Here is a 71,887-nt window from a genome sequence, read left to right as displayed (position 1 = left end):
TATTATTAGAATGCTGGACGCCACTTATATCTTGATCTTAACTTTAAATTTAAACCTTGAGTTTTATATTCGGTAAATGCATTGGGAATTTTATCGCTGCTTTTAAATGTTTATTTATTTATATTGTGTTTTAATTGTTGTACACCGCCCAGAGCCCTTCAGGGATGGGGCGGTATAAAAATCAAATCAAATAAAAAATAAAAATAAAAATAGTGCAGACCTGGGCATTATACAGCCCGCAGGCCACATCCAGCCCGCCGGATGACCCTGACTGGCTCCCCTGGGGCATGGGGGGGAGCGAGATGCCCCTTTGAAAGTCTCCAAGAGAAGCCGGTTGCGCTTGGCTGCTTGGCTTCTGCAAGGCTTTAAGCGCCTGCCACCTGCCTTTTGGCCCGGCCCTCCACAATATTTTCTGTTTCTTGTGCGGCCCCATGGAAAAAATAATTGCTCACCCCTGCTCTAGTGAGTAGGCAGGAGTTGGATGTGAAAGAAGGGTTAGAGCCTGTTGATTGGTAAATAAATACATGGTCAGGGCTCTTGATCTTTGTACAAAAAAAACCCATTTCCTGCTTCCTGTCTGAAATTTGATTCTCGGGGTGGTGAAGGGTTGAAGAGCAAGCCCTGTCAATTTTATATGGCTTTAATTTTTTTTTTCTTTTAAGATATAAAGTAGCATTTGACCCAGCAGGCTGGGTGGCTGTTGAAGAACAATCTGGGATTTTAACAACGGTGGAAATATTGGACCGAGAATCGCCCTATGTGAACAACAGTGTATATACCATCCTCCTCTATGCCATAGATGATGGTAAGACTCAGTTTCAACCAGGTGAATAGGATAGTTTACTAATCAATTATCAAATGAAGATGAAACTATCAGCAGAGTATAAAGCGGAGTCACTTTGGTAAGATGAGAATGTTTAGTCTTCTTGAATTTACTGCAACCTTTTAGCACTCAAGATGTTCTTTCCATAGGAAGGTTTTTACTTTAGCAGTTGCAAGGTTACACAAGTCTATCTATACAAGACTATTAAGCTATACAGAACTCTTCAGCAATAACAAAGTTCAAGATACACAGAACTTAACTCAGACTCAATTCTATCTCAACTCAGCATAGAACACACATCAGGGATACTTTCCCCCGCCCACGCAACAGCCTCTCATTGGTCTAGAATCTCAGTTGAATTCACCAATCATGTTAAAGGTTAATGTTTGCTACCTTTTGCCCCTAGACTGACTGTCTCCGTCCTTAGGTTCACAAACTCCTGCTAACTCAGAAGATGACCTCTTTGTGAACTTTTCCTCTTTTTTTATATATCATGACAGAAACTCAGGCTGATTCCGCATGTGCCAAAAACAGCGGTGTGAAAACGGTGTGAAAACAGTATAAACCCTTTTACACTGTTTTAAACCCTTTTCACACTGTTTTCACACTGCTGTTTTTGGCCCATGCGGAATCAGCCTCGGTTACATTATCAAACATGCTTTATTGACTTGTACAACCTGTAGCACCTGAGCCAAATGCTCTTTACCAACCGTGTGTGACAAACCAACTGGGAACTGATATATGATATATCTCTGGGGTTGTTGCTACCTGAATGGGATGGCAAAAACATGATATGTGATGGGTGGACCACAGTCAGCATGGTAGGCAATGGGGCTGTTCTGGTCTGCTGCAGATCATACCCAGTACCTTCACGAAGCAATATCTTCCCTACGGTTGTTTAGTATGAAGCCCCATGATAGCTATTTAATAATTCACAGCGCATTATGCTATAAAAAGCAAGACATTCTCTAATACAGTGGTGGCGAACCTATGGCACGGGTGCCAGAGGTGGCACTCAGAGCCCTTTCTGTGGGCACGCGTGCAGGGTTCATCATGGGGGGGCGAAAAATCACCCCCCCCACACACACACACACACGACTAGGCTGGCCTGGGCACGATCCTTTACCTGGGAGTAAGCTTGGTTGCTGGCAATGGGGCTTGCTTCTGAGTAAACCCTCCTAGGGTCGTGATTCACCCATTCGAAGTGTTGCACGGTTGCCTCACCAAGCTTACTCCCGAGTAACGCGCACCTCGGAGCCAACTGTTTTTTCTAAACTAAAACCTCAGTATTCAGGTTAAATTGCCGTGTTGGCACTGCGATAAATAAGTGGGTTTTGGGTTGCAATTTGGGCACTCGGTCTCGAAAAGGTTCACCATCACTGCTCTAATATGTTGAAAAATGTATTGTTTTAAAAAATATATCAGTTAAAAAAAAACCCTTCTCTATCCCAGGCAAATTCTTGCTTAAGATCTTTGTCAGTGATGCTCCTAAAGCCTGCTGATGAGTGAAATTTCCCCCTTAGGTGTTCCACCACAGACCGGCACAGGCACCATCCAGCTTTTCCTGTTTGACGTTAATGACAACGCTCCGAAGCTCGTTGCACCGTTTCTGGAGGTCTGTGAGGGAACGGACAAGAACTCGTTCCAGATACAAGCCCAAGACAAAGATGACTTCCCTTATGCAGGGCCTTTTACATTCCACCTGGTTGAAGGCTCAGAAAACACGAAGGGTGTTTGGAAATTGGGACGGAATGTTGGTATGTTCTTCTATGAGGTGACATGACCTTCTATTGCTTTGTAGTTCTTTCTCCTCCACAGGAGGAAAGGCACACAGAGGTTTGTCATTCAATAGTGCAAAATGGATTGGCCTTTTTGACTTTGTTTAGAAAAAGATGTGATGCCAACTCTGCCCAAGGCAGCTTACAAGGTAAAATACAATAAAAACATAAACTAGCTAATGCGGTATAGAAAAAAATAAAAAAAATCTTTCGAAAACAGAGGGCAAGACGGAAGAGAAAATTCCTGAAGGAGAGAGGTTTTCTTCTGTGTCACAGATGAAATCCCACTTCAGGAATAATAAGTTATCAGCAGTAGCATGTGGTACAAATGCAGCTGAGGAGACATGGGGGGCAGGAGAATAGAGGTGTGCAGAATTACTTCACGTAAAAAATGTTTCTAAGGGTGTTTTCCCACTTACCAGTAGCTGCGCGCTACTGTAGGCAAGTAGCGCGGGGTGCCCCGGCACTGCCCACTACAGGGGCGGCGACAATGCAGCCGCCCCGACGCTGCCGCTGTCGCGCCCCCTCAGCGCGTGTCATTCCTGGCGCTCTTCCAAACGGTGTCTTCTTGGGGAAGCCCGGGCACGCACCAGAAATGACGCGCGCTGAGAGCAGCGTGTGGCATAGGGGGGTCGTGGCAAGTGGGGAAATGCCCTGAGGCACAAGTTGGACTGCTGGGAAAATCTGTGCTAAGCTGTGCATGTGGAAAAGGTCCATGTTAGATTAGTGGCATGGATGTCATTGTGTGATTAGAGTGGTCTTATTCTTTCCCAATTTTTAAAAATCTTTTCTCTTCCTCTCCTTTCTGAGGTGATTCAGCTGAGCTGCAGATGTTAAGAAGCCTCCCTGTTGGCAACTATTCAGTGCCTCTCCATATTTTGGACAAGCAAGCATTCTCCAGGGTTCAAAGTCTCTATGTCAGGGTATGCCCCTGTCTGGATGGAAGCACTTGTGATCCGGAGATCGCATATGCCTCAGCAAGAGTTGGTGGTGGAGCAATTGCTGCCATCTTGGCTGCCATTCTCTTTCTCGTGGGTGAGCGATGTCATTTCTATGTACTGGCTAACATTGTTACATACTTGAGGCTCCTACACATAAATACATCAACACTTCTGTTGACTTCTGCGAGCCCAATGGAGTAATTCTGCTTATGATTGCCCCATTGAGCCCTTGGCAACTAACTTAATAGGAACTGGAGTTTGACTTGTTGGACTAGAACTTTGGATCCACCCAGAGGTGGGATCCAGCAGGTTCTCACCAGTTCCCGAGAGTGGGTTACTAATTATTTGTGTGTGCCGAGAGGGGGTTACTAATTGGGTCCGCTTTTCCGTTAGAAATTCCATTAGGTCCAAAAATCATAAAGTCCTGTTGTTTCCGCGTGTGGTCATTTTTTCAAGGAAGGTAGAAAATGGTGATAATTCTCCCATAATGTTTCAAAAAATCATGTTTTAGAAATATGGTAAAGTCCCCTTTTTATGGAAAGTATCCTTCTTTGGATTTCTAGAAACAAACCTACATTTGTTATTTTTTTTAAGTATTTGACAGGCAAGCCAATTAGAGGGAGAAGTGAAGTTGTTTCTGCTGGTATAATGGGACTTGCTATAATTAGTTTTAAATTATACTGTAGGTGATACCAGCTGAAATTAAGAACTTTTTTTGCTGGTAAGAGTTTCTTTACAGTAAATTAGAGAAATTATTAATGCCTCCTGCCCCTCGAATGCTCTCGGCTTATGCCCCCGTCGCGGCCCCCCCCCCCCCCACCCTTGCATTGGCTTATGCCACTGTTTGAATCCCACCATGGAAGTCTGTTAAAAATTCTTGGTATATGAAGCAGAAGTGGATCCCACCACTGGATCCACCCAGTAGAAGCCATAACGAAGTCTACATGCTTATTAAATTTGTCTCCATTAGCTAACCAAAACGAGTAGATCCTTTCCATTATTATTTATGTGAGCTATCAGTTCTAACGATCCCTTTCCCTTGTGTATTTACACACAAACACACCCTGGAGACACAGAGGCTGTATGGTGGAGATAAGACAACTGTAAAGTTGAGGCCAACCAAACGGGTCGTTGCCTCTTGACTGCCCCCTCCCAAGCTGAGGAAAGCAGCTGGGTGAGAAACATTCCCTTCACCAACACCACACCCCCTCCTCAAATAGGGTGAGGGGAAGTTCAGGTAAAATTTTTGCAGTCAGAAATGCGCAGGGTTGCTTACTCCATGTTGGGAACTTCCAGGAGATATGGAGCGGGGCCTGGGGAGAATAAAGTTTGGGCAGAGAAGCACCTCATCAGGGTATAATTCCATAGAGTCCATCTTCCAGAGTAGCCATTTTCTCCAGGAGAATTTATCTCCATAGTCTAGAGACCAGTTATAATTTCAGGAGATCTCCAGGTCCCACCAGTAGGTTGGCAGCAATTCATTTTGGGGGGAAACATGTAGACCTTGTGAGAAAACTAGGATCACCTTTTCCTGTTCTGCAGCGGGCTTAAGCCTCCTCCTCTGGTGCTCTTGCTGTTCGAATACAGTATCCAAGAATGACTTTCCTTTCATTCCATCTGAAATGGGAAACCAGTCTCTAAGCCACTACAATGAGGAAAGCCAACCTGTACTGTCTCAGGTAAGCCACAATACTGCTTCAGAAGAGAAAAGTTCTAAGATTACCAGGTTTCCATTCTTTTGAGTGCTCTCATAATAAGGGTTTTATTGGGGAATACAGAAGCAGACCGTGGTTAATCAGTACATAAAACTAGCGGGTGGCCAGTTTTAAATTTCTGGGCGTTATGATTAAAGAGGACTTGGCCTGGGGCGTACAGACTGCCGCGGTGGTTAAGAAGGCCCAGCAAAGACTGTACTATCTGAGACTTTTAAGGAAACAACAACTGAATGGAAAACTCCTGGTGTCCTTTTACTGCCGTGCTATTGAGAGTGTCTTAACCTACTGCATCTGTGTATGGTTCTCCAGTTGCACAGTGGCAGATAGGAAGGCGCTCCAAAGGGTGATCGCTACTGCACAGAGGATTATCGGCTGCCCTCTCCCCTCCTTGGAAGAACTCTATAATTCCTGAAGCTCCAAAGCAGAGCCCTAAAAGACCTGAGAGACCCGTCTCATCCAGCACACACTCTTTTTGAACTGTTACCATCCGGCAGACGATACAGGTCTATCAAAACTAGGACAAAGAGGCTTAGAGACAGCTTCTACTCTAGAGCTGTGGCTATGCTAAACTCCGCGGCTTCGTGTTGATGTGTTTGGGGCTGTGTAGGGATGGGTGGAGGAAGGGGAAAGTGAGGATGGGGTATGAGTCTGAAATTGTGTGCATCGAGGAATGCTGCTGTAAATTTGTTGTGCATGCACAATGACAATAAAATGCTTATGCTTATATGCATGTAACCAGAAGGTCACATTATGCTTCTTGTTTGAGGTCCTATTTTGAAATAAATAAGAAGCATAAAAGTCCCTCAAGAACTAGTTCATCTCAGCAACAGCTGGAGTGATTCAACAAATGCCACTTACCCCTTGGCAGCACTGAGTCTCTGCTTACGTTACTTTTAGTACATTTATTCACCACTCCTGAAAGGACCCAAAGCAGCTTACAGGGTTAATAAATACAACAGGAGAAAGATGCACCATTTAAATGAAATAGAAAGTAACTTGGACGGGCAGGTCTTGAATCCAGTGGTGCAACCCATTAATGAGCATCAGCTGCGAGGAAGAGTAAAGGTCTGTGCCCTTTGACTCATAGAATAGAATAGAATAGAATAGAATAGAATAGAATAGAATAGAATAGAATAGAATCTTTATTGGCCAAGTGTGATTGGACACACAAGGAATTTGTCTCCGGTGCATATGCTCTCAGTGTACATAAAAGAAAAATACATTTGTCAAGAATCATAAGGTACAACACTTAATGATTGTCATATAGGTCTAGTAAGCAATCAGGAAACAATCAATAGTAGCCGAAAACATAAAATGTAAAATCATAAAATAAAATGAAATGTCAGCACAGGCTATAGTCATACAGTCATAAGTGGGAGGAGATAGATAATAGGAATGATGAAAAAGTAGTGCAGTAATTATATAATAAATATATAATAAATAGCTCGATTAATATCGAGGGAATTATTTTGTTTAGTGAGTGATGGTATTCTGGAAAAAACTGTTCTTATGTCTAGTTGTCCTGGTGTGCAGTGCTCCGTAGCGACGCTTAGAGGGTAAGAGTTGAAACAGTTTATGTCCAGTACGCCAGCGGCCAGTAAATATTTTCACACCCCTTTTTTTGACCCGTGCAATATACAGGTCCTCAATGGAAGGCAGGTTAGCAGCAATTGTTTTTTCTGCAGTTCTGATTATTCTCTGAAGTCTGTGTCGATCTTGTTGAGTTGCAGAACCAAACCACACAGTTATGCCTTTGGCCGTGCCCAAGTTTGGACCTGGAGACAAGGGCCCCTTCCGCACATGCAGAGTAATACACTTTCAATCCACTTTAACAATTGTTTGCTAGTAGATTTTGCTATTCCACACAGTAAAATCTAGCTGCAGAGTGGATTGAAAGTGGATTGAAAGTGCATTATTCTGCATGTGCGGAAGGAGCCAAGAACAGGAGAACAGAGGGCCTTTCCCCACTTATCTTAAGCCCCGCGCTACTCTCCTCAAGTACTCCTGCACTCCCCACGACAGGGGCGGTGACAGCGCAGCCGCCACGACGCTGCCGCTGTCGCGCCCCCTCAGTGCGCGGCATCCCTGGTGCTGGAGAAAACGGCGCCTTTTGATGACCCCGCACAGAGCGCGGGGTCGTGGGGATGCCCGGAGAGCAGCGCGCAGCATAGGGGGGATCGTAGAGAGTGGGCAAAGGCAAGAACAGGAGCTGGCAGCACTGAGGTTCCTCCTGCTTTACCTTCCCACCTTGAATCTATTTCTATATATACAAGGTTTGATCTACATGATGTCCTTGGCACATTCCAAGGAGTGACATTAATCCTGACAAGTATACTTTCCTAGTGTTGATAGTGTTGATAATTGCAAATATTAATCTTTTGGCATGGTGTGAATGATCTTTTTTTAAAAAAAAAATTCCCTAGACCTCTGGAAGTTCTATATCCTATAAATTATTGCTAGATTTATATAGGAAGTTGCAGAGGCATTGTCAGTCTAAATTGGAGGTCTTTGGCCTTTTCAGGCCTGGAAGCCACTGAGCCGCAAACACATGGCAGGAAGTTACGTGGCATCATAGTCATGTGACAAGATGAGATGACGCCATAGTCTCTGAATCAGCCAGTGATAAAAGGGAATCCTCTCCACCATCATTCTGCTCCTGTTATCTTGCTTGCAAAGAATGAACTTTTACTCTTTACAAACAAAAATGGCAGCTTCAAGGGGGCTCCTGAACCTGTGGTTGAAGACCACAACTTTAAAAATTATTATTTCACTAACCAGTGCAGCTTTCACTAAAACTTTTCACCTGGATTTTCCCATCTAGGACATGCCTGATGCTAGGGATCATATTTTACCATCCACTGTGTATGCAGACTCTCGCAAGGACAAGTCCCAACTTCTTAAGGTAACCACAGAACTCCTAAGCAGAACAGTACTGCCCTCTCCATTATAAATGTTCTATGTCAGTGGTGGCGAACCTATGGCACGGGTGCCAGAGGTGGCACTCAGAGCCCCCCCCCCCACATATCCAGGGTTGGCCTCGCTCAATTGGGCTCGACATTAAAGTATTAAAACCTTAAGACCTAGGCCCTTTCCTCACGGGCCTTTAACAGCGCCCTGGGGATGGCAAAAACGCCGTCCCCAGGGAGCTGTTCGCATGGGCGGCGCAGCTGCATCACAGCCGTGCCATCCTCACGCAAAGCCACTGTTTCCAGACCTCGCTTCCCTAGCGAGATTTTTGGGAAACAGCGGCTTCCAGCCGCTGCCATGTGAATGGCAGCGGCTGGAAGGCGCCATTTCCCCTCCCCTTTCCCAAACGCCTCACCGTGTCATCTGGCCTCCGGAGCGTCGGACAGGCCAGGGGACACGCCCCCCACACTGCGACTTCTGAGCTGGCGCGCAGGGCAGGGGGTCATGTCCCCTGGCCAGTGTGACGCGCCGGAGGCCGGAGGACACGGTGAGGCGTTTGGGGGATGGCGCAGCCTGTGCGGATGTTGCGCCATCCTCCCCGTTGCAACCGGGACCATTCGTGCAAACGGTCCTGGGGGGGTTGGGTCGGCATTATGTACGCCGACCCAACTCCCATCATGGCCGTGCGGAAACGGCCCTAGTTTTGAGGAGGCAGTGTAGGTAACCCTGTTAAGTTCTGTTAAGCCCCACTGATTTTCATGCAAAGAGCTTGTAGTCGACCCACGCGGTCAGCGTAAGAACGAGACGAGACGCGGAGATAACATCTGGTGGAGATCGCCAGCAGCGGGAGACCGGAGGTCCGTGTTCCTAGCGAGTCTCCCGTCTGCCGGTTCCTGGCACCTTTTATTGTTATCCTATTGGGGGCGTGTAGGAGGGAGGACCGGGGGGAGTTCCGGGAGAGCGGGAGGTCGGGAGATCATCATGTGATGCATGATCTCATCTGGCTACGTGCGGAGAGGAGCGTAAGCGTCTGAGCCTAATCCTCACCTGGGGGCAAGACCATTGTCCCTGCGCCCGGTGATTGAGCCAGGCAGTTCATGACCCGTGACTCATGGGGGGGATGAGGAGTGGGGGTGAGAAGCGACCAGCAAGGCCTGTAGGTCCGCTACGCCCCAACGTTTCTACCACGGTAAGCCGGGCGTTGGATCAGCAGTGCATTACTACATCTCCTCCTTTTTTACATTTTAGAAAAAAAGGGGGGTCGAAACGCTATACATTTAAAGGGACGCTTTGTCTCCTCATTGCCGTCTGGTCAAGCTGACCAAGCTGCTTGTGTAACATTAGAACTTGGCTGCGTGGGTAAGGGAAATTCGAGGGGCTTCTTTACACGCTACAGGTGCAATATTAGACACGCATTGAACGTAAAACAAGATCCGATAATGAGGCAATACAACCAAACCAATGCAGAGCTGTACAATAGCACTCAACCATCCTCCTCCGCAGCCAGCTCCAGAGGGCTGGACCACCAATGGGGCAAAACATCATAATTTCAAATTGGATACAACTTCTTGCAGCTCAATGTACTTTCATGTGAATCAACTGGGAATTATCAGAAAGATTAAAACAACACATATTATGTACATTCTCACAACCTTGGTGATGTAACAACAACAAGTAATCAATAGCTGCACCATTGTCTAGGGTCGCTTGACGAAAGTTCCTGCTGCTCGGGAGGCCAGGGCATCCAGAGCGGTGGAGGTAGAGCTGATGGACTGCGAACGGGCACAGGCCAGCCGGCCAATAGTCTTAGCATTGTAAGAGGCGAAGTCCGGGGACTCCCACTAGGGAAGCTAAGTGAGACGAACTCCGCCTCGGAGAGGGCTTTAACGTCAAGCTCCGGCTGGTGGGAGGGGTCGAAAGGCAGAGCGGAGCGGGCGGGCGGCGGCGTCCGGGCTCCCGGGTGGGAGCCTGGGGTAGGGATCGACATGGTGAGGCGACTGAGGCAACAAAGAGTCTCCGGCAGAGAGTCTGGGCGGGAATATAACTCAACGTTCTCTCCCCGCAGGTCCAGAACCAGCCCCTTCTAGGGAGCAGGATGTTTCCCAACATGGGGGAAATAAGGTTCCGCGGGTGTGTGCAGTTCCACCAATGGCCGTGCCGCATGAATGGGCCCGGGTCGGTTCCTCGCTTGGCTGCTGCCGGTGATGCTGGGCGCAGGTGTTAGATTCGGTGGTTAGCCGCATGGGTCTTGGTGACAAGGGAGAGAGCGCCGGCCGGGAGGGTTTGGACGACAGGTCCCCAGTCGGCGCTCATAGAGTACCCGGATGAATGAGGCATCTATGAAGGGGCTTAGCCCAGACTCCGCTAGGAAGTCTCCCGGGCGCTTTGCAGACGGGGAGCAGGCAGGAGCTTAGCAGGCTCCCCACTCCCAGGTACCCGGGCCCAGGCAGAAGGATGAGATGCTGGCAGCGGCAGCAAACCGCTCCCAGATGTTGGTCTGGTGAAACCTCGTCAGGGGGTGGCCCATCGCCATCGGCAGGCGGCAGTAGAGCAGGCAAAGGATGGTGGTCGCCGAAGTTGGGCGGGGCCGATCGCAAGGGAGAGCGGTACAGGAGGTTCTCGGGTGTCTCGGGGTGGTTCTGCTACGCAGCAGCTCTAGGGTTTGGTTGGTGGTCAGCCTTGACGCCTCCCCCCAGGTCATTCCAGGTCTTTGGGCGTTGGCTACATCATGCTCCTGTTGAGACATCGCTGGGCGGACTCCTCTAGAGAGATGTGTTCCATCTCCTGATGGGGTTGGTTTCCTCCTGGCGCCATTCCCATGGGTTGGCCTGTCATGGCGAAGTCGGAGTCCACAGGGAACCTGTAGGAAGAGGGACTCGAACACCCCCCCCTTTTCCCAGGTTACGGAAGCGGAACCTCACGCCAGGCTCAAAGCGGATGAAGGGAGATCGGGATCGAAGCTTAGTGTTAGAATCTTAGTATAAGAAGGAAGAAGGCTTGTTTTGCAGCCCAGAAGGTTGCTTTTAATGCAATTCTTCCAAATGGGGGCCTTCTACTCCTCTTTCTTTAGTTGTTTGACAGGGAGTGGCAGGAGTGTATGCGACCCTGGTGGGAATTGGCTCTGTGAGCCGCCATCAAGGTGCGTCTGGCTACAGGGTCCGAGCCTCGAGGGGGGAGGGAGCAGGCGGGTCCTGGGGGGATTGTGGGTATGCATGCTTAATCAGCAACACAAAGGTAGCTTCGGAGGCTTCTTTTGGGGGGATACAACCGGGGAATGAAGCAATAAGGCGATTAGAGGCAGATTTCTCGCACACACAAAGGAAGAGAAAAGGGGGGGGTTCTTTGCAAGGGATTTGCACTTACCGTGACCTTGGTGGCTAACGCAGGAAGCTGGATGAAAGTAAAATTTTGTGATCGAATTATCTTGGGGAATTGCCGTCAGCCGAGACCGGGCCTTCCTCTTGTTGGCGGAAACCGCTGAGCGCCTGGCCTTTAACATGGTACTGATAAAGTTGCTAGGCGCTAAGAAGCCATAACCCAAAGCGGGTTTGGGTATTAGGGGCATACCGGCGGCAGCCCCTTTTTAAACTGGGGCCTGTCCCGACAGTGCTGGGCGGTAATGGGACGGGCCCAGATTTTAATCCAGGGAGGGCTAGTCAGCCAATTGGCCCTCCCGCCTCTACTGGTTGAAAAACAGAAAGAGAAAAGGAGGGGAGAGGGAAACAGTTTCCTTACGGAGATAGAGAGTGAACTTCTGAAGTCACAGTTGGGATCATCGATCCGTGATGGTCTTCTACTCCATCCCAGACCAAAGTCGCTTGACCTGACTCCATGAGGTCCCCTTCCCCAGAGATCGACGCGGGATGTCTAAGACGATGGGGCGGACTGTGAGCTGCCGCTCGAGTCTCCGGTTGTTGACCGCGAGCTGGCTGGATCCGTCTGGTCTTCGCCGGTTTGTCTCCCCCCCACCCCCCAGATGTGCTGGTAGTTCTCGGTCGGCCACTGGTCGGGCCACTCGGTTGCTCTGATGACGGTAACATCAGCGCCGGTGTCCACCCAGGCCCCTTTGAACTTACATCCTTCTAAGGCGGCGAAGCTCCAGGTATGGGCTGGAGCTCCCCGATAGGCGTTTCCACTGCCGCGACGGTGGTGTAGGCTGCGCCATGTTACTGCTGGGGCTCAGAAGGCCCCTTATTGGGTCGGCAGCTGGCAGCGCATAGCAAGAGAATCCGCTGATGCAGCTGGTTCCGGCAGGCAACTCCTGTGGGATGTTTGTCCAGACCTGGAGATGGATGGGTCCCGTGCGCGGAGTCGATCACTCCGGGGACGGCGAACAGTCCCTGTTCAGCGGCAGAGGCTCTTTGGCAGCACTAGCCCAATTGTCCCGGTAGGGATGGGCTCGCCATACTGGGTTAGCTACCAGAACCTCGTGGGGGAACTTAAAGGAGATGGGCTGGGTAATGCGAGCCAGATGCCACGCAGAAGTTGGGTGGTTTTGGCAGGGGCCTTGGCGCTTTGGGTCTGCTCTCTAGTACCTCCTCCTCCTTGGTCCTGGGTTGGGAGAGACGCCCTGGCGGGAGTTTCCCGATCGGCAGTCAAGCTCCAGTGGTAAGCCTTTCATAACGTGGGCACCGGGTCTTAGGTGGCCTTCTCCTCCTGGGGGAGGAACTCCATCAGTTGTAGGCCCCCTAATCGGGCTGCTCTGCTACATTCTCTTCGGAAGCAACCGGGTCTGCCGCAGTTAAAGCAGTTATCCCGAGGCTGCCTCCCGCCGGGTGGAGAGTGTTGCTATGAGGAGGCTAGCTTATGGGCTGGAGGACCCGATGTCCCGGCAAGCCTTTGGCATGTCGGCCAGTTCAGATTTTTTGCCCAGGCCCGTGATCGCCCTGCGGCACCGCAAGTGGAGGCGCTTCTCCTTTGCGGTAGCGCATGAGGAGCTCGCTTTGGGCCTCCTCGCTATCTACCCGCCCCTTGAGCGCTTCCTGGTTCCTGTTCACAAACTCCTGCATAGGGCTCTTGGGGCTTTGGCCGGATGGAGGAGAAACTCTGGGTTGGCTGGCCGGGCGCTAGGACCCAACAAATGCCTTATAGGCGCACCCCCAGGAGGCTTAATCGTAAGGGTGGGCCCCAGGCAGGACAATCTGATCGCTAGTTGGCAAAAGCATCGTCGGTAAAGCCGCGCCGGCGGCGGTAGGCGCCGCCGGAGGTGGCTGCTCTGTTGAAGCACTGTTGGCGGAACTCACTTTCCCAGACCACACAAATGTGCAGGGCCCAGGAGCATGCTAAAGGTGGTCTTCCAGTCGCCTGGAACCATTAGGTGGTTCCTGGCGATGGTCTTCCAGCATGCCTCTCATCGTAGGGGCTAGTGACTCCTACGCCCCGCATTGCTTCTGGCGGAGCTCAGTGAGGATGTTATAGCTTAAAGTACGGTAATTCTCGGCTAACCCACCGAACGACGCCACCCTCCCCCTCAGTATCTGTGAAGTGGACGGGGCAATAAATGTTAATCTCGGCATCGCCTTCCTCGCCAGGGTTTCTTTCTTCTGCAGGATCGTGGCTAATAATGCCTACGAGAGTTTTGAAACCCAACAGCCATTACGCGGGCGTTTCGACGGAGGTGCAGTGGCTTCGGAAAATGAAGGCGGAGCAAGGGGAGGGGGCGGCTGAGCCGCGGGAGAGTTTGAAATGGGTGAAGGAGCAAGGGGGGCAGAAGGAGGACAGGTGTCCAATTTAGTGGATAGAGAAAATTCCGGGGTTGAAATTCGAAGGTGAAAGATCGAAAGGAGGGCGGCCTACAGCAAGGGAGCCATAGGTCTGCAGGCTGATGGCATGGCTAAAACATTGCCTGACGCCAGTAGCAGCTATTATCGGCGCACGAGGCTCTGTGGCGGAAGAGTGCGCCCGATGTTTTCCCAGTCCCAGATTCAATGTCCCCCCCTCAGGGCACCACATGGACACTGAGCTTCAATCTCCTCAACCACCTATGAAGCTCCCTTCTCTTCACGGGGACTCCCGTCGCATTTGGCTAACGCTTTCAGTTCACAACGTGCTTGTCATAAGCTCCGCTTTTGCAAGCTCCCATACTCACCGGTGTTCCGTCGGACAAGAGAGTGTCCTAGGACGCGTGTCTCTGGATGCGCCGATCCAGAGGACAGGCGATACCGAAACGGTGGTCCCTGGATGCGCCGATCCAGCGGACTTCGGTATCGCGGCCCTTCCCCAGGCGACGGTGAGCAGGGTGGAGGTTCGAGGATTCCCGGGTTTCGGCACCAGCTTGTAGTCGACCCACGTTATGGTTAGTTAAGCATTAAACGTGCAGCATTTTTTTGTCATTGTGCCCGCTGCTTGAAATTTACAGCAGCATTCCTCGTGCACTGTTCAGACTCATACATCATACTCATACAATTTCATGCAATACATCATACTCCATACACTCAGGCTGTCATCATCCTCTTCCCCTTCCTCCACCCATCCCTACACAGCCACAAACACTGTTTGAGGCTCCTATTGACTGATCGTCTTCTCAATATTCATTCTATGAGCAATTGCATATTTTTTATAAATGTGAATGGGTTTTTATATGGGTTTTTATATATATATCACCAAAAAAGCCCTGTTGTTTACACTTAGGGAAGTGCTGAAATGTCTCACTGTGCAGAGTTTTATACAAAAATAAACTTTCTAAAACTTGAAATTTTGGTAATCTTAGTGGTAATTTAATGGCATGTGGGATTTTGCAAAAATGATGAATGATATAATTGTGGGAACCCTCCTGACCTCCTTAGCGTAGAAGCCACCCCAGAGAATGCTTGTAAAGTGGGCAATTGCTGATCTTCCTCATATGCATGGAGGCATCTTCAGAAAGCTTTCTTCGAATGAGCGAAGTTGTTGTCGTTGAGATGTGGTATATGTAGCAAGGTTTTCAGTCATAGAAGTGTGACTGTAAATAAACTCCAAAGAAGAATAGTACAGACAGGTAAAACTTAATATTTATTGAGGTAGATGTGAATTAAATCTATGTTGCAGTCAAAAGGAGACAGAAAAGTCTAGCCCAGTTGTGGTGAACCTGGCGCGTAGAGGTGGCACTCAAACCCCTCTCTGTGGGCGCGTGGCGCTGGAGAGTTAGATCATGTGGGGGGGCGGAAAATCACCTACACACGCACGCACACACATCTAGGCTGGCGCGGTTCTGAGTAAACCCTCCTGGAGTCGTGATTCACCTGTTAGAAGTGTTGCCACGGTTTGGCTCATCAAGCTTACTCTCCCAAGCTTAGCAGCGTGCCACTTACCTCCAAGAGCAAACCGTTTTCTAAACTAGAACTGGGTGAAGCTGCTTTGCGGTGGAGTGGCGAAGATCGGCGATAGTCGGCCGCCGATGGCCGAACGCCGCTGGGACTGTTAAGCGGGCGGGGTCCAAACTGGAAAAACTGGCGCCCGCTGCGAGCGTAATACCTATAGGCCTCGGCGTCTCGCTTCAGGACTCGCCTCCCAGCCTGCTTCCGGCGGGGCGGGAGCAAACAGCGGCTTACCGAACAGTAAAGCGAAGGAGAGTGGAAGCGGCTTGGAGCCGCTGCCGTTCGCACGGCAGCGGCTCAAAGCAGCCCTGCTTCCCAACTGTGCGAATAAACCCTGGGGGCGGCATTTTGCCCGTCTCCAGAGCTCCGCCTAGCGCCCGTCGCGGAAAGGTGCCAAATGTTCAGATTCGTACCATGTTGGCACTTTGCAATAAATAAGTGGGTTTTGGGTTGCAATTTGGGCACTCGGTCTCGAAAAGGTTCGCCATCACTGGTCTAGCCTAAAGAGGATTATTCCCTATCACAAGTAGCCAGCTAATCCGGCATCATGTGTGTGCAGGTAAAAGGACATGGCCTCTACATGAGAGACCTGTAAATTGGTCCCACTCTTTGCAGGTCCATGAGGATAGATCAAGGGACATGAGAAGAGGAGGGAACTGTTTCAGCGCTTGAAAAGCTGTGTGTCGAGGGCAAGATCACCTGCCCCGCTCTCATGGCTTTTTAAAATGAGTTCACTTCTAAAATGGCAGTTCCATCCATGGGTTGGACCTGTGGCTACCTTAACTTCTAGTTTAGCCATCAATTGAAGTGGTCCTCCCTCTGTTCACATCTTCTACCCCAAGCACAATTTTATAAACTTCAATTAAGTCTCCCCTTAGCTGTCTTTTTTTTAGACTGAAAACTCCCAGGCTCTCCAGCCTTTCATCATGAGAAAGTTGCTTCAGCCCTCTAATCATTTGGGTTGCCCTCTCCGGTTCTTTTTCCCCCAGCTCTGCAGTATCCAGTATCCTTTTACAGATCCTGTGGCTAGAACTGCACTCAACACTCCAAATGAGGCCACGATATAACTTTATATATGGGCATTACAACTTGGGCCGTTTTGTTTTCAATTCCCACTCCCATTCTGAAATTTTCCATCCGGAAATTAAAAATACAAAAAAGCACAAACTGGGGGTGGAGCTTCTGACATGTAATGGGGAGGCTGAAACCGAGAACTCTTCCCTACATCCTTGATCCACCCCCAAACAGGATCACTTTCAATGGTGTTTAAATTAGGGAGCCCAGATTCTCTTTTTAAATCCATCTTAAAGGGAGAATCTGGGATCCCCAGTTTAAACAACATTGAAAGTGATGCTGTTTTGGGGTGGATTATCCCCACCCTGAAACAGCATCACTTTCAATGTTTACACTGGGGACCTCAGATTCTCCCTTTAAATCCATGCTGAAGGGGGTGGATTTAAAAAGAGAATCTGGGGAAATTTGGGGGGGGGGGGTGCCTGCTGTCATAGGTACAATTGTTAAGCTGACAGCACCAAACTCTGCCCCATCTCTGCCCATCATTGAGGGCTGTGGCAGCTGCCACCTGGCAGATTTGCCAGATTTGCCCCACTGTTGGGATAAGTGCCCCAGGGGGGCAAATCCACCAGTACAGTCCTGTTCTGCCTCCACAGGTGGATTCAGCCTGCCCCCTCTGGATTGGATTGTTTCATAGCTACCCGTTTGAAATTTTATATGCCACTCAAATTCCAGTCTCTCGTCCCCCATGCTCCCTGTTAATATCCCAGATCTTCTTTGCAGCCATCTCCATGAGCACTTTCAAGCTTCAGAGGGCGTTTCCCCACTCAGCATGATCCCCCCTATGCCACGCGCTGCTCTCAGCGCGCGGCATCCCTGGCGCACGCCCGGGCATCCCCACGACCCCACGCTCTGCGCGGGGTCATCAAAAGGCGCCCTTTGCCAGAGCGCCAGGGATGCCATGCGCTGAGGAGGCGCGGCAGCGGCAGTGTCGGGGCGGCTGCGCTGTCGCTGCCCCTCTCGTGGGGAGTGCCGGGGGCCCCCCGCTACTCTCTTCAAGTAGCGCGAGGCTTAAGGTAAGTGGGGAAAGGCCCAAAGTTGGTAACTTGGAACTAGAAGCCAGCACTTGTCTGGTTTCCAGTCAAGTTGTTTTTGCAAACGATGATGTGAAGTGGGGGAAGAATCACCAGGGGGAAATTCTCCCACCTCCCAATATATGAAGGCTACGAACGTTGTCTCCCTTCACATTCTCTCCTTTGCCTCAGATAAAGACTTGTACTATCTTTGAATTGTTGTATTCATAGACCTATTGCATTGTTCATTGGATGCCTTATGTTATAACATTTTCTGTCCTCTTTCTTTACTCTGTAAACTACCTTGAATCTTAGGCAGTTTCCGCACGGCCACGCTCAGGGGGTGCGTCGGCGTATATGATGCCAATGCACCCTCCGGGACCGTTCGCACGAACGGTCCCGGTAGGGGCAGGGAAGATGGTGCAGAATTGCGCCGTTGCCCAAATGCCTTTCCTTCTGACCTTCCGGCGCATCGCCCAGGCCTGGGGACACGCCCCCTGCCCTGCGCGACAGCTCTGGAGTCGCAGGGCGGGGTGTGTGTCCCCAGGCCTGGACAACACGCCGGAAGGTCAGAGGGAAGGTAACGCGTTCAGGAAAGGGGGGGATGGCGCCTTCCAACTGCTGCCATTCGCACAGCAGCATTTGGAAGCTGCTGTTTCCTAAATACCTCGCCCAGGGAGCGAGGTTTGGAAACAGCGGCTTCGCACAGCTCGGGGGTTGCGAGGCCGTTGCTGCTGTGATGCAGCAGCGGCAGCCATGCGAACCCCTCCCCAGGGACGCTGTTTTTAGCATCCCTGGGTTGCTGTATTCCACCCATGCGGAAACAGCCTTAGGGAGAGTTGTGCCCTATTAAAAAAGCTAAATAAATGAATGTGGCACATGCGAACATGCACAATCTCTTAATGGAAAACACAGACACTATAGTCTGGTTTTGTTTACCTACTGAAATGTTGGAAGCAAAGTCTACATAACACACGTTGCATTCCTATTATGGCTAGCATGGGCTTGTGTCTGTACAACTGAAACTTGGAGGTGCCACTGCACGGCTGTTGCAAAGGTGACTTGGAAGAAGACTGGGCGGGTGATACAGACCCTGAGCTGATCACAGAGAAGAAGAAGAGTTTGGATTTATATCCCACCTTTCTCTCCTGTAAGGAGACTCAGGGTGGCCTACAAGCTCCTTTCCCTCCCTCTCCCCACAACAGACACCTTGTGAGGTAAGTGGGGCTGAGAGAGTTCAGAGAGAACTGTGACTAGCCCAAGGTCTCCCAGCAGGAATTTAGGAGTGCAGAAGCACATCCGGTTCACCAGATAAGCCTCAGGTGGAGGAATGGGGAATCAAACCCAGTTCTCCAGATTAGAATCCACCTGCTCTTAACCACTACACCTCACTGTTTCTCAGGTGGTATTAAAACAGCACCAACTGTGGCTTCAGAAAAACTATTGAAAGACAACATCTGTCTAGGACAGAGTGTCTAGGTATCTTTGCATGAATGCTGCACAGTCTTGAGACTGGCTGTATTATTTTGACTATGAAGGTGGATGAGATTTGAGCACTAAAAACACAAGTCCGAGTAGCGAAAATACAGTGCGCGCACTGAAAAACTGAAAATCCATATGCTCACGTTCAGTGTGACTGATGTAATCAATCTCAGTTAACCAAAGAGCTGTGCGATGCTGGGTACCCACAGCCTTCTCCCACCTTTTTTAGAAGCAAGTAACCTATCACTGCATCTCTTTAAAGTCTCTACAAAGTTTTCTGTCATCATGGGAATCTGCTCAGCAGCACAGGAGTCGTATTGTCGAAGGCTTTCAGGGCCGGAATCACTGGGGTGCTGTGTGGTTTCTGGGCTGTATGGCCGTGTTCTAGCAGCATTTTCTCCTGACGTTTCACCTGCATCTGTGGCTGGCATCTTCAGAGGATCTGTGGCTGGCATCTTCAGAGGATCCTCTGAAGATGCCAGCCACAGATGCAGGTGAAACATCAGGAGAGAATGCTGCTTAGAACACTGCCATACAGCCTGGAAACCACACAGCACCCAAGCTCAGTAGTCATCAAGGAAACAATGGATCCCCTGGTGCTCAGTTCTGCTAGAAAAGCTGCAGATTAGGAACAGATGTTTGATTTACACCCAATTTGAGATTACGGTAACTCATTTTTGCCCCCCCCCCCTTGAGGGCAGTTGCTGATATAGTCAAGATGCACAGGTTGATTGGCAGGAATTGGACCTAATCCAGAGACCAAGATTTTTGCATTGCTAAATTTTCCATATGGTTATGGAACTGGTGCACATGTAACCCCCATGCTCAGAATGGGTTGACCCAGAAAGGGGTGGAGACCCAAAGCAGGAGGAGGCAAGGCTACCAGACTCGGACCTTGATTTCTATAAGCCCTTAATACCTTGTTAAGGGTTTTTTGTGGTTGTAATGGGTGAGAGTTCTCCTGGAAACCTTCATCATGTTGAATCCTGTTCACCAAGCCCTTGGAGTCTTCAGGAGCCAACCCACTTGCAGGAAGAATTGGACTTGGCATTACAAGACTGTAACTAGAAGGACTGGAAATAAAACCTGAACAAGACCTTGAAGTGTGATGTTAAATGTTGATGTTATATGTTAAGAAAGTAAACCATTTTGTTTTTTTAAATTTGTTGTTGCAAACTCATTCCAAGTTCTGCCCCACAGAACCCACAGATAGAGGTTACACACACAAAGCTTTAGGGACGAGCCTGAGTCATTTAGACAAAGACCTTCCATTATGGGCCACTTGAAGACTGAAACCATAAATACACTTATTCCATTGTGTTCCCTCCTTGTATCTATTCATCTTCAAACTTATCCATCCCAAAGGAGTTCTAGGAGGCCAGGGGAGGGCAGAGCTTGGGCAGCAGCTCAGATGGGCGCCATGGCTCCTGAGCTGGCCTGTGCTGCAGCTGCCCACAGCTGGCGACCCTCCCGGCCTCCTTGAACTCCTTTGGAATGGAAGCCAGAAGCCGGCCTGCAGGAATGCAGGGGGTGGGGCATTGCAGTGGGTGGAATGGAGGTAAAACTATAGAGTCTCCAGTCATTCCTAGAGAGGACTGACACCACTTCCAGGTTTCTCCTGGAAGTGATGTCAGGCCACTGGCCAAGCACATTTTAAAAAAAAAAACACCCTATCTCCTGCTGCTACTTTGAGCAGTGGCAAGAAATGGGGGCTGAGGGTGAGGAATCCCCCGCCCGCCGCAGGGGCCCAGAAACACTGTCCTGAGGGGGAGAGAAAAGTTTGAAAAGCAGCCCTCTAATTAAGAACTTCTTCAAGCTGTAAATGTGTAGTATCCTAAGTAGCCATATAGAGACAGCATAACATACCACTGAGTTATAGTAGATACTAAACAGCCAAAGGTTCATGTTTTCTAGACAGCTTATTTTTATTCCCAAAACCTACTGAATGAGATAGATCAGCACTTCCCTCAGACATTTTTTATGATAGATTTAATTTATTTAAACATTCACTCACATTTATTTTAACAATCCAAATGTTCATAGACTTCCCAGCTATCAGGAGCTTAACAAGCAACAAGCCCACATTGACCTTTCCATGAAACTAATCCCACTTTCTTTTTTATATAATTTTTTATTTTTTCAATATAAAAAATATACCATGATACATTTTCACATCCACCATTACATTAATCTATAAATGTGAAATACCACTCACTGACTGACTCATCAACAGAACTCAAAAACCACCGAAGCCACACTCATGAAATTCAGCACACCTGTTCCTTAAGTACTCCAGGTGCTCACTAAGAAAGGATTTCCCAAAATATTCACTTTCACTCTATTTATTACCTATTTACTGTTTTCACTGCTCATCTCTGGCCATCTGCGCGAACATTCTAAGGGCAAACCAACCGCTCAGTCCACAGACATGCTGCACAAACATTCTAAGGGTGACAGTTCAACACCACCAGCTTCATGTCCTTCACCAACTGCACTCTACCACCACTCTCCACAACGCACGTGAACCTATTTGGAAACAAACCCATCAGTCCACAGACACGCTGTGAGGAAATATGATGCATGTCACCCCAGAGTTCACAAACAGGCTGCAAAAAAGTATGCTGAATGTCACCCCGAAGTTAACAGACAGGCTGTGAAAAAGTACTCCTCCACCCACCCTCACGTTAACAACACCACTACAGCCAAATACTATCAAAATAGATTACAAACCACACTATCACCTTGGACTACTAAACATTTGTCGGGTTTTGCATATGGACATCAGATTGCTTACTGTGGAGACAAGTTTATTGCTCTCGGCCTCCGATCACGCTGTGCTTGGTGTCGTGCTCTGAAGTGGCAGGATGAGTCAAATTCCTCTAAAATCAGAATTCTGGTATTTTCAGCAACCCCCATTCCCTTATCCATATCAATGCAACAATTTCAAAATATAGTTTTAAATGTGGCAATGAGAAACCTCCTCTTTCCTTTGCCTCTTGCATATTTTTGTATTTAATTCTTGGTTTCTTTCCCTGCCAAATGAAATTACTTATATCCTTTTGCCATTGCCTAAAGCATGTGACAGAGTTAATTATTGGTATAGTTTGGAACAAAAATAACATTTTTTGGTAATATATTCATTTTTATCACCAAAATTATTCCACACTTTGACATAATTATTTTGGAATAACACACAGTTCTTTGTTAACCACACTCCCAAATATTTAATTTTTTTTCCACCATACATCCAGATAGTTGAGAAAGTCTAAGTTGTGTTGTTTGATCCATATTTTTAATCAATATTTTAGTTTTAGTTTTATTCAGCTTAAATCAGATCCCTAAATTCTTTGATTTTACTTAACAGTCTTTCTGCATGTTGTACTGGTTCTTCCAATGTCATCATTATATCATCCGCAACGGCTTTCAATTTATAATGCTGCTTTCCCACCTCTTATTAAATCAACATATCTTATATTTCTGTTCAGAATCTCTACAGTTAATATAAAAAGTAATGGTGACAGTGGATATTCTTGTCTAGTTTCGTTTGTTGTCTTGCATTTTTCTGACATTTCCCCATTTACAATTATTTTAGCATACTGTTTGGTATAGATTGCCTCTATACTGTTCGCAAAATTATTTCCAAAACCCATTTTTCTTAAAACGCTAAGCATAAACCACCAAGAGACATTATCAAATGCCCTCTCTGCATCCAGAAAAAGCAGGGCAACTTGTTTATCGCTGTGCTTCTCATAATACTCCATCACATTCAATATTGTTCTGACATGGTCTCTCAGTTGTCTTTCTGGCAAGAAACCACTTTGATCTTCATGTATGAAAGTTCTTAAAAAAACCTTTTAGCCTTCTTGTCAAAATTGCTGCAAACAATTTGTATTCATTATTTAAAAGTGAGATTGGTCCATAGTTTTTAACATCAGTTCAATCTAAAATCCTCTTTAGGGATCAGGGTTGTTCTAGCTTCTCTCCAAGAATCTGGAATTTGCCCTTTTTGTAAAATCCCATTCACGGTTGCCAGAAGAGGTTCCATTAGTACATCTGCAGAGGGTTTATAGTATGACGCTGGTAACCCATCAGGCTCCGGTGATTTATTCATCTTCACCTGGTCTCTCCTAGTTCCATAGTTGAGATAGGGCCATTCATTGGCCCCTTCTGCACACGCAAAATAATGCAGTTTCAAACCACTTTCACAACTATTTGCAAGTGGATTTTGCTATTCCGCACAGCTTCAAAGAGCACTGAAAGCAGTTTGAAATTGCATTATTCTGCATGTGCGGAATGAGCCATTATCTCTCTTTGTTCTTGGGAACATTTTGGTATATTTTGCTCAGCTAAGTACTCTTCAACATCCATTTCCTCTGACACATTACTTTCAAATAGTTTAAAATTTTTAAAGCATTCTTAATTATTTCATCATCAGAGACTAAGGCCGTTTCCGCATGAAGGCGGAAGCAACCAGGTCGGCGTTTATGACGCCGACCCGACGATGCTGGGACCGTCCGCACGGACGGTCCTGGAAACAGCCGGGCAGCCGGCACCGTGGAGCGCCGGCGCCCGGCCGACCCGGCATGTCCCCGGGCCTCCGGCGCGTCGCCGAGGCCTGGGGACACACACCCCTGGCCCTGCGCGCCTGCTCCAGCGGCGAAGGGCAGGGGGGCGTGTCCCCAGGCCTCGGCGATGCACCGGAGGCCCGGGAACAAGGTAAGTGCCGGGTGGGGGAGGCGTCGCGAAGCCGCTGCCGTTCGCTCAGCAGCGGCTTCGAGGCAACGTTTCCCCAAAAAGAGGGCTTCCAAGCGCTCTGGGGAAACGCCGGCTCCACAACGGGCGGGCGGCGCGAGGGCGGCGCGGCTGCGATGCAGCTGCGCCCCCTGTGCGAATGGCGGCCTGGAGACAGCGTTTTTACCGTCTCCAGGCCGCCATTCATTGCCCGTGCGGAAACGGCCTAAGTGATTTCCATTGTATCTTTGTTTTTTTTAAAAAAAATTTATTGTATCATTTGAATTTTACAGTTTATAGTAATTTCCTTCTTCATACATTTTCAAACAATACTTCCCCCTCCTTTTCTCCCTCCCCCCATTACTTCTTCTTCATAGTTTTGTCACACAAACAGCAGTAAGTTCATTCTCTGTAGCCTCTTCTCCCCTATTTCTTCATTGACTCGAGCTTCTTTCCATTGCATCTTTGTAATAAATCTATTCTCTGCTATTTTTCTTAGTTTTGTTGCTAACCATCTCCCTGGTTTATTGGCCCATGCAAATGTCTTTCGCTTAGCAAACTTCAGGTTTAATCCCACTTGGAAGCACAGCTGAATTCTCATTCCCAAAACCAGAGCATGGAGTGCCTGAACTAAGACCAAGTGATAATCAAATCCCACAATCCAGATCCCACCAAAATGCCAGGTGAGACGCACTCCTAAAGCACAGTTTAGCTTCTCTTGCTTTTTATGGCATATAGGCTCATCCTATGAGATAACAAGAAGTTCTTTTTGCTTATCAAAGCATGTCACAGTGATAATCCTATATATTCAGAAATCCTGGCATAGCTGGACATGTGACAGGAAACTGGATTCCCATGAATTTACTTTTCAAAAATGCCAAGCTAAAGAATGCAGTTGCAAAGGGGCTTCAAGATGGATTTGTAATTCCACGGATCTGTAATTATAATTCCTCCCAAAAGGAAACAGCCCAAGCAACCACCTCGACACACAACAAAGTGCCCTCGGTGTGTGTATGCATAAATAGCAGAAGTCCAAATGACTATGGGAGGAACTTTGCCACCCTCAGGCAAATAACCCAGGTTGTTTGAATCATTTGCTGACGATCTTGCTCAGGGTGGTAAACTCAGCCCCCAACGTATCCATGAAACCAGGAGGCAGGTCCTCTGCGAAAGGGAGGGACCATACAGATGCATTGTCCCCCATGCTTCCTTCTTCAGCATAAACATGAGGCGGGTAAGAATCCATCATGTCGTCCTCTAGATAGGCGATGTGGTGGAGTCTCTGAGAAGAGAGAGGAAGAACATTCAGGGAACCAAACAAGCTTACCTCATCCCTCTTTTGGTTTATCTTTGGAATTCCTCAGAGGGCCTACAGGAACTCTCAGAGAATGTACCTTTAATAAGTTAAATTCAAGTCCAGGATCAGTGGCGTGCCTAGGCAAACTGGAGCCCTGGGCAAAACCTGAGTTTGATGCCCCCCCTTTAGGAGACTGCCCGTGTTAGGCCCATGCGGAAAGGGCCTCAGTTTGGTGATTCACTAAATCCACATGATAGAAGAACCTGAAAAAAAAACCATATCGGCTTTTTTCAGCTTTTTCTTTTACCAATTAAAAAATGCCGGTGTGTTCCAAAAGCCAAAGACACCTGGGGCCCCAAAAGCCAAATAACATTTGACATTTTCAATCTCCCTTCCCTCTGTTGCCATTTTAGCAGGGGGAGTAGGGAGAGAGAGATCTCCACATGGGACTGGATTTGGCCCACCCCCCGCCGCCAGTGCTTTTCAAGCTCTGTGGGTCTTGGGAAGCAAGTGGGGAGAGATGCCCCAATCCTGAATGTGATATATTAGATGCTCGTATCTACATCTTGAAGTTTGCTGCCTTGGGGACCCTATTTGCGTGGAACTCTAGCATATAAATGTTTTTTTTAATAAATAAGTATATCTAGCTAAATTGACTATGGACAGATTCACAAGATGATGTGACAGCTACTAAGAAATAATTTTAAAAAACAATAATTCATATATCAATGGTTAATGTATTATAAAAAACTTGACTCACAGGCAGAATGTATTCAAAGTACACGTCACTGAATGTCCAGGAGTTTAGGCTGCTTTTCGGTGTCTTCTCCTTTAAATAAAAAGTTTTGGGTTCATTGATATGATGGTAGGCTACTAGACATTTCAGCCATACAAGAAGTAAACATTCATTTAAATATCCTAAATACACAAAGTAAAAATGCTTTTAAAACAATTGGAGGGAATATTAGAAGGTTTCCTGTTTCAAATAATGAGCGGTTCCTTTGACTCACTTAGAAGAGAAGAAGAAGAGTTTGGATTTATATCCCCCCTATCTCTCCTGCAGGAGACTCAAAGGGGCTTACAATCTCCTTGCCCTTCCCCCCTCACAACAAACACCCTGTGAGGTAGGTGGGGCTGAAAGAGCTCCGAGAAGCTGTGACTAGCCCAAGGTCACCCAGCTGGCATGTGTGGGAGTGCACAGGCTAATCTGAATTCCCCAGATAAGCCTCCACAGCTCAGGTGGCAGAGCTGGGAATCAAACCCGGTTCCTCCAGATTAGATACACAAGCTCTTAACCTCCTACGCCACTGCTGCTCTTACTGTGTGTGTGTCCTCCTGTTTTGGGTACACAGAGCTTATTGGGCAATAAATGTGAACTCCAAGAAGAATTCTAAAGATATGTTCACATTACTTATCAAGATGATGCTATATGCTTATGTCATGGTTCTTATGTGTTTATTAGACAATGTGTGTAATGACTGGATGATATGTATTTTATCTATATCATAAGCCACTTGAGCTCCATAAGGAAGAAAGGCAGCTAATAAATGTTCTGAATAAATAAATAAGTATTTAAAAAGCTGCACATTAGGCCATGATGATGGAGGAGTTTTTGATGGACGACACCAGGATGATGTAGAACATTTATAATGGAGAGGACAAGAGTGTTAAGAACATAAGAACAAGCCTGCTGGATCAGACCAGAGTCCATCTAATCCAGCTCTCTGCTACTCGCAGTGGCCCACCAGGTGCCTTTGGGAGCCCACGTGCAGGATGTAAGGACAATGGCCTTCTGCTGCTGCTGCTCCTGAGCACCTGGTCTGCTAAGGCATTTGCAATCTCAGATCAAGGAGGATCAAGATTGGTAGCCATAGATCGACTTCTCCTCCATAAATCTGTCCAAGCCCTTTTTAAAGCTATCCAGGTTAGTGGCCATCACCACCTCCTGTGGCAGCATATTCCAAACACCAATCACACGTTGCGTGTTTCCTTTTATTAGTCCTAATTCTTCCCCCCAGCATTTTCAATGAATGCCCCCTGGTTCTAGTATTGTGAGAAATAAGTGTTCTGCTTAAGATTGCTGCAGTTACCTTATGATTTTCAGGGATTTTCCTGGGAATGTTTCCAGTTGGTGGAATAGGATTTCCAACATCAGACATGTCCTAGATGGGAAAATCAAGGGAAGAGGTTTTAGTGAAAGCTGCATTGGTTAGTGAAATAATAATGTTTTAAAGGATTTGTACGGAAAGGGCCATTATCAGTACTGACTACATAATGCACAGAATCCCTTGCCAGTTGGTTCATATTCTCTAGTAAATGAGCAATTGGTTGGGCAAATCCAGTGGTCTGTATATTCACAAATGCAACCAAATCCATTGGTTTGTATATATGAAGTCGTTACGGACGACGCAATGAAGACACGAGACGCAGCGATATCAGGATCCGGGCTGGGGTCCCTGGCACCTTTTATTAAGGGTTTAGGAAGGCGGGAGAGTGGGAGAAGGTTGCACAATTCATGACTCATAGGGGCTGCGTACGTGCGGGAGGAAACGTTCCTGTTTGGCCTAATCCATACCTGGGGTCTTGTGACCCTTTGTTTGGGGCATCTTGTGACCCGTGAGTCAGAGGGGTCTTGTGATGGGTGTGCGCGTGTGCCCAGAAGGGGACAGATGGCGCAGGCATTCCTGTGCACTTTCTGAGGCTCTGCTGGGTTTGCTGGCGCACCCCAACATATATACACAAATGCTACCAAAAGAGTCACTGTCAAAAGGCTCCCATTTTCTGGGAACACTCTTAGCAGACAGTATGACGGAACTGCTCGTTGGCTACGTTTGAGTATAGGAAACCGTGGTTCCTACTACCATTCCACAGGTGACGTTGGGCAAATCATTTTCTCCACACCTCGCTGGACCCTATATGTTGCTGCAAAGGACAATAAATATATGCCTGACCAACAGTAAAGAAAGTGGCAGCCCAGCTTGTGAACCTTTCTAACAATCCTGTGAGGTTTCTGTTAGTTGGACTTCATCGATGGGAATTGAGGCTGGAAACGAGCATAGCTTTCTCCAAAACACCCTAGACCAAGGCAGAGGAAGTGTTTGAATAGAATCAAAGAATCATAGGCCCCTTCCGCACACGCAAAATAATGCATTTTCAAACCACTTTCACAACTGTTTGCAAGTGGACTTTGCTATTCTGCACAGCTTCAAAGAGCACTGAAAGCAGTTTGAAAGTGCATTATTCTGCATGTGCGGAATGAGCCATAGAGTTGGACGAGACCACAAGGGCCATCAAGTCCAACCCCCTGCCATGCAGGAACACACAATCAAAGCACCCCTGATAGATGGCCATCCAGCCTCTCCTTAAAAACCTCCAAAGAAGGAGACTCCACCACTCTCCGAGGCAGTGAATTCCACCATTGAACAGCCCTAACTGTTAGGAAGTTGTATTGTTAAATGTATTGTCGAATGTATGTTAGGAAGTTCCTCCTAATGTTTAGATGGAATCTCTTTTCCTGCATCTTGAACCCATTACTCCTTGTCCTAGACTCTGGAGCAGCAGAAAACAAGCTTGCTCCCTCTTCGACATGACATCCCTTCAAATATTTAAACATGGCTATCATGTTACCCCTTAACCTTCACTTTGCCAAACTTAACATACCCAGCTCCCTAAGTCTCTCCTCATAGGGCATGGATTCCAGACCTTTTACCATTTTGGTCGCCCTCCTCCGGGCCTGTTCCAGCTTGTCAATATCCTTCTTAAATTGCAGTGCCCAGAAATGAACAGAGTATTCCAGGTGAGGTCTGACCAATGCAGAATAGAGAGGTACTATTACATCTCTTGATCTTGATACTATACTCTTATTGATGCATCTCAGAATTGCACTGGCTTTCTTGGCTGCCGCATCACACAGCTGACTCACATTCAGCTTGTGGTCTGCTAAGACTCCCAGATCCCTTTCACATGTAGTGTTGTCAAGCCATGTGTCACCCATCCTAATCTGTCCATTTCATTTTTTCTGCCTATGTGGAGTATCTTACATTTATCTCTGTTGAAGTTCATATTGTTACTTTGGCCCAGGTCTCTAACCATTTTCAATCCTGACTCTGTCCTCTGAGGTATTAGTTACTCCTCCTAATTTGGTGTCATCTGCAAATTTGATTAATATGACCTCTATTTCATAATCCAAGTCATTGATAAAAAATATTGAATAGCACTGGGCCCAGGATAGAACCCTGTGGCACCCCTCTAGTCACTTCTCTCCAGGATGAGTCTTGATCTCAGATTGCAAATGCCTTAGCAGACCAGGTGCTCAGGAGCAGCAGCAGCAGAAGGCCCTTGCTTTCACATCCTGCATGTGAGCTCCCAAAGGCACCTGGTAGGCCACTGCGAGTAACAGAGTGCTGGACTAGATGGACTCTGGTCTGATCCAGCTGGCTTGTACTTATGAAGATGAGCCGTTGATGAGCACTCTTTGGGTTCGGTCAGTCAACCAATTGCAAATCCATCTAACATTAGCATTGTCCAGTCCACATTTTACTAGCTTACTTGCAAGAATGTCATGGGGTGCCTTATCAAAGGCTTTACTAAAATCTAGGTATACTACATTAACAACATTCCCTTCAATGTATTGTTGAAGGCTTTCATGGCCAGATTCAACTGGTTGTGGTGGGTTTTCCGGACTGTGTGGCTGTGGTCTGGTAGATCTACAACCAACATTCCCTTTGTCTACCAAGCGTGTCACTCTATCAAAAAAAAGAGATGAAATTAGACTTCCAGATCCATGTCATGTTCCCCAGCCATTGAAACACCTGGAGCCAGTCACCCACTAAAATACGAAGGCAGGAAATCACTAGGATGGGACAGTCTACAAGTATAAATGGTAACAGCGATGGCATACGTCCATTCAGCGTAAGTCCCCCTTGGAGGACTGTAGCCCTGGTCTTCTGAGCAGGCACACATCCCTCCCTCCATCCCCACTGTGGATTGTTCATTCATCACTCTGACATTCACTTGTATGCAGTGGTGGGAACCAAAAATTTTAGTAACAGGTTCCCATGGTGGTGGGATTCAAACAGTGGCGTAGCGCCAATGGGGCTGGGAGGGGCACAACGGGGGCGTGGCTGGGCATTCCGGGGCGGGGCATTAATAATTTCTCTGTTACTGCAAAAAACTCTTACTGTAAAAAAAAGTTCCTAATTTCCAGCTGGTATCTTTCTGTCCATAATTTGAACTCATTATAGCAAGTCCTATCGTCTACTGCCAACAGAAACAACTACTTCTCCTCTAATTGGCTGCCTGACAAATACTTAATACTTTCAAATACTTAATTTTGTTTCTAGAAATCAAAAGAAGGATACTTTCCTTAAACAAGGAACTTTACCATATTTCTAAAACATGTTATTAAAACAGCCCAACAGGGAGCATTATCCCGTTTTCTACCTTCGCTAACCAGCCACACAGGAAACAACAGGACTTTATGATTTTTGGACCTAATGGAATTTCTAACGGAAAAGCAGACCCAATTAGTAACCCCCTCTCGGCACACACAAATAATTAGTAACCCACTCTCAGGAACTGGTGAGAACCTGCTGGATCCCACCTCTGCTTGAATGGGTTCACTTACCTCTCAAGGGAACGTGTGTCCACAGCAGCAGAGGGAGAATTGAGGGAATTGTTCCTTCCCCCTCTAACCTCATGACCATTTCGGTGGGAAAGTTTCCTACCTATGGCTCCAAGGGGGAGAGGGAGGGAGCACTCTGTTGCTACAGGAATGCCTGAAGAAAAGCTTGATACTCTCTTCTGCGGCAGGCCAGTGCGTGGGCACTCCCGTGTCAGACGGTACATAAGACCACAAAGATGGAGGAGTGAGTTTTTGATGGACAACACCAGGATGATGTAGAACATTTCTAATGGAGAGGTCAAGAGTGTTCTGCTTAAGATTGCTGCAGTTACCTCATGAGTTTGGGAGCTTTCACTGGGATTTTTTCCAAAAATAGGTGGAGAAATAGGATTCCTAACATCAGGCATGTCCTAAATGGGAAAATCAGAGGAAAAAGTTTTCGTGAAAGCTGCAATGGTTAGTGAAATAATAATTTAGATTTGTGGTCAGCAGGCCCTACGAAGCTGACATTTTTGTTTGTAGAGAGGAAAGAGAACTAGGGTCTTTACTCTGTACAAGAGAGAGATGACTCTAGAAGAAGAGTTTGAATTTATATCCCCCCTTTCTCTGCTGCAGGAGACTCAAAGGGGTTTACAATCTCCTTGCCCTACCCCCCTCACAACAAACACCCTGTGAGGTAGGTGGGGCTGAGAGAGCTCCGAGAAGCTGTGACTAGCCCAAGGTCACCCAGCTGGTATGTATGGGAGTGTACAGGCTAATCTGAATTCCCCAGATAAGCCTCCACAGCTCAGGCGGCAGAGCTGGGAATCAAACCCGGTTCCTCCAGATCAGAGTGCACCTGCTCTTAACCTCCTACGCCACTGCTGCTCTAGTCTAGCACTCTTTCCTTTCTTTGCAAGCAAAATAAGAGGAGCAGAAGAATGGTGGAGAGGATTCTGTTTTTTCACTGGCTGGTTCAGAGACTGCGCCTCCTCCTCATCTTGTCACATGACTATGATGCCACGTAACGTCCTGCCACGTTTGCGGCTCAGTGGCTTTCAGGCTTGAAAAGGCCTAATTTAGACAGAGAGTGCCTCAGCAATTTCCTGTATAAAGCTAGCAATAACTTATGAGGCATAGAACTTCCATAGCTCCAGAGAAAATATTTACATGATCATTCACACCATGCCAAAAGATTAACATTTGCAATGATCAAAACTTAACGAAAGCGTACCAGCCAGAATTAATGTCACCACTTGGCGTATGGCAAGGATATCACCTCGGTCAGGCCTCATATATATAGAAACTGCCAAAAACAGGGAAGGTAAAGCAGGAGAAACCTCAGTGCCGCCAACTGCAACATCTTTTCTGCTGTTCCTAACTTGGGCAGGCTAAAGACTTAAGGGCACAGGTTAAAGGTTAAAGGGCACAGCCAGAGGTGGGATCCAACAGGTTCTCATAGGTTCCCGAGAGTAGGTTACTAATTATTTGTGTGTGCCGAGAGGGGGTTACTAATTGGTGATTTTGCCACATGATTTTTGTCTTAGTTACGCCCCTCCTCTCATCAGTAGCGCGCAGAACTTGAAGCAGTCTAGCAGGAGGTGCACCAGCGTGCGTGGCAGCCTGCGCCTGTGTGCATTCGTTTCCCGCCTAAGGACCGGCGCAGTGGCTGCATCCTTGCCACAGCCCCGCCCAGGAATGCCCCGCCTTGGAATGCCCGGCCACGCCCATGCCGTGCCCCGCCCAGCCCCATTGGTGCTACGCCACAGTTTGAATCCCACCACCATGGGAACCTGTTACTAAAATGTTTGGATCCCACCACTGGGCACAGCCAAAAGCTGAAGAAGCAGCACAAAGTGTTGTGGTTTTGTGGCTCACCTGAGACAGCGTTTGTTGGCTTTCTTCACTGTTGTGCATCGGGGGCTGGTCTCTCGTTTTCCAAGAAACAAGAGGGAAATAATTCTTGAATGGTGCATGAGAATGGTAGAACCGCCACAGGAGCAGGCATACGCTCACTGCAGAACAGGAAAAGGTGAACTTAGCTTTCTGTCAAGGTCTAGCTGTTTCCCCAAAAATGAACGGCTGCAGTTGCTAACCTCCTGATGGGGCCTGGAGATCTTTTGGGATTACAACTGGTCTCCAGACTATGCAGATTAGTTCCACTGAAGAAAATGGGTGCCTCCGGGGGTGGGGGGTGGACTCTATGGCGTTTTCCACTGATGAGGTGCTTCTCTGCCCCAAACCCCACTCTCTCAGGCTCCACCCCATATCTCCTGGAATTTCCCAACCTAGAGTGGGCAACCCTACGCATTTCTAGTTGCTAACATTTCCACCTGAACTCCCCCCCCCCCCACATATTCAAGGAGGGAGTGTGGTGTTGAAGAAGGGAACGTTTCCCACCCAGCTACTTTTCCGTGCCTCTCAGCCTGTGAAGACTGACGAGCCAGGTATTTTGGCTTTCAGTTTGGTGAACTGTTGAAGGAGTTAGCAGATATGTTGTTAAAGAGGGAGCTTGACATAGTATTGACTTGAGTGCGAGAGGTCTTTTTGACACTGTATTTAAGTGCAGGAGTGTGTTTGGGGAACAGTGTTAGGATGTTTGGGGGGATCAATGAGGGGCAGATGGACGTGGTCATCCCAATAATCATGGGCAAGGGGAATCATGGCGGTGGCAGGCAGCCAGGCTGTTATAGGTGGAGGATTTTGAGCTGCGTTTCGGCCCACGTTCCTCCTGGGCTGTCTTTTAACTAAGGGGGCCTGCAGTGGGCTGCTGCTGAGTGCTAGATCGGTTCAGGGAAAAGAAACTGCCATCCAGGATTTAATCCTGGCGTTTATTATGGAAATGTGGCTAGACAAGATGGGAGGGATTAATCTCTCTCAACTGTGCTCACCAGGTAATTCCATACAACAGAAGCCTCGGGCAGGAGGATGGGGAGAAGGGGTGGCAGTGGTCTATAGGGTTAACATCTACCTGATGATGTCCCCTTTTCAGCATCGGCTTGGGTTTGAGTGTCTTTATCTGAAGGTGGGTGACTGGGGCTGAGTAGGGATACTGTTGGTGTACCATCCTTCCCCACAGCTGCCCAATAGCGTCCCTTCCTGAGTTGATCAAGTTGGTCTCGGGCCTGGTGCTGGATTCCCACAAGCTGATCATCCTGAGGGACTTCAATATCCATGCTGAGGCTATGCTTAGGATTTTTTGCATCCATGGCAACCACAGGGCTCCACCCATTCAGCCAGACATACTCTAGACCCGTGGTGGCGAACCTTTGGCACTCCAGATGTTATGGACTACAATTCCCATCAGCCCCTACAATTCCCATCAGCCCAATTGGCCATGCTGGAAGGGGCTGATGGGAATTGTAGTCCATAACATCTGGAGTGCCAAAGGTTCGCCACCACTGCTCTAGACTTAGTCTTTACTATTCCCATATAAACCTGTCCGTTAACTAAGATCATCCAGGGAAGGCTATTTCTCCATCCCATCTGTACAACTGGGGGAGCAGGGAAAGAGCCTTCTCGGTGGTGGCACCCAGACTTTTGAACACTCCTCCTGCAGAAGCCCAGTGTGTTCCTTCTTTGCTTTCTTTCCAGTGGCATAGTGGCTAAGAGCAGTGGCTAAGAGCAGGTGCACTCTGATCTGGAGGAACCGGGTTTGATTCCCAGCTCTGCCCCTTGAGTTGTGGAGGCTTATCTGAGGAATTCAGATTAGCCTGTACAATCGCACACACGCCAGCTGGGTGACCTTGGGCTAGTCACAGCTTCTCGGAGCTCTCTCAGCCCCACCTACCTCACAGGGTGTTTGTTGTGAGGGGGGAAGGGCAAGGAGATTGTAAGCCCCTTTGAGTCTCCTACAGGAGAGAAAGGGGGGATATAAATCCAAACTCTTCTTCTTCTTCTTAATTAAAACAGGTTTTAACATCTAAATTTCAGCAAGCAGTGGTTTCGGTTTTATAGGGGCATTTTATTTATTGTTTTATGGTGTGATATGATTTATTGTATTGTATTGGGATTTATTGTTATTGATTTTATTGTAATTATATTATTGTATGTTATCATATTTTGTAAGCTACCTTATGAAAGGTGGGGTATAAATACTTTAAATATATAAATAGCACTTAACTGAAAAAGACCCATTTTGTTGACCTCAACCACAGCTGCAGTTGTCTTATCTCCACCATGTAGTTGTAGTCCTTACTAAACTCTGTGTGTGCATGTGTGCATGTGTGCAGATGCACAAGTGAAAGGGATCCTTAGCATTGTTAGCTAAAGTGGATAATAGGAGAGGGGATCTACCCATTTTGGTTAGTTAATGAGGACAAGATTTTAAAAAATGTAGACTCCATCAGAGCTCTCACCGAAGTTGGAGAAGTTACTGAAATCTAGTTCCTATTAAAAGTCAGTTGTCAAGGGCTTAATGGGGCAGTCGCAAGCAGAATTATTCTAGTAAGCTCACAGAAGTCAACAGAATCACACTGTTGATGCATTTATGTGTAGTGGCCCCAGAAAGCGAAAATGACATCACTTACGCAGAAAAGAGAAGATCACAGCCAAGATGCCAGCAACTTCTCCACCACCGATTACTGATAACTGATATTGAGGCACCGAATCACAAATGTTCCCACCGAGACAGGGGCAAACCCTGACATAGAGGCTCTGGATCCTGGAGAATGCTTGCTTGTCCAAAATATGGAGAGGTACTGAATAGTTGCCAATGGGCAGATTTCTCAACATCAGCAGCTCAGCTGAATCACCTCAGAAAGAAGGGAACGAGAAAAGTTGTTGTTTTTAAATCTGGAAAAAGCAAGACCGCTCTAACCATACAATACCGTTCATGCCTATAATGTAACATGGTTTTAAATGCTGGATCTGAATTAATAACATCGACTGGCTTATCTTTTTATTGTCTTTTCTTTTGCAAGCTGCCTTGGGCACGTTCCCTGAAGAGGGGGCATCGAATTTTTCTGAGGATATAAAGTAAGTCAAAGGGTTCGACCCATTTTGCAGGGCTGAATATCAGACCCCTGTGTGCGCGCTTCCTGCTGTGATGGGGAAAGAACTGAAAAGCAACAGGAAGACATGTCACCTCACTGGAGAACATACCAAAAGTCCGGCCTAGTTTCCAAACACCCTTCGTGTTCTCTGAGCTCTCAGCTAGCTGGAATGTAAAAGGCCCAGCAAAAGGGAAGTCGTCTTTGTCTTCGGCTTTTATCGGGAACGAGCCCTTTTCCATTCCCACGCAGATGTCCAATGACGGTGTAACGAGCTTCGGAGCATTGTCATTAATATCAAACAGGAAAAGCTGGATGGTGCCTGTGCCAGTCTGTGGTGGGACTCCTGAGGAAAAAACGCACCATGATCAATTTCAGAGGCCCGAAACCTCCTGAGCTGGAAGAGTATGAGAAATTGATTTTTCTTAGCAGTCGGTTTTAGAGGCATGACTCACAAAGATGGCTACTCAGCAAAGACCTTCTGCACTAGTGTTCCCTAGAGACCAGACCTTTGTAAACCTCAGGTCCTACACTATTTCACTTGGACCAGCTTTAAGAAGGTCAGCTAGTCTTAATTCAGAATTTGTCTGGGAGCAGAGAAGGGGGCTATGCAGAGGTGGGATCCAGCAGGTTCTCACCAGTTCCCAAGAGTGGGTTATTAATTATTTGTGTGTGCTGAGAGGGGGTTACTAATTGGGTCCGCTTTTCCATCTCCACGCCCTCGCCTCCCCAAGAGGCATACTGCCTTTGAACGTGAAGGTTCCATACAGCAATTGTGACTAATAATGTAACTCCCTGAACTGGGTTAATCCCTTTCAGGTACTGCAATTCATTGATTCTCAGCCTTTCGTACCTTTTATCTCACCAGTCTCTATCAAAGAACCTGTGTGTTTCACCCTACTGCTGTAATTCAGATTTGTGAGCTAGGGGCATTTTCTATAATGTGATGATGATTTAGAAATGACCTGGTGCAAAAAAATTTGGGGGTCATGGTGGAGTGGTTGCCCATGGGGGGGGGGCATCCAACTCAGCTTTTGCCCAGGGCTCAGGTTTGCCTAGGTATGCCTCTGCCCCCTTTGCTGATGGGGGGCTGGTGAGGGAACCTGTTACTAAAATTTTTGGATCCCACCACTGGGGCTATGACTGAGGAGATATTTTTAAGACAACTTCTCAACATATTTATGGACATGCTTAGAGAATGCCTTGCTTTTTCTAGCATAACATGCTGTGAATTATGCAACAGCTATCACTGGGCTTTATAGTAAACAACTGCAGGAAAGATATTGCTCCCTCAAGGTAGCAGGCATAATATGCTGCAGACCAGCACAGCCCACCATGCTAAATGTGGTCCATCATCAAGTATTGAGGGCTTTCTGGTGCCTGGCACCCCTCTTGTTTTTGCCATCCCATACAGGCATCAAAAACCAGAGATGTATCATATCAGTTCCCAGTTGATGTTACCATACATGGTTGGTAAAGAGCTTTTGGTTGGGTTGTCATAAATTGTACAAGTCAATAAAGTAAGTCTGACAATGTAGCCAAGTTTCATTTCCGTTTCATAATGCATTGGTAAACCGTCACGTACACCTGGCTTTATGTGTTGAAATTTATGATCTACAGAAATCCCAATAAACTTTATTACCACCAATTGCTACCAGATTTCCATTCTTTGCTGATAAATGCCAGCTTTTACAAAAATAGAGCAGGAAGCTGGGCTGAGCAGGTCCTTTTAAAAAAATCACTTCCTGGAAAATATCTACCTATTTAATTTTGGCAGTAATTTAAAGGCCCTAGATAGGATGCAAAATGTTCTCCCACCTAGTTTATGCCAGGAAGCATTGTCCTCACTCCGAAATGGCTTTTTGGAATTATCAAGTAAAGAAACGTGACTATGCAGCAATGTAATACCATTGCATGGGCTACAAAATCAGTGATCTGCCAGCTCAGCTTGTGAGCAGCAGTGGCGTAGGAGGTTAAGAGCTCGTGTATCTAATCTGGAGTAACTGGGTTTGATTCCCAGCTCTGCTGCCTCAGGTGTGGAGGCTTATCTGGGGAATTCAGATTAGCCTGTACACTCCCATACACGCCAGCTGGGTGACCTGGGGCTAGTCACAGCTTCTCGGAGCTCTCTCAGCCCCACCTACCTCACAGGGTGTTTGTTGTGAGGGGGGAAGGGCAAGGAGATTGTCAGCCCCTTTGAGTCTCCTGCAGGAGAGAAAGGGGGGATATAAATCCAAACACTTCTTCTTCTTCATGTAGCCAGGAAAAAGAACCAGTGTCTTTTCAGGTAGCTACATGCAAATTCCAACAAAATCTTTACAAGACACCATTTCATCATTAGGCATCCATCTTAGGCAAACTTGCTTAGGATTCACTGATTGGAAAAACAGAATTTGGCAACAGGATTGCCTTAAATGAAACGAAAGATCAGACTCCACACTGGAAAATTTTGTCATAAAATCCTTACATCCTTATATTTACAACTTATAGTTCTTGATACAAAAATGACACAAATTATATGGCATAAAAAGATCAAAAATAAAGGAAAAGAGACCGTAGTCATCTACAGTTGTTCTCTACCTCTTTTGAACACACACAAAAATAAGAATTCTATCCCAGAGGAAAAGCAATATGGAGCAGCAGTGGCGTAGGAGGTTAAGAGCTCGTGTATCTAATCTGGAGGAACCTGGTATGATTCCCAGCTCTGCCGCCTGAGTTGTGGAGGCTTATCTGGGGAATTCAGATTAGCCTGCACTCTCAGGAGCCTCTCTAGCCCCCCCAATCACCCTACAGGGTGTTTGTTGTGAGGGGGGAAGGGCAAGGAGATTGTCAGCCCCTTTGAGTCTCCTGCAGGAGAGAAAGGGGGGATATAAATCCAAACTCTTCTTCTTCTATTGCAACAGAACCACTGAAAGGCAGTCCAAATATGATCCAAAAGAGCTAAGTCTGGAGTTACACCAAAATTTTGACTTATTGAGACTTTCCTACTGCTTTAACCTTTCCTTCTTTACCGTGATGAGCAGTTGAACTGGGCATGGGGAACGGTTTTCTGTTGCTGTCTGAAAAGAAACCTACCATTATCTATAGCATGGATAATGATGGTGTACGTGCTGTTGTTCACATAGGGAGATTCTCGGTCCAGTATTTCCACCGTCGTCAAAATCCCAGAATGCTCTTCAACAGCCACCCAGCCTGCTGGGTCAAACACTATTTGATATCTTAAAAGAAAGGATTTATTAAAAAATATCTTTATTACATTTTAACGAAATTTAAAACAATTCTTAATACATGATTTTGGATAAAATGGGAAATGAAAAGAAAAAACAAAATAGAACAAATAGAAAGAATTTAAAAAACAAAACAAAGGATAAGAATAGGTTCCTCTCTTTTTCATTGAGGGAATTGTGTCATATAAAGGATGGCGGTTCTTAGGATCAGTAGCACCATTTCCTTATCAGTCTCCCTGCTAGCATGGCCAATTGGCCATGCTGGCAGGAGCTGATGGGAATTGTAGTCCATAACAGCTGGAGTGCCAAAGGTTCGCCACCACTGGTATATAGGGACCAAATACGAAATCTTAAACTATTATAACACCATTCTATAAGTCATCACTAACTCCCATCTATACTATCTCCCTTCCCCCGTAACATTGTTGTCAAGGAACAAATTGTAAAACAAAATAATTTTTTTAAAAAATTATTTATCTTTCTGCAGGGTGTACAAATACTTCCTCCCCACTTCCCCCTGCACCTGACCTCCCCCGTGGACTCCCCCAACAGCTTGCCCTTTTAAAAAAACACATTTGTAACAATCCCAAACTTTATTATGTCACATTCATTAATTCATTAATTCTATGTTAAATTCTTATCTAAAATCTAATCATTAGTCTTCTCCTTCACAGAGTTGCAGTTATTTTGCCACTGTAAATAAGCAAGAAGGAAAGAAAGGAGAAAAAGAAAAATTGTTAATAAACATGTGTTAGTAACTCAGAACTATTTACTATTGTGTTATTTTGCAATACATTTACTTAGTATATATATGCCTAGTCTAATTAATTAAGGTTAATTAAAATCTAATTGGTTCAAAAAGAAAGGATTTTTTAAAATGATATAAGATAGACAGGACTTGCTCCTCAACCATCCACCCACCACACTGAGAATCAAATTTTATACAGGAAGCAGGAACAGGGTTTTTTGATACAAGAGCCAAGGGCCAATTAAGTCCTAGCAAGGTTTTATTTACCAAACAGACTCAGAGATCCTTCCTGAGTGAGGTACATGAAAAGGACATATACCATCCCAGCACTTTTTTCTAGCTTTGAAATGCCAGGTACGCATGGACTGGGCTTGAGGAGAGTCGAATGGCTCATTTTGAACAGAAACGTGTGTTGACTATTTCACATTTCATTGGGATGTTCTGGAAACCCTTCTACACTGCTTGCAGCATAACCTGATAAAATGGTCCAAACGCTGCTCTTTTTTTAACGTTGCATTTCACTGTGCAAGGTGGAGAAGTCTCTTTCCTCACAGATTTTCAAGATACTCCAAAGAAGTAAGCTGCAAAAGAATCTCATTCTAGATCTCATCTTCACACTCTTCTCAACAGATATGGCAACAGAAGAGAGGACCTGCGAGGTGTCATGGAAAAAGTGAAATCTCATATAATTCCCCCCTTGACTGGCCCCTGCTTTCTTCCCTCTGCTCTGTTTCCTCATCCTTTGTTCACTCTTTCTCCCCCACTGCTTCCCCCCCTTAACCTTCCTGCTTACCCTCCCCCTTGCCAGCACTTCTGACCACCCACCACCCACCTATCTTTTCTTCTGCCTCTCTTCCAACACTTCTGGTGTTTCCTCCATCTTTCTACTCATCCTTCACCAGTACAGAAGAGAGAAATGGGCCTGCAGGGAAAGCAATCTGTAGCTGGTTTCATCCTTCATTTCTCCTTCACACCTGTTCATGCTGCTACCATGATTTCTTGCAGTATTTTGAGTACTACATTTTTGCCATTCTGCACCTTTTCATACGCACACAAGGCAGGGTAGAGATCAAAATCAAAGCAGTAAAGAGTAAAATGTTTAAACCACAAGCATGCTAGTAGAAAGATCTAGTCCACAGTATCATGTCAATCAAGTGATTGCTAGTGAGATAGTTGAGTTGTCCCAGGGCGTTTTCCCACTTACCTCGGCCCGCTTTGCCAGCTGCTTTCTCTAAAAGTACTGGCCATTTGTGGTGCGACTCGCTTCCCTATGACCCTGTATAAGCGGGTCATCGTGCTACCGCAAAGAGCTTCTGCAATGACACGTGGCTGATCGGGCCGGCTAGCAGCAGTGGTCGGGCAGCTGCGCTGCTTTTTTCCTAGGTGGGAGGCTGGGACCCCGCACTACTTAAGTGCTACAGCAAAAGGTAAGTGGGAAAACGCCCTCAATTGTCCAATATGCTCGACGAAAAGGGAGAAATTCTCACTCACTATTTGATTAAAAATAAAAATGCAGAGCTTCCCTGGATTTCCCGCTTTGGGGGCCACCACAGAAAGGGCTATATTATGTGCGCCTGGACAGCAGGCCGACCAGAGGTGCAGAACTTTAAGTAAGACTCTTCAGCAGAACTTAATAGCTGAGGTACGTTATGCAGAAGTTGAGAGTTGCCCACCTTATTGCATTAGGGACTCTATCAGGATCCCGAGCGGTGTAACTGCCCAAGATAGGTCCCACTCTTCACCCCTTCTTCTCGTTGAAGAACAAGGACAGGAGGATGAAACTGAGGGGCATCATTTACATTCAGGACTATAATATTTACATTTGAGGGAATTTGGGTTCTACCAAGGCTCCAGATTTGTCCCTCTGTCACATGAAAAGAAGGGTTCTTCATTCTCCACAGATGATGAGGCTCTTGCCAGGAGTGCCATCATAAACCAAAGGCTGGAAACAGCAATGGCCATAAAATCGTTAGGAATCTCTATCTACTGTGTTTCCCCCAAAATAAGACAGGGTCTTATATTAATTCTTTTGTTCAAAAGCATGTGTTAGGCTTATTTCAAGGGATGTCTTATTTTTTTCCATGATTTTGTACCCCCCACGTGACCAGATCAGCTGTGCTGGGGAATCTGTAACTAGGGCTTATTTTCGGGGTAGGTCTTATTTTGGGGAAACAGGGTAGATACACCACTGGTTGCCTCATTAAATGCCTAGGTTTTGTCAAGCTTATCATACCCAAGCATGCTTAAACCCCTTCGTTGGTGTTTGGATCTGTTTTAATGATGAAGTTCCCTCTTTCATTTCCTTTCACTATCTTATATTTTGCTCTCCAACCAGGTGTGTTGCGAGTGTCTTTATCTTCCACCCTGAGGTGTAGGATGTCTCCCTCCATTTGGTTTTCTGTGATGTTCAGTCGATACTGGGTCGGAAAGCACAGAACAGAGAATCTACATGCATGAAAGTCAGCTCTCAATATTCCATGCCACTTTCTGTCATACCTGAATGGGGCCAAGGAACGGAATCCAGGGTTGGTTGGCACTCTACATGTAACAATTCTGGATGAACCAGGACTATCAGAAAGAAGGGTTTCAGGTGGCTAGCTGTGTTGGTCTGGAGTGGGACAGCAAGATTCAAAGCATCTTTAAGCTTAATATTGTGGCATCTTAAAGACCAACAAGACTTCCAGAGCATAAATTTGCCATAGTGAAAGCTCCCTCTGTCAAATTCAAGAAAGAATGAAGATCCCTGATAATCTAGGGCCCCTTCTACACATGCAGAATAATGCACTTTCAATCCACTTTCAATGCACTTTGCAGCTGGATTTTACTGGTATGGACAGTACAAAATCCACTTTTAAAACAATTGTGAAAGTGGGATTGAAAGTGCATAATATTTTTGCAAGCGGAAGGAGGCCAAAGACTAACAAGACTCCTAAAGCATAATCTTTCCAGAGTAAAAAGCTTCCTTTCATCAGGATACACTAGAAATGGGAGAGATCTCTGTGACCTTATATCCCTAACTGTGAAGGTGCAAAGAAAGGAGTCAGGGAGACAAAGGTACAATGCAAAAAAATGCAGTCTGTTTGATTAGGAGCAGGAGAGAAACGCCTTAGGGGTGGAAGAAGGATCACTCAAGGCCCCAATGCACCCTTTTACTATTCTTCTATATAATGAAATGAAATGGCACTGCAATAGGAATGCTTAACAGTGCAAAGCTAGGATGCCATTTTATACATTTCAGAAAACCAAGATCAATTTGATTCCAGCATACAACTTGCTGATTTCAGATCATGATCCTTCCACACGGTTTGTGATGAGAAATTAGGAGCTGGATCAGTGAAAAAACCACAAGAAAAATCCAAAAACCCAGAATAGAATCCACATAATATTTTATTGTGTCTGTGTGTAAAATTGTGGCAGACATATGGTGACCCCGTAGGGTTTCATGGCAAGAGACATTCAGAGGTTGGTTTCATTACTGTTGCCTGCTTGTGACGATCTTTGATTCTCCTTGGTGGTCTCCCATGCAAGTCCTAACCAGGGCCAACGCTGATTAGCTTCTTAGATCTGACAAGATTAGGCTAGCCTGGGCTGTCCAGGTCAGGACAATACTTGTACTAGGATGAACCAAATTACACATATTGCCCTAACTTGGTGACTCACATTATCTTGACAGATCTCAGAAGCTAAGCAGGGTTGGCCCTGGTTAGTATTTGGATGGGAGGCCACCAAAGAAGCCCAGGGTCACTATGCAGATTTGGAATCAGCATGCTGTATATGTTCCTGCATGGATAAGTCATGGCAAACCATCAACCCTATGGGGTTTCTGTAAGTCCTCTGTGATTTGATGGCACTTTCCATCAACACCAATTGATACATAACAAGGTGATGTAAATGAGGTAAAAACCTGATATAAAGCGCAAGACCGACTACACCAGGATTTTGCATCATGTCCTGAAGCTTCCTCCTTTTCTTAATTTTTTAATAGCACCAAGCCTGGTGCAGAATTCTGGAGAAAACACAAAGTTTGTGTATTGTTTTGTGTCATTTGCTTGGTGCTAGCCAAAAGGTGCGTGAGATGCTTAACTGGTGATGGACAGCAAAACAATCCCAAAAAAAGAGCTCTGGTGCAACCTTCATGGGAGATAGATGGGGTCACTAGGGCCGCCGCTTCTCTGCATGGCCAAAAACCAGCCGCTCTAGGGGACAGAGGTAAAAACACCGCCTCCCCTGGGGTGCTGTTTCGGCACAGGGCCACCCCCCAAGTGGCTAGTGTTGGTGCTGGAGCCAAACCCTCGCCATTGAGCAAGGTCTCTTTGAAAAGCCGCTGCGCTCTTCCATTGGCCAAAAGCGGACTGGGCACCGTGAGAAGACTGCCGTGATTTCACGTCCCCTCCACATAGAGGGTAGCTTGGGCGTGTCCCTCCAGCCCTCCAGAGCAGCACTGGACAGGAAGGTCTCGCGGGAGGGGTTGAACCGGAGGCAGCTCCTCAAGGAGCTGCTGCCTCTCCTCCGGTTTGGCAGATCTTTGGGCTTGCTCGTGACAGAAGGCTCACCGCGGGAGAGCAGTTCTCCGGTATTCCACCAGCATAATTTATGCCAGTGGAGGTGCGTTTCTGCCAACATGCAGGGGTGGGGGGGTAGTTGTGAATTTCCTACATTGGGCAGTGGTTGGACTAGATGACTCTTGAGGTTCCTTCCAGCTCTGTTTCTAAAACATCACATGTCATGACTGGTTCCAAACTGAACTCTGTACTACTAACATTCCCCATTGCTAACATTTCACCACTCACATCACATTCTTGCACATTTTCTTCGCTGTGAATTCAAGTAGGTGGGTGGGTTTGAATCTTTTATAGCAATATTAATTGTTGCTGTTGATGACAGTGGTGGGATTCCATGATCCGTAGCCTTGATCAGAAGTTTGAAAGCCCTGGGACCCTTCCTGCCAATGTATGTTGAAAAGTCATAAAACAGTATTTTTAGGCAATTACTTTAGGCTTGGGAATTAAAAAATTCACACCCTCCCTGAATCGGGCTTAGAGCAAAAGAAATACAGTATTCTTGACTGAGAAAAGCAAACTCCTATTCATCTCTAGGCTGTTGAATTCAGGTAATCTCCACACTCCCTTGGAGCAGACAAGGAAACACATCAGTTTTCTCTCTGCTGGTAGGACATAGCGATTTCTGCAATGACAAAGCTCTACGACTGCAACATTTTAATAAATTACTTACTATTAAAGGTTAACAACAGAAAGGAATACTCATCAGATCGATTTTTGAATACCCTTTAATGGCAGCATATAAAATAGCTCTTCACATTAACATTGGGCAAGATAATGACAGCCTCTACAACTTCTTGGACGAAAGTTAAAATAACACCATTAAAAAAAATTGTTAGGCCACCGGCCCAACAGCCTCAGAAGTTGGTGGCTGCTTTCTAAAAGACATATAACCTTCTGTTTATCTGTGATGCCTCTACTTCCATGCAAGGAAGGGGATTATGTGCTTCCTTCCCACCCATCCTCATAAAAGGACAATCTCAACAGCATATGAGATAACTGTTTCCACAGAACCCATGCCACAACGTGGCATTTCCCAGAAAGGAATACTCAGAAAATGTCCCATCTATAGGTAGAGCTTATTGCATAAATTTCTAATAATTTGTTCCTATATTAGGGTTCCACACGTACTGCTTTCATTAATAGCTCTGGCAGGTGTTCACCAATCCAAAGTCTCCTGGTGTTAGTGCTTGTATTTCGGTGGCTCCCAAAGCGTGCCACCCTGTCACCACATAGGACTTTTACGGTGCTCTTGAGGCAAAAAAACAAAACCTCCTGAAGAGAGAATGGGATGGCATCTCTATGTACAAACATTATATCTGTCACATAGGGAGGAGGCGGCCAGTTCCCCTTTGGGAGGCTTTAATACATTGGGTTATGGGACTAAGTTATTATTGTTTTGACCAACTGTTTTAATGGATTTTAATGGATTTTAGTAAATGTAACAATTGTTTATGTGGTCACCATTGCGGATCCCTTTTGTTAACATTGTATATAAGTTGACGTTGTTGCAGTAATCACCCAGAGCCCCTTGGGATGTATGCCCACAACCAAAACGAAGATAGATAGATAGATACATAGATAGACAGATAGATAGATAGATAGATAGATAGATAGATAGATAGATAGATAGATAGATAGATAGATAGATAGATAGATAGATAGATAGATAGATAGATGGATGGATGGATGGATGGACGGACGGACGGACGGACGGACGGACGGACGGACGGACGGACGGACGGACGGATGGATGGATGGATGGATGGATGGATGGATGGATGGATGGATGGATGGATGGATGGATGGATGGATGGATGGATGGATGGATGGATGGATGGATGGATGGATGGATGGATGGATGGATGGATGGATGGATGGAGGGAGGGAGGGAGGGAGGGAGGGAGGGAGGGAGGGAGGGAGGGAGGGAGGGATACATTTTTAATAAAAATGGCAGGAAATATACCTCATAATGTGAGCATCCGGCCATGCGTATCAGACCACTGCATGATTCCACGGTGAAGTTAGGTTCTTTTGTACGAGGGGTCTGCAAGACAAGGAAATACGCCACTCGAGAATTTTCATTGTCTGGTTCATCATCATCTGAGGCTGTGACTTGGAAAATTGGCTTGTCTAGGATTGAGAAGAGAGAAATGTTTGTACCAAAACCTTAGACACAGTACAGGCGTAACTCGTGTCTCTGAATTCCTCTCACTCTGTCTCACTTGACACCACAGTCCCCACTCCCAATGGTGGGAAGACATTCCAGGAAAGGTGTCTACTTCATAGACTCGCTACGAATAGGATGCCTATGCTGTAGTCTGTCTCAGAAGTTGTTCGTAGCATTGTATATTCCTCTGCCACAGAACTCAACATGCTGGACCTTCTTTGTTGTAGAATGCTCCGCTTGGGTTCTAGTGCCTACCTAGCCCTGCTCCCTCCCATCCATTTGAAAGTAAAAATACATTTTGGCATTCAGTTTAATTACACAACATTATACAGCATTGGTGCCCAACTCAGTTATAGGGTATGTACAAATGAATTCATTTGGGACTATATTCTAATGTGGAAGCATGCACTTTTCTTGACTACTGCACCTCAACTGACCATACTAACATCTTTTTCTGGAGCCACAGGACCTCCCATCCACGTGGAAGGTGACCCATCCCCCTTTCATTGCAACTATTCCCCTATGTTTTACAACCTCAACTAGAGCTGCATCCGCCTGAGTAAAGCATGTTTATGGATTCTTCCATGGGTTATGTTGAATGTGTAATATTGCAACAAATGAACTCACAATGTTAAATCGCCTAAAGATTTGCACAAGAGTGTCTGTACCCTCCCCTGCCCCCCGCACCCACCCCCCCCACCCTGTGGCCCGAACAGAAAGGAAAGAGGACTGGATATAAGGGTGGTGTGGGGAAATGGCTCCCATTAGCAGAATGACAAACTTCTGTTTCAGAAAACAAACTTTGCAAATCATCTGCATTGCCTATTTTGCAGCGGTAGGTTTTCCTTCCTTCTGGCTCCTTCTTAATTCCAATGTTAAAACAACATTCAAAATTTTAAAAATGGACATAAATTCAATAAGACACACAAAAACACACATAACACCAAACCCAAGGAGGAAGGCCATTTTGGTCCTTTTTTTTGGTTGGCTTCACACTGATGTCACCAAAATCTTGGCATTACTTCCCCAGGGAGATTTGTCTGACGACCCCCCCCTTCCTGCCTCTCTTTCCAGATTGTTAGGTGCCCCATCCCCCATTCTTTGCTAAGGAGATGGAGGCTACCCTTTTGAGGGTCCATAACTTTGGACCCTCTGAACCAAACTGCACCAAACTTGTGGGGTCCCATCAGAACAGTCTCCAGATGATACTCTGAAATTTTGGTGCTGATACATCCAAAAATGCATAACTCCCAAACTTGGGGGGTAGCATAAGGACAGTCTCCTGATGATACGCTGAAATTTTGGTGCCACTTCTGGCATGACTTTTTGTGCCAGACTGGGGCGAGGGCGGGGAACAGCCTGCAGTGGTTAATCAGCCATAGCAAAAAAGAAAGATGAGCTAACTGCTCTATTGCCCTCTGTGCCTCCCTCTGAAATGTGATAGGTTCCTTGTAGGAGTGCCTCTTTCCTCCATCTATTCGTTGTTTCTATATTTGCCAAAAAAATAAAAAGAGGCAAGTATTACAGACAGGAATCAATAAGAATCCATACCTGAAAATAGCTACATACTTGAGAGGAAGGAAGGGTGGGAGGAAAGGAAGATGGGAGCGCTCCAGCAGAGCGAAGAAGCTCCATTTGTACCCAGTTGTGATTTCATTACAACTTGTGATGACATAGCCTAGAGACGATACTCACCTCTCCGGTGATTTTCTTCCACAGTGACGTCAAATTCCTTCTGGGTAAATTTTGGGGCGTTATCATTTATATCTTCAATTTTAACAGTGAAGAATAAAGGTCTGTCCACTATCTCCCCAGTAACTGTGCTTGCAACATCAAAACGTACCTAAGGAACGGACAATGCCACGGGAACCAGGTTAAGCAACAGCCGGGACAAATTGCTTCATTCCTAAAAAGATTGTTTGGGGTGTAACAAATAATATGACCCTTTTGGGCAGAATCACAAGACATGCTGGACTAAACCAGTGCCCCACCCCGTAAAAAAAAAATTAAAACTCTGAGGCCGTTTCCGCACAGCCACGCTGGGGGTTGGGTCGGTGTACGTGACGCCAACCCAACCCCCCTGGGACCGTTTGCACAAACGGTCCCGGCTGTGGTGGGGAAGACGGCATAGCAGTCCCCCAAACGCCTTACCGTGTCCTCCGGCCTCCGGCGTGTCGCACAGGCCAGGGGACACCCCCCCCCCTGCCCTGCGCGACAGGGGATAAGGTAAGGCGTTTGGGAAAGGGGGGAATGGTGCCTTGAAGCCGCTGTTTTCTAAAAACCTGTACCCGGCCTCGGGGAGGCCGAGAGCTGGGGAAACAGCAGCTGTACGGCCAAGGCCTGGCCAGAGGGGAGTGAGGGCTAGGCGTGGCTCGCTTTATGCAGCTGTGCCCCCTATGCGAACAGCTCCCTAAAGGTGGCATTTTTGCCGTCACTAGGGCACTGTTATTGGCCCGTGCGGAAAGGGCCAGTTTCTGATAATTTCATTTTATTCTGTTCTATTATTAATTAATTATATTGCCAGTCTCCATGAATGGAGCAACTACGGTCATTGAAATTTCATTGAAATTCATTGAAATTTACCAGATTTAAAATAGCATAGTCCAGAAATCCCTACAATCTCAACCCATGAATCCTAACACACCCCAATCTGCCTGTCAAACATCTAGGGAATCTTAAAGAAGAAGTGTCTTTCCCTAAGAGTAAACTGAATAAAATAAATGTCTAAAAGGAAAGAACATTAAAATTAAATTTAAATGATTTTTTGGAGCGGGTTTCACTTTTCTCTGTGCCCTCATTACAGGAATATCCCCAGAGGAATCACACACAAAGGAGACACATACAGGTCTCCTCCTAACATCTAGGTCTCAAGTCCCCCTTGGTCCAGACTCACTGGAGCTTGGTCAGACCTTCCTTCAGGCTGGCTGACCGAGTCCCCCAGACTGACTCTGATTTCCTCCAGGAAACTCAGAGTGGACAACTCTAGAGGCAGCATATACTTTTTCTGAATGAATAAATAAATAACCTAAAGAACTGTATAAATATCACTGGGCTTTGTCATAGGTTTTAGTCATTCGGAGGCAATGTTACAAAATAAAAGCTGTGACATAAAGATACTGACTATCACAGTAATGATAAAGGGGAGAAAGGGGGAGGAGTTGCTCAACCACTTCCAGCAGTGATAATTACCAAGAAAGAAGGGTTGGTCTCTCGATCAATGGAACGATGCACATAAACGAGTCCCCTGGAATCATCCCCGAGCGAAAACAATCCAGCCTCTGGATATTTGTCGACACCTGGACCACTGATTAAATATTTGATGGTCGTATCATATGATTTATTATTGAAGACCTGTAAAAAGAAGAAGACCCTTGAACGAAGACTCATCAAGCCCACAGCCCAAAACTGTAAGGATCTCAGTAAAAAGATAAAGGATCTGGCACCACAGGTTGTGTTTCCATCAGTTCTTCTGATTGAAGGCCATGACTTAAGATGAGAGAGAAAGATACTTTCTGCACTCTTTTTGTAGGACAGTACATGAAACAGCACAGGTTAAGAGTACAGATTTTAATTTAATGTGTCTTTGGAGTTAATGGTTCTCTTAAAATCTATGTGTAGGTTGTTTATCATTATTTACTTCATCTATTCCCCAGCCTTTTCCCCAGTGGGGATGCAAAGTCACTTACGCCATGGTCTTCTCCTTTGTTTGATCTTTAAACGGCGCAGAAAGGTAGGCTAGGCTGAGAGGGTATGACTGGCAGAGGTGGGATCCAGCAGGTTCTCACAGGTTCACGAGAGTAGGTTACTAATTATTTGTGTGTGCTGAGAGGGGGTTACTAATTGGTGATTTTGCGACATGATTTTTGCCTTAGTTACGCCCCTCCTCTCTGCAGTAGCGCACAGAACTTGAAGCAGTCTAGCAGGAGGTGCACCGGCGCACGTGGCAGGCTGCGCCTCCGTGCGATCTCCGCTTTCCCAGCCCAAGCGACTGGTACCGCAGTGGCTGCGTCCTTGCCACAGCCCCACCCAGGAATGCCCCACCCCCGGAATGCCTGGCCACGCCCCTGTCGTTGCCCCTCGCCCCAGCCCCATCTGGCACTCACGCCACAGCTCTTGAATCCCCACCCCACCCTCATGGGGGAACCTGTTACTAAAATGTTTTGGATCGCACCACTGATGACTGGCCCAAGGTTACACAGCAAGTTTCCATAGCTAAGCGGGAATTTGAAACCGGGATACTCAGACCCCATTCTGCCTCTCTAACCACTGGTTCCCTTTCACAACATTTCAAAGAAAGTACCAACAAATCATTGGAGACAACATTTATTCATGGCACAGTATTTCCTCTTACAAAGTCTAGGGCTCGTTCCGCACATGCAGAATAATGCACTTTCAAACTGCTTTCAGTGCTCTTTGAAGCTGTGTGGAACAGCAAAATCCACTTGCAAACAGTTGTGAAAGTGGTTTGAAAACGCATTATTTTGCGTGTGCGGAAGGGGCCTAGGTGTGAAAGTTGTATGATGAAGAAAGCTGACAGGAAGAAAGTAGATTCCTTGGACATGTGATTGTTGGAGAAAGCTTTTACAGATACCATGGATCCCCAAAAAGACAAATCAATGGGTTCTAGAACAAATTAATCTTGAACCAGCCCTAGAAAGCTAAAATGACAAAACTGAGGCAACCGTATTTTGGTCACATTATGAGAAGACAAGAATCATCAGAAAATACAATAATGCTAGGAAAAGTTGAAGACAAAAGGAAAAGAAGAAGACCCAACATGAAATGGATTGACTCTACAAAGAAGCCATAGCCTTCAGCCTGCAAGACTCAAACAAGCCTGTTAACAATAGTACATTTTGGAGGACATGGATTCATAGGGTCTCTATGAGTTGGAAGCAAATTGTCGGCATTAAACACATGAAGAAGAAAATAAATATTGTCATGCCACTCATAGCAGAGAAGGGGAATATAAGCAGGTATAGGATTGAAATCTCTCTTGTAGCTTTCTCCATCATCAAGCGCCAATCAACCGAGCCAATCATCAAAGCAAGAAGCAAGAAAGGGACACTACTGATCCAAACCTCTTGGAATTCAGTGACAATCCTGGTGCACTTTCTGGAAACTATTTGGGGCTGGCTGAGTTCTAGCTCAGTTTCAATTCATGTCAAGGTGGATTACGTGACTGAGGACAGAGACTTAAGCTGATTCTGCATGGGCCAAAAATAACAGTGTGAAAATGGTGTGAAAATGGTGTAAAAGGGTTTAAAACAGTGTAAAAGGGTTTATACTGTTTTCACACCGTTTTCACACCACTGTTTTTGGCCCATGCGGAATCAACCTTAGTTGGTGGATAAGTTGTCATCCTAGAAGTCCATCTGCACTGATCTCAATGAACGCTACAGGGAAAAGGCAAACAGCACGCACCACCAGGATGGAAACAGGGAAGGCTATTATTTGTCTAGGGGCTATTCCATCACCACTGGTTTGTGACCATCATGATGGAATCACAAAAACAGATCTCCAGAAGTTTCGGGAGCCGTTGTAGGGCTAAGTAAGGGATATCAAAAGGGTACAACTCCTGTGTGACATTGACCTTCAGTCAGGAAAGAGTTCCCACTCCAGCTGTCTATCTTAAACTTCCAGAAATACAAAGTATGAAATGCCAGTTGTATGCCATTAAAGGTTAAAATGAAATGAAATGAAATGAAATGCCAGTGTTGTGTCTGGGCTCCCATTCTGGGGTGCTTTGCTGTAAAAACAAAGTAGGCTTGCCAGTCCCCAAGTTGGAGCAGAGGATCCCCCACTCATAAGAAGAAGAAAAAATTGGTAACATTGTATGTGCTATAATGTCACTTCTGGAAAAAAAACCTGGAAGTGGCAGAAGGTAGCTCCCAGAATTACAGGAATCTCTATGTCCAAGTGTTATAAAGCACCTGCCCGAATTTTTTAAAATACTGATTTAAAAAGCCAAATAACCTCTCCAATGAGTTTGGGGAAGGGACCTTTGTCTTCCTCCTCAAGTTCCAGGGTGGACATAATCCAGCTTCTTTTCGTGCGCTGCAAAAGGTGATGACTGTCCAACAGATTCACAGGTTGACCCTAAGAACATAAGAACATAAGAACATAAGAACTAGCCTGCTGGATCAGACCAGAGTCCATCTAGTCCAGCACTCTGCTACTCACAGTGGCCCACCAGGTGCCTTTGGGAACTCACAGGCAGGATGTGAAAGCAATGGCCTTCTGCTGCTGCTGCTGCTCCTGAGCACCTGGTCTGCTAAGGCATTTGCAATCTGAGATCAAGGAGGATCAAGATTGGTAGCCAGAGATTGACTTCTCCTCCATAAATCTGTCCAAGCCCTTTTTAAAGCTATCCAGAATATAAGGACATATCATAACTGGAATAGAACACATCTCTCAATATACTGGCAGACACTTCCAATGTAGGCTTACCAGGTCTGTTTCCAGCAGGTGATTTCCTGCCACAGTGCTTCCATTCTTGCTGTTGCTTCCCTTTGCAGCAAAAGAAAAGGGAGGGGGGGAAACGGCATCTGACCTGGAAGTGATGTGCCTTCCTGGTTGCACTTTAAGGACCCTCCAAATATCCATGGGTTTTACCACTGAGATTTGGGGAGATTCTTAGAGAACTGTCTGGAAATGAGGTCACTTCCGAGAAGCTGCAACCTCCCGGGTTTTGCAGGAAGAAGTTTTGTGAGGCTCTTTTGAAGTGTAAACTCTGGGCATGCCCTGGAAGTCTATTGGAAGCTTTCCTATGAAAGATAATCTTCCCTGGTGGTAACCAACCGAGAGCTGTTTAATAAACTCATAATTTGATGTTGCTGTTAGTCATGCACAAATCCTTCAAGGACTTAAGAATGAAAACTGTTCAAGATAACTGTTCTTATTATATAACCAGGAATGGGATCCCCACTCACCCACCCAAACAGCACAACCACAAAACACTGAAAGTTCAAAATAATTGTGATTTGCATTTTTTTGGAAGAAATTCTCACCTGTCTGCTTCTCTTGCTGCTGGTCTTTCTTAGGCTGTCATTATCTCCTAGTCCATGGTGGAAGATGTCAAAGATGAGAACCTAGAAATAAACCAGAAAAGAACTAGCGTTAAGGAGGATAATGTTTTAGTAAAGCTTCTCATATGTCCACTATTTTTCCTCTTGAAAACCCTATGGGGTCATCATAAGCCAGCTGTGATTTGATTGGTGAAAAACCAAAAAATGGTAGGAATCCAGGACCATCACTCCTTACAGTTATATTTCTACTGTTGTGTAATCTTAAGTCTGATCCCTTCCGCACAAGCAGAATGACGCACTTTCTATCCATTTTCACAGTTGTTTGGGAGTGGATTTTGCTATTCCACACAGTAAAATCCAGCTACAAAGTGAATTGAAAGTGCATTATTCTGCATGGAGCAGCAGTGGCGTAGGAGGTTAAGAGCTCGTGTATCTAATCGGGAGGAACCCGGTTTGATTCCCAGCTCTGCTGCCTGAGCTGTGGAGGCTTATTTGGGGAATTCAGATTAGCCTGTACACTCCCACACACGCCAGCTGGGTGACCTTGGGCTAGTCACAGCTTCTCGGAGCTCTCTCAGCCCCACCTACCTCACAGGGTGTTTGTTGTGAGGGGGGAAGGGCAAGGAGATTGTAAGCCCCTTTGAGTCTCCTGCATGAGAGAAAGGGGGATATAAATCCAAATTCTTCTTCTTCTTCTTCTTCTTCTTGTTACCAATAACAAGATAGTCCTATCAGTATGGTTTGCAAATGCAGATTACAGACTTGAAATCCTGATATCAAACCCTGGTCGTAAAGCAAATGTTTTTATTATACTTATGTATGTTTTTATATGAAGCTCCCAGTGGCCTCCCTTCCAAAGAAAAGAGAAAGTCAGTGCTGGTTTAAGATTAACCAGGCTGCAGCCTCAGACGTTCCCCAGATAATTCACTAGGCCCAATGAGGGCAATCTCGGACCACAGTATTAACTATGCCCAGTGCCAATGCAGTTGCAGCAGCTGCCACCATGATTTCAACGACAGAAGGCAATCCACGTATCAAAGAGAAGGCGCCCACAACACAGTCCCAATTTCTTAACCATGATTAGGGGCAAGGCAGGTTCATGTCTTTTTTATATATATAACAGCAAAGCAAATAAGCATCAAAATCAAATATGACATGCTATCATTATTCATAATCCTATTTCACAAGCCAGCACTGTGCTTCCCGATAATATGAATGTCTAATCATTTTAATTTGATCTGGGCTGGAAGCCCTTGGATTTTATCTCATTTATTCATAGTGCAGATGACTGGGGAAGGCAATGGCAAACTACCCAGTAAATGTAGTCTGCTGAGTAAACATTGTGATGCTTAGTAATCGTTCCGACCCCATGGGTCAGTTATGCTACAGTGCTTCAACAGGAGACTACCTTTTTCTTCATAATAAAATACATACTGTAGTCAGAAATATACTGGGTTAATCAGAGGCCCCTTCCACACATGCAGAATAATGCACTTTCAATCCACTTTCACAATTGTTTACAGGTGGATTTTGCTATTCCACACAGCTGCAAAATGCATTAAAAATGGATTGAAAGTGCTTTATTCTGCATGTGTGGAAGGAGCCTGAGAGAAGAGGCAAAGCAATTCCAGGTGGTTTTCTGATGCATCGCTACTTTAAGTAGTCATGCTACCGTGTTTCCCCGAAAATAAGACAGTGTCTTATATTAATTTTTGCTCCCAAAGATGCGCTATGTCGTATTTTCAGGGAATGTCTTATTTTTCTGTGTTCTGCTTGTCAGGCATGCTTCCAAACAAAAACTTTGCTACGTCTTACTTTCGGGGGATGCCTTATATTTCGCACTTCAGCAAAACCTCTACTACGTCCTATTTTCAGGGTATGTCTTATATTTGGGGAAACAAGGTATGCCCATGATGAAAGTCAACTCATATTGAGGGTAATGTTCGTAAATCCAATCTACAACGGATGTTGCTGGCCGGTTGTTCCCACAGAACCACAGAGATTTATACCATGAGGAAGACTCCACACTGAAAGTTTGATAACTTAAGAAAAATCCAGAAGTGTCTTCAGGAACAGGCCCAGCACTTCCTGTTCCTCAAAACAGCAAGGTTCTCCAGTGGAAAAATAATCTTCTCTGGTAGCCAACTGAAAATTGCTTAGTAAACTCACAATTTGATGTTGCTGTTAGTAATGCATGTTTATGTGTAAACTTATCCTTTAAGGACTCAGAAGTGACAACTGTCCAAGGCCGTTGTTGTTGCTAAATACAATCAAGCATGTGATACCTCCCCATCCACACACTAAAACCAGAAAACATCTCCTAGTCCCGTGGTGGCGAACCTTTGGCACTCCAGATGTTATGGACTACAATTCCCATCAGCCCCTGCCAGCATGGTCAATTGGCCATGCTGGCAGGGGTTGATGGGAATTGTAGTCCATAACATCTGGAGTGCCAAAGGTTTGCCACCACTGTCCTAGTCCATGGTAGAAGTTGTTACAGGAGAGAACCTTAAAATAAATGGGGAAAGACTAGACCTAGTGCAAGGGGGCGGGGGGCGCGGAGTGTTTTAGCAAAGCTTTGCATATGCCCACGACAATGTCAGGCAACTTTGGAAAAGACACTAGCTGAGAGTCGATTGAAAATCCCAAGCTAACCATAGCAGGAGACAGGGATAGTCTCTCCTTGCAACTATTGCTTCAAACATTGTGTCGTCTTAAGTCTGTTAACACTAACAAGATCAGTACGGTTTGCAAATGTAAACTGTAGACTTGACACCCTGATTTCAACTTCTAGCCATAAATGTGTTTATTATGTTTATATACATTTTTATGGTAGGTTCCTACTGGCCTCCTTTCCAGAGAAATGACAAAGTCGATGCTGGTTTAAGATTAACCAGGCTGCAGCCCTAAATGTTGCTAGTCCGTTTCCTGTTCCCGACAAGAGCAGTCTTGGGCCACGGTATCAACCACCCCATACTGTGGTGCAAAACTGCCATTGTCTGGCCCAGCAAATGGCCTGGGAACATTTAATCTTAATTAACCTTAGTTAATCTTACACCAGTACGGACTTTATCAGTTCTTCGGAAAGAAGGCCACTGGGCAGAGGCGGATTTACTTTCTTTTTTAAGGGGGACAAAAGTACAAAATGATGCCACCATGTATTATATCCATATTTTTCTTTATTTCCACTCTTCATTTCATTAGAATTCTATCCCATACATTATACGGGCACAGGCCAGCTAACAGTGCAAAAATATCATCCATTAAAAATATAAATTAATAATTTAATATATAAATTAATTAAAAACCCCATCATTCAAATTTTCCATATTGTGCTTCAGTTATTACATTAAAATTCTGGTTCCCAGGATGACCACCCTAAGAAGGAAGAACATGAAGTAAAACTGAAAGGCAAACCATAGTCAACTCCAGAGAGACAGTCCCGTAGAAATATGTGTGTATGTAATCAACAACACTTTTAAATCTTACTATATAATTGAGCAGTGTGTTTCCGATGACAAATCAGAAAAGGTGAGAGCTGATGGGAAGTACAGTCCTCGGCCATTCGGGAAAGCTCAGATTCCAGCTCCTCCAAGAGGGGAAAGGACTACACTTCCCAGCAGCCCCTTGATGTAGGAAGCCATGCTCCCCTCTTAACCCATGGTGTGCTTCTCCCTACCAGGACTAGGTCCCTGAGGTGATCTTTGAAGAACTTCCTGCCTGGAAACACAGAACAAACTCTGCCAAGCCAAAGCTGAGTCAACAGCCCATTTGAAAGATAGGGGAGTCTGTATGTGTGTGTTGGCGGGGGGGGGGGGGGGCAGAATCTGAGAAAGGAGACCCCATTTGCAAAGCTAGGGGAGCCTTTCTCTAGTTTCCTGGAGCCCACTGTATTGGTTCATACAATGGGCTTTACTGGAGTAAATTATGAACTGTTAATAAATAATTACACTTTTACATTATGTTTAGCTATTTACCCATCCATCTACCCATCTATCCATCCATCCCTCTGCACACATAAAAACCCAACCCAATGAAAGATTTTCTGCCTAGCCTTTTCCCCGACATTTTTTAAAATATAGCACACATAATTTTGATAAGGGAAACGCCAAACACACCTCACGCTCCTTTGCAGCCTGTTAAAGTACATCCCAAGATACGTTTTATTTTGTAATTATTCTACTAGAAGATGCAATGACTAAACTGAAGCTACTGTACTTCAGTCGCTGGAAAAGAATCACTGGAAAAGGCAATAATGCTAGGAAAGCGAAAAACAGAAACAGCTTCCCTCTATTGGGCTTTATAGGCTTATGCCACCCAAAAGGGTGGGTATGAGCCCCAACCCACTGGCACTGGCGTTCTGGCAGGCAAAGGCTGGGTGGAAGCCAACTAATCTCAGCTCCACCCCTGACCCCGCCTCCAGAACATCCCCACTGGCGGAGGTGCAGGAGTACTAACATGGTGCTCTGATTTGCACTGTATCTGCCCACCATAGACAGCCACGGCAGCAGCCCTCCAGTGGATTTGCCCGTCTTCCAGAGTAAGTGTGGAGGAAAAATCCACCAGGACAGCCCTGTGCTGTCTCCATAAGTAAATTCAGCCCTGCCCCCCGCCCCCCCTTCATTGGGCTGTTAGAAAGGTAGTGGAGGCTAGCCAAAAAATTAAACCTTGAAAAGTGCCTGGTCCAAATGGCTTTTCAGGTTTGTACTGTAAGCATTTTGAAGATGAAATTTTGCAACCTTTGCAAAATGCAATGAATTGTAGTAGAAAAGATGCCAGACACGGAAAGAAGCTAATATAACATGCTTACCCAAAGAAGAGAACTTTGAAAGAGATTATAAACAAGTATTACTGAATAATAACTATATGTTGTTTACTACAATTTTACCTGATAGATTGAAAATAGTGTTACAAGAGAGTATTCATAAGAACATAAGAACAAGCCAGCTGGATTAGACCAGAGTCCATCTAGTCCAGCTCTCTGCTACTCGCAGTGGCCCACCAGGTGCCTTTGGGAGCTCACATGCAGGATGTGAAAGCAATGGCCTTCTGTGGCTGTTGCTCCCGAGCACCTGGACTGTTAAGGCATTTGCAATCTCAGATCAAAGAGGATCAAGATTGGTAGCCATAAATCCTCCATAAATCTATCCAAGCCCCTTTTAAAGCTATCCAGGTTAGTGGCCATCACCACCTCCTGTGGCAGCATATTCCAAACACCAATCACACGTTGCGTGAAGAAGTGTTTCCTTTTATAAGTCCTAATTCTTCCCCCCAGCATTTTCAATGGATGACCCCTGGTTCTAGTATTGTGAGAAAGAGAGAAAAATTTCTCTCTGTCAACATTTTCTACCCCATGCATAATTTTATAGACTTCAATCATATCCCCCCTCAGACGTCTCCTCTCCAAACTAAAGAGTCCCAAACACTGCAGCCTCTCCTCATAAGGAAGGTGCTCCTATCCCTCAATCATCCTCGTTGCCCTTCTCTGCACTTTTTCTATCTCTTCAATATCCTTTTTGAGATGTGGCGACCAGAACTGAACACAGTACTGCAAGTGCGGTCGCACCACGGCTTCATGAAAATCAGCGTGTGTTTTTTAACCTAAGAGGTAGGTGAAGGACAAGGTTAGAGCTGTATTGGACATTTTGGAATATCAGGTTAAACATAATAAAATCAATCCGCTTTAAAATTTCTAGATGCAGAGAAAGTCTGTGACAACTTGACAGCCAGAGCCCTTTGAGGATTGGGCAATATACCAAATCCAATATAAACAAACAAACAAACAAAAAACAAACAAACAAAATAAACTGGTCTTTTTTGTTAAAGGTACTGGGAAATATCAATTTTGGAGAGAATTTAATAAAACAGGTGAAATTGATTCATACGTCACAAACAAAATGGAGACTTAACTAAACCACGGAAAATGCAGAAAGGATCAAGAAAAGGCTGTCTCCTCTCTTGTTTGTACTAATCTTGGAAGTACTAAATAGAGATTTAAGATTTTATGAGACTTAAGACTTTATGAGGGTATAAACATTTTTAAAAGAGTCTTATAAATTAAGAACATCTGCTGATGACTTAGCGTTGATCCTGGCAAATCCATTAACGGGAGCCAACCTTTAATGTTTAAACTGAAAGAATTTGGTACATTGGTGGATTTTTAAATTAATAAAAAGAAAACAAAAGTTGTAACGAAGAATATGAGTGCACAGGATCAAAATAGAGTTGTTGGGCAAAACAGTTTTTAAGGTTGAAATGAAATGAAATATCTGGGTATTATGTTGTCAAATATGAATTGTATGCTCTTTCAAAATAACTGCTAAAACATGGGATGAAGTTTAAAAAGAAAAGTCAATGTGGAATAAACTCTTAATTATGATCCCTGGGGATATGTTCTGCGATTAAGATGAATGTATTGCCAATAATGTTATTCTTGTTCCAAACAAGAATAGTCTAGTCACAGTTCTTTGGAGCTCTGTCAGCCCCACCCACCTCACAGGTGTAGTCATCCCCATAGAGAGTGCGTCGCTAAAGGAATAGGCGAGGAGCCCAGCGGAGGAGGTTCTCATCTGGTGGGAGAGCTGTCAGCAACAGGAAAGCGGGATCTTAGAGTGATCACTGACAGCTCTCCCTGTGGCTGGTCTCTGGCACCTTTTATTAGGGTTTCATTGTGCCAAGTGTAAAAGAGGAGGTGGGTAGGGAGATGAGCGGGAGACCGGGAGACCTGGAGATCATCGCACGCGGGATGCATGATCCTCACCTGGCTCACGTCTGCGGAGGAGAGGAGCGTAAGCTGTCTGGGCCTAATCCCTCACCTGGGGGCAAGACCATTTGTCCCTGCACCCGGTGGACTGAGCTTGTGAGACAGTTCATGACCCCGTGACCTGCACTAGGGGGGATGAGGAGTGGGGAGTGCCCGGTCGCGCACCAAGAAGAGCCCGTAAGTCCGCTTGGCGTTCCAACGCTTCTACGGTGCTGCTGGGTCAGCAGTGCATTACTACATCTCCTCCTTTTACATTTTAGAGGACGAAATGCTAAGGGGGGTGATTTAAAGGGGCTGTCTCCTCCGCGTCTGGTCAAGCTGGCAGAGGCATGTAACATTAGAACTTGATTTAGCGGGGTAAAGGAAATTGAGGGCTTCTTACCGCGTTTACAGGCAATGGTAAGATACACATTGAACAAAACAAGACCCGGCGATGAGACGCCTGAAAATCAAACCAATGCAGAGCTGTCTGATAGCACTCAACCATCTCGGCAGCCAGCTCAGGGCTGACCACCAATAGAGACAATACGCCATTATTTCAGGTGGATGCAACTTCTTGCAACTTTCATATGAATCAACTGGGAATTATCAGAGAGATTAAAGCAACGCATATTATGTACATTCTACAGCCTGGTGATGCAATAACAACAAATAATCAATGTGGTACGATTATCTAAAGAGTAGAAGCGTGAGTTCCTGCTGCTTTCGGAGGCCAGGGCATCAGAGCAATGGAGGTGGAATTGATGGACTTCGCAGGGCGCAGGCCAGCCGGTAATGGTCTTGAGGTGTTGCAGGAAACAGTCGGGGACTCCACAAGGAAGTTGCGAGGGAAACACCTCATACTGGCTAGAGCGTATCCCGGCAAAGAGATTCGAGAAGAAGGAGGCGGTGGCTGTTAGCGGAAGCCGAGGAGTGAAGCCTGAGGAACTTGAAAACGTGTGAGTGAGAACTGGCGGTAACTGAAAAGTTCCGGCGGAGCACGAAATTTGGAAATGCAGCAGCAACAAAATGCCTGCTTTACAAAATTAAAGGCGTACAATAACCTCAGCAATAGTTGTAGTTCGTGGCAATAAACAGCGGCGGTACATAGGCTGGATGATTATGCGGAAGGAGAGGCAACCGGTAGTTTTGCATAATTGTCCAATGCATGGCTCTTGCTGTTTGACTACAAACTACAGAAGCGATGGCGTTAGAGTCCATGGATTTCTCAAGAGCGTAGGAGAGAATACTGATAGTCTTTAGCATTGCAAGTTCAGTGATTCTCACGAGCAAGGTTGTGAGAGATGTTCCAGCAATATTCCAGGCTGAAATTTCTTGGAGAGTTCAAGGGGTTAATCTATCAGAATGTCCTGAAACGCAACTCCAAAGCTTCAGCCAGGGGAGGCAGAGAGGAGAGAATGGCGGGTGTAGATGAGGGAGCAGCAACCACAGCTGACACTCTGAGCCACAGCTGGCAGGCTGCCCGTTCCCCGGGGGGGGTGGCCCCAGCGGGGAGCTGTGATCCTTGTGGAAGAATGGGTGTGCTGGCTCCTCCCATCTCGTGCAGGCTGGGGAGCAATGGGGCCCTCTCGACACCAAGAGGCGGCTGGGTTAGATCCTCCAGAGGCCACAGCTCCATTCGGGATGGGGCTGGCCTGGCATGGCGGGCTACGGACTCCTGTATGGAAGAGAAAAAACAAACAGCTTCCCCAGAGTTTCCCTGCTGGCAGCTGGCTGGGTTAGTAGATGACAATAGGGACCTGAGCCTGTAGTGCTGGGGGGGGGGGGGCGAGCAATTTTTACGAATGATTGATAGGAACGATGCACTTTGGATATGGTCTGGATGAGACCTTGATTGGAGGTGATGGGAGAGGACTACTCCACATACTCAGCACTACGTTCATTTTAGCCAAACTTTAGACAAAGCAGTTGGCCCCATTCAGAACCAAGCGATCACTTACAACATTCAAAGAGATTAGAAGATACAAAGGCGAGGGTATGAGGAAGCAGAAAGGAGAGTCATATCCAGATGGGATGTTTGTTTTGTAAAGAGCAATCAATCACCGTCCTAGGTGTGGGTTTTACAAAACAACAAAACAATTCACAGTGGTCTATAGTCATACATCGTAATATATAGCATCTATAGGAAAGATGTAAGAGGTAGAAAGCAGTTCCTGAGCTTGAGGTCTGCGAGCAGCAGAAACCGCGCAAATCCTAGGTGTTGAGGTGGTCCAGATCAGCCCATTTGAGAATGCACAGAAGTGCATTAGAAGAAAGGAGGGTTTAGAGTGCTCCTGCACCTCCTGTAAAGGAAGACTCTGGCCACGGTTTGAACTTTGCTTCCCTCACCTTCTGGCCGGAGGCTGTAAAGGTAGGTGTGGCTGAAGCCCCAGGCACTGGCTGACTAGCTGGGAGGCACTCGCTAGAAGAAAATGTAGGGAGCACGGGAAATCTTCTGGCTCCACGCACAAACTGTCTTTCTACGCCAATGTGGCAGTGTAGGCTCAAAGGTAGACAAAGGAAAAAAGGTTCTCAAAGAAAACTTGAAGGAAAAGAATTTTTTGAGGTTAAGAAAGAACTAAAAATGGAAATTGGCTTGAGGCGGGAATGGGTGACTTCTTTCAAGGCATTGGCACATATAATCAAAAAGAAGAAACTTTAGGGTGGAAGCATAAGGCATAAGCAGAGGCAATGGGAAAAGATTCACTCTCATGAGGGGAAGGAGCAGCTGGGGTCCCCTCCCCTTGCAAAAAGGGCCAGAGCACTGGTACTTAAGCATGCTGAGCATATATAGCCGTAGGGAGGATTGCAACTGACTCAAGATCTTGCTCTCTCTCTCTTGCTGAAGATGGTTTTCTTGTGAGAGCATTTTTAAACAAAGGCTCAATCATAGTTAGGATTTCTGTAGAGAGCATTTTATCAATATAAGCGGGGTGAAGTGGGGGTTGAGATCCTTGTCATCTCTTAATTTCCATGGGAAGTGTTTCCAAACTGGATCATTTTCATTGGAACAGACAATTGAGAAGGAACAAACCACAAGAAATAACATGAGTTTAAGCATCCAGACTACGTAGGGAGGGTCAGCAGTTCCTCGTGTTGCTGTGGAAAAGATTAAGGTGGGGGTCCGATGAAGGTGCTTGAAGCCTTTGTCCCTCTGGTAGTTCCAAACTGGCTCAAACAGGGTCCTAGAGGCGGGCATTGTGAGATCTCTACCCAGGAGATAAACACTTTTAAACTCGGAAGGCCCCACCATCTGGGTCTCATGAGGCATCCTCCACTTGGGGCTGGGATCCTCTCCTTCTGAGGTACTGACGATTTGCTATTACTAGGGTGCTTTGAGCTTAGGGCCCTACTGCGTGCTCAGAAGGCTGTAATCTGGCTTGAACCTTACGGCTGGAGGAGGGGCCAGGAGGCCTCCCTCTTTATGAGAAGGACTCCTGGGCTTAGACCATCGGTGCGAACGTCTTTCCCCTCTCCATGCCTCCATTAATCCTGTATGTGACATTCCTGAGAGGGTTCAAAGAGCAACTGATCCTCTTAGTTGAGGTAGGACCCGGACCCAGGGCATAGTGCCAAAGATGTTAGTGTTTTTCTTCCCGTCAACATTCCTTCGGCTGCAAATCAGTGGTTTTGCAGGGATTTACTGAGAATGCGCGCCATTCTGTATCTTTGACGGAGGCATGGTGATTTCAAATAGCAGGAACGAGCAGAGCTGGAAGTGGAAGCAGAGGAGGGAGACAGGCAGCAGAGATTTAGATCTGAGGCTGAAGGCGTTAGATTCAAGTGAAGGCATAGAGGCAGGAGGACCGGAGGAAAGGCAGGCTGTTGTTGGACATGCAGCGAGGCAGGCATCATCTTCCCGTCAGGGTTCAGCTATCATAGATCGTGGTTAATCATCTAGAGGAACAGAGCCAGCGTGCATGGTAGCTGTGAGAGTCGTTGGCTCAGAAAATAGAGGCGAAGGCGGGCCGGAGGAGGGCGGCGTAGTCTGGCCAGGAGAGTTTGAAGAAGGGCGGAAACAGAGTGAGGCAGAAGGAGGACAAGGCGTCCAAATTAGTGGATAGAAATTCGGTGGAAATTGAAGGTGAAAGTCGAAGGAAATGACGCAGCCATGGGTCTGCGGGCTGATGGCGACATAGCATTGTCTCCGCGTCAGTAGCAGTGACACGGCGGGCTCTTGTCGAAGAGTCGCCCGACTCCCAATCCTTAAGATTCAATGTCCCCCCTCGGGGGTACCATGGACGAGCTTCAATCTCCTGAATTTGTAGCTCCCTCTCTTTAGCCGGGGCCCTGCAGCATTTATTGCGCTTTGGATCCGTTAGCGTGCTTGTCATAAGCCTGCTTTTACAGCTCCCATACTCCGGTGTTCAAAATGGGATGAAGAGTAATCACGGGCGGAGTCTCTCGTCGCGATCAGAAGGACGAAGGCGATACGAAAGCGGTGGTCACAGATCGCCGATCCAGCGGACGTGCGACCTCCCGAAGCGTGATGAGCAAGTGGAGGATTCGAGGATTCGAGTTTTCTGGCACCAGCTTGTAATCATCCTTGCAGAATATCGTAGAATAGAAGGCAGCGGAGGATTTCATCTGGTGGAAGTGTAGCACCAAATTAGCCGGGATTTCGTGATCCCTGACAACTCTCCCTGTGCTGGTCTCTGGCACCTTTATTAGGGGTTTCATTTAGCCAAAGCGTGTAAAGGAGGTGGGTAGGGAGATGAAAGCGGGGCAGGACACCGGGATCATCGTAGCGATTCACACATGATCTCCACCTATTAACTGTCTGGGAAGGCGTAAGCGTCTGAACTAATCCTCGCACGAGGCAAGACAAAACGTCCTAAGCAGGTGACTGAGCAGACCAGTTCATGACCAGCTGACTCATAGGGGGGGATGAGAGTGAAGTGCGGTGCGACCAGAAGGCCGTAGGTCCGTTGGCGTTCCAACGTTCTACCACGGTGCTGCTGGGTCAGCAGTGCATTACTACACACAGGGTGTTTGTTGTGGGGGGTGGGGAAGAAAAGGAGATTGTAAGCCCCTTTGAGTCCCCTTACAAGGAGAGAAAGGGGGGGATATAAATCCAAAAATCTTATTCTCTTCTTCCTCTTTATGGGTGCCCACTCCACTGGCCGAAGGGTTAAATACACTGGTGCAGCAGGGGCAACTTACCTGAGTGTCCTGGCACCACTCAGGTCTGCATACCTTTTAATGCAAGAGGCCGCGCGAAATGCCCCACCAAAAGAACCTCTCCTGAGGGTGCAAAATGCTGCGCCAGCATAGCTGGGAGCAGGCTGGCCTTAGTTGGCAAAATTCAGAATGTAATATACAAGTACTGGCCTTTAACACAAGAGCTGCCAGGCTGTTCCATACTCCCATTGTTGAGATTAAGGAAAAGTAAAAACTTAGGTGATCTTATTAGGGCAGATATTAGAACTCCTTCAAAGAAAAATTCTGTCATCTTGGCTGATTCCGCATGGGCCAAAAACAGCAGTGTGAAAACGGTGTGAAAAGGGTTTAAAACGGTGTAAAAGGGTTTATACTGTTTTCACACCGTTTTCACACTGCTGTTTTTGGCCCATGCAGAATCAGCCCTTGAGACATTTTTAATGTGGCAATTGCATTGCCTGTCCACTTGCCATTGAATCAAAAAAAGTTTGCTTTCCTGATAAGGGTTTTCCCAAGGAACTAAAGGGTTTCTCTAACACAAAAAAAATGTAATTTACTATGTGAAATGTCAGTGTAATGCTCAATATTATAAAATATTATAAAAATCTCATTCATCTTTGCAGGACTGTTCTCTATCCCGCCCGGCCCGCAGTTCTCTCATTACAGCTTTCAGTTCTTTGTTGACATCATGCATTTATTTCCTCAAATGATGCAAGCTCTTTTCTAGGAATCCCTGGAAAGTCATCCGGCCTCCAGCTTTTTACCTGCCTTCAAAGCCTTTTTAAACACCTTTAACTCCGTTTCATGTGTAACACGGGTGTTCTTTTATTCTCTAGCATTCATGTGGTAACACCTTTTAATGTGTCACAGATGAAATTCGGCAGTTGACAAAATCACCACAAAGTATGTCAGTCTGACCCCACGCACAGCCACGCCATCTTAGGCCTCCAGATAGAATTATACAGCACACAGCATGTCTGTTTCAGAGAATAGCTTCTGTGTGGGTTTATTTCTGTCTTGCCTGCGAAATAATTTCTTCATATGGCTTAAGGAGCCATAATGGGGAAAAAATGGTATAATACCATAAAGGTTAGTGAAACCCTGCCCCCTGATTTACCAAGGAGCTGGGTGATCCGAAAATAGTTGGGAGATGTCTAGAATGATGCAGAACTTGTACTGAAAGAGCAATCTTAAAAAGGTCTACTGCAGTGGTAGCAAACCTATGGCACGGGTGTCAGAGGTGGCACTCAGAGCCCGCTCTGTGGGCACGCGCAAACAGTGCCCCCTCCCCCACATCTAGGCTGGCCTGGGCCGCTGGGCTCAATTAATAGCATTAAACCTAAGACCTAGTTTTGGGGAAGCAGTGTAGGTAACCCTGTTAAGCGCTGTTAAACCCCACTGATTTTCATTACCCAGCGAACTGCAAAGCGTGTTGCTTTACCTGGGAATAAAGTTAGGTTTGCTTTGGCAATGGGGCTTGCTTCACCAGGCTGAGTAAACCCTCCTAGGGTAAGTGATTCACCCGTTAGGAAAGAGTTTACACGGTTAGCTTCAAAGCAAAGCGCACCGATTCTGACCATAAGCTTACTCACAATTAGCATAGCATGCCGGGAGCCAACCATTTTTCTAAACTAAAACCTCAATATTTATTTATTTTATTTATTTATTGTTTAAACTTTTATACCGCCCCATCCCCGAAGGGCTCTGTCTTGCCTGCGAAATAATTTTCAGGTTAAATTGCTGTAAATAATAAATAAATTGCTGTAAATAATAAATAAATGCGATAAATAAGTGGGTTTTGAGTTGCAATTTGGGCACTTGGTCTCGAAAAGGTTCACCATCCCTGGTCTACTTGGATGTAAATCCTATGTCATTCAGGAGGGCTTACTCCCAGAAAAGGGTCTTTAGGATCATAGCCTGAATCTGACAGATCTGGGGAACCAGTGAAGTCAAGAAAAGTTACTTCTCTGCCATTGCCTAGTTCATTTTCATCCCAACTTGCCTATAGTTTACTGCAAATAGGATGCTATTATGTAATTTCTGTACCCTTTCCGGCGCAATCCTAAAGAGAGTTACTCCAGCCTCTGCTCATCGGTGGAGCTTCCACTGGAGGAACTGCATAGGATCGCACTGTTACTGGGTGGGTCACATGAACACCTTCACTTTCATTCCGTTCTTTCTGGTGGTTCCAGACCCCTAAAGTTAGGATCTCCAGGGGATGGGAGCAACATTATCAGATCCAGGCAGGGAAACCCCTAGAGATTAGGGGACTGAACCTGAGGAGGACAAGCTCATAGGATCCACCCTCCAAAGTAACCCTTTTCTCCAGGGGAACTGATCTGGAGAGGAGCTGCAATTCTAAGGGGGTCCCCAGGTCCCACCTGGAGGCTGGCATGCCTACCTAAAACCCTCCTGTGTGGGCCAAGGAATGTCCCATTTTGTGGACTGTGCGGGGCTCACGCGCTTAAGAAGAAGAGTTTGGATTTATATCCCCCCTTTCTCTCCTGCAGGAGACTCAAAGGGGCTTACTATCTCCTTGCCCTTCCCCGTTCACAACAAACACCCTGTGAGGTAGGTGGGGCTGAGAGAGCTCCGGGAAGCTGTGACTAGCCCAAGGTCACCCAGCTGGCCTGTGTGGGAGTGCACAGGCTAATCTGAATTCCCCAGAGAAGCCTCCACAGCTCAGGCAGCAGAGCTGGGAATCAAACCTGGTTCCTCCAGACTAGATACACGAGCTCTTAACCTCTTACGCCACTGCTGCTCCTGCCTGGAGTCCCTGTGAGAAAGGCGGACACTCGAGACTCTAAGTGAAATAAAGAAATAGAAACTGGGACTCCTGCCGGGTCTCTTCAGCCTGGCTCCCCTCGCCTGCCGTAGGTGGCTACCTGGGCTCGGGCAGGTGGGTTTTTAAACGAGTCCCTCCCAAAGCTGCAGGTGGCGGCCCGGACAGGTGAGGTCCCTGCGTCCCCCTCATCCCGCGCCGCTCCTTCCCCCACCCCGGACCCCGCCCCCCTCCCGGCCCTCCGCCGCCGCCCCTACCGCCAGAAGCACCAGGGCCGCTCGCGAGCACCCGCCGCTCCGCCTCCCCACGCGCATCGCCGCTCCTCTCTGGCTCGGCCAGGCGCCCGCGGGCCCTTTGAGTCCCAGCGCTGCGAGGAGTGGCAGGAGGTGGAGTGCCGCAGCCCAGCCCAGCCCCGTCCCGCCAACATCGCCCCGGGGCCACTAGGAGGAGGCCCCGCCTGGGACCGGAGCGAGCCCTCCCTCTTGCCCGGTGGGGCACGAAAGGTTCCTCCTGCGGCGCCTGCCTGGGGGGTGGGGGGGGGGGGAGACCCCGCTGGGAGCTGCGATTGGGGGCACGTCCAGGATCCTCGTCCGGGGGCCAGAACCACAGAGCCCGCCCCTGCGTGCTCGAATGCTGCATTGTCTCCCAGTGTCGCCCGCCCTCCCCAGCCCCCGCTTTAGCCCCCTGATGGCGCGAGCTCCCTTCCCCTCGGGGGTCTGTTGCTGATCCCTGCTCAGGAGGTCGCGCGCATCGCAGGGCTGCCTTTGGAGGGACCCACTTCTTAAGCCGGAGTTGGATTCCTGCTTGCTGGGGATGGGAGGAGGAGGACGAATTGGAGAATGTGGGGAAACTGGATCCCGGGTCAGCAGTGCAAAGCCAATCCAGCCTCAGGAACTGTCCTCCTTAAGAACAGCTGCTCTGCTAAAGAGTTCCACTGATCATATACAGAGAGTGCCTTACCTTCTCTCACTGCTGAGCCATTGACAGCTTTCTGGCATGCATTCAGATTTAAATTTAGGAGCAGCAGTGGCGTAGTGGTTAAGAGCGGGTGCACTCTAATCTGCAGAACCGAGCGCTCTGCCACTTGAGCTGTGGAGGCTTATCTGATGAACTAGATTAGCTTGTGCACTCCAACACATGCCAGCTGGGCAGTGGCGTAGCACCAAGGGGACAGGGGTGCATGATGAACCAGGCGCGCCAGTGTAGGGGCGTGGCAGGGGCGCTTGCGTGCCCCAGGCACAGTTCCCCCTCGCTGTGGCTGTGCAGCTGTGTGACCTCAGGCTAGTCAAAGTTCTTCGGAGCTTTCTCAGCTCCACCCTGCTCACAGAGTGTTTGTTGTGGGGGGGGGGGGAGGGAAAGGAGAACGCCCCTTTGAGTCTCCTTACAGGAGAGAAAGAGGAGGGTATAAATCCAAACTCTTCTTCTAAAGAGGGGGGTGTATAATGCCACCTGGGGTCACCCCTTTTCATAGCAGCTTCATGTGCTGCAATTGTGGAGACACACACCAACACTTCTTCGCGTCTGCAGATCACTCCGCTGTTAAGCCACAAGGGCAGCCAAGTTAGTTTTGCCAGGAAGCTGGCAGGTCTACCACCCCCAAATTGCTGCTGCTACTCCAGATCTTATCCAATGTGACAATTGGATAAGCGTCTCATTCAAAAGAAAGTCTGCGGCTGTTATATTAGAGGGAGGCGCTTGGCACCATCAAGGAAACAAGAAAACGGAACTGTGAATTTGCTAAAGGTCAGGCTGCAAAGTGCACAGGATTTCTTATCTGGAAAAAAAAATACATTGTCTAATGTATTGTCGAAGGCTTACACAGCCGGAATCACTGGAGTGTTGTGGGGTTTCTGGGCTGTATGGTCGTGTTCCAGTAGCATTTTCTCCTGACGTTTTGCCTGCGTCTGTGGCTGGCATGATTTTCGGAAGATGACAGCCACAGATGCAGGTGAAACGTCAGGAGAAAATGCTATCAGAACACGGCCAAACAGCCCGGAAACCTCACAACACTCCAATACATTGTCTGTCACCTCTCTTGATAACTGCTTCATATGGCTCAAAACAGTGGTGTAATGTTTTCCAGAAATGTTGAAGTCGTAAATTGAAAAGAAAAAAGTGTTTGAAGGGACTAGTGGAAATTTGGGGGGCAAATGGAAAGTTACACAATACTTTCTTTTCCTATCAAACCTCCACCTTCAGCACAATCCTAAGGGAGGGGGTGAATGTGTTTAGGGAGCCCACTCACCTTTACACGGGCCAGTTATGTGGAGGCAAGACCACAGACAGCTGTTGATGCCGCACATTAACAGCTGTCTGTGTGTATAGTCTTTGTAGTTTGTATGCATGTTTCTGTTGCACCTTTGTATATGAATAGAGCACTTGAACTTTTCCCCTATGCATGTTTTTCGTATGTAATAAGTGTGGTTGGCCAATGGGAATAGTGCATTTTGGTATTCTATAGTTAGTTATTGCAACATGAACCAAGACAAATTAGCCGTATCAAGGGAACTATTGTACAGGCTAGGCTGAGCTGGAAGAAAGCCTTTTTCGCAGCTCTATTAACTGGCTCCTCCAGTAACAAAGTGGGATCCCAAAGCTTTAAACTGAGTCACCAAGGGTCACTTGGACGCCATTAAAAGTGAGACCAGTGTCCTTTAAGATTCCCTCCTTCCCAACTAGCATTAACTCTGTCTTTTTATTTATTTATATTGGTTAGGTTTATATACCGCCCTCCCCCGGAAGGGCTCAGAGTTTTCAGAGTTTAATTTCAATTTGGGAGATTCTGCACAGCCAATCTAAAATGGGATGAGGAGGCAAAAAAATCCCGCTTAGGGGGCAGAAGTTCGCACAGAACACTCCCCCAAAATGGGTTAGATCTGTAGAGAACCAAATCCAGGTTAAATGAAGAAATGAACCTGTAACCCGGGTTTGAAACACTTCCTGCTTGCCTGTGCAAACTATGGCAGCAGGAAGCATCCAATTCCTCCCCACACCCTTATTCCATCCATCATTTGAGTAGATTCTCTAGAGCAGTAGTTCTCAACCTTCCTAATGCCGCGACCCTTTAATACAATTCCTCATGTTGTGGTGACCCCCAACCATAAAATTATTTGTGTCTCAGTTCCTAGGGCCATCGGAAATATGTGTTTTCTGATGGTCTTAGGTGACCCCTGTGAAAGGGTCGTTTGACCCCCAAAGGGGTCGCGACCCACAGGTTGAGAACCGCTGCTCTAGAGAACCCACTCAAATGGCAGCGGCCCCCATGTTCAGATGGGGGGAGATTCTCAATGGGGGAATCTCTGGCCATCCACCATTCCATATTCTCAAGCACAGGGGGTGAGGGGAGGGAGGAGATACTTTTTTCTGTTTTTTGCCTGGGCGCTCCTTGGCCAAGGAGGTCTCCTAGGGACCTCTGTAGCTACACATGCATCCTGGGAAGGGGCGGGGGGAGCGCCCCTGGGCAAAGAAGCTGCATCATTTGCTGCTGCTTCCTGAATGGGTGAGCTTCTTAGGTGTAAAGGGGGAGAGAGGGAAACGGGTTCATTCATAACGAGTTACCATCATTATGAATGAGCTGCGCAGAAAGGGCCTTTGTTCACTTGTAGCCAGTTAATAACCATGACCAGGCCGTGATTCAGGACCTCTCCTGCATCACTAGGGGATCTGGATGCAGATATATAAAGCTGAATATTATCGGCATATTGATGACAACCAATTCCAAAGCTATGAATGATTTGTCACAAGGGCTTTACATAGGGATTGAAAAACGTATATCATTGTGCTCTGTGGAGCTCCACATGATAGATTCCACACAATGACAAC

General features: G+C 46.6%; 2 protein-coding genes across 2 annotated transcripts in view; one reads left to right on the top strand and one right to left on the bottom strand.

The window, feature by feature from the left end:
- Nucleotides 1–12,035, top strand: part of CDH26 (cadherin 26) — a 37,835-nt gene extending 25,800 nt beyond the window's left edge. The window contains exons 10-15 of the mRNA XM_048497909.1: nt 663–805; nt 2,347–2,580; nt 3,412–3,636; nt 5,085–5,221; nt 8,079–8,186; nt 12,015–12,035. Of these exons, the coding sequence (XP_048353866.1) occupies nt 663–805; nt 2,347–2,580; nt 3,412–3,636; nt 5,085–5,221; nt 8,079–8,186; nt 12,015–12,035 (868 nt within the window). The remainder of the gene's footprint in view (nt 1–662; nt 806–2,346; nt 2,581–3,411; nt 3,637–5,084; nt 5,222–8,078; nt 8,187–12,014) is intronic.
- Nucleotides 12,036–24,149: 12,114 nt separating this feature from the next.
- Nucleotides 24,150–60,254, bottom strand: LOC125433405 (cadherin-like protein 26). Its single transcript, XM_048497908.1, is given in 20 exon segments — nt 24,150–25,041; nt 25,817–25,885; nt 27,147–27,218; nt 31,012–31,089; nt 32,537–32,673; nt 35,188–35,412; nt 35,762–35,995; nt 38,725–38,867; nt 41,298–41,332; nt 41,334–41,489; nt 41,491–41,524; nt 41,526–41,566; nt 41,874–42,041; nt 46,150–46,316; nt 48,049–48,196; nt 49,543–49,704; nt 52,330–52,452; nt 53,364–53,444; nt 60,142–60,152; nt 60,197–60,254. Coding segments are annotated over 20 exon segments (2,334 nt in total). The 3' UTR covers nt 24,150–24,849.
- Nucleotides 60,255–71,887: the final 11,633 nt, after the last annotated feature.

The sequence above is a fragment of the Sphaerodactylus townsendi genome, linkage group LG05 (assembly GCF_021028975.2).
Source record: "Sphaerodactylus townsendi isolate TG3544 linkage group LG05, MPM_Stown_v2.3, whole genome shotgun sequence".
NCBI lineage: Eukaryota > Metazoa > Chordata > Lepidosauria > Squamata > Sphaerodactylidae > Sphaerodactylus > Sphaerodactylus townsendi.
This window is presented reverse-complemented; position numbering and strand designations above follow the sequence as displayed.